Source organism: Ahaetulla prasina, chromosome 1 (genome assembly GCF_028640845.1).
Source record: "Ahaetulla prasina isolate Xishuangbanna chromosome 1, ASM2864084v1, whole genome shotgun sequence".
NCBI lineage: Eukaryota > Metazoa > Chordata > Lepidosauria > Squamata > Colubridae > Ahaetulla > Ahaetulla prasina.
In genome coordinates this window covers 47,266,502-47,338,590 of record NC_080539.1, presented here as the reverse complement: position 1 = coordinate 47,338,590, position 72,089 = coordinate 47,266,502, and the positions used below count along the sequence as shown (strand labels likewise).

The 72,089-nt window shown below is 40.3% G+C and overlaps 1 protein-coding gene across 6 annotated transcripts; it reads right to left on the bottom strand.

Moving 5' to 3' along the window:
- Positions 1 to 23,113: 23,113 nt before the first annotated feature.
- On the bottom strand, positions 23,114 to 63,774 carry BCL2L11 (BCL2 like 11). 6 transcript variants are annotated; one of them, XM_058165089.1, is made up of 4 exons: positions 63,111 to 63,774; positions 55,553 to 55,981; positions 34,844 to 35,053; positions 23,114 to 25,184 (listed from the first exon to the last, which is right to left on the bottom strand). In XM_058165089.1, exons 2-4 carry the CDS (start codon positions 55,956 to 55,958, stop codon positions 24,946 to 24,948), a joined length of 855 nt encoding a protein of 284 aa, XP_058021072.1. In that variant the 5' UTR covers positions 55,959 to 55,981; positions 63,111 to 63,774; the 3' UTR covers positions 23,114 to 24,945. The 6 variants fall into 6 exon arrangements, with proteins under 6 accessions (XP_058021072.1, XP_058021071.1, XP_058021074.1 ...); XM_058165088.1 differs by lacking the exon at positions 63,111 to 63,774 and adding an exon at positions 57,381 to 57,555; XM_058165091.1 differs by lacking the exon at positions 63,111 to 63,774 and adding an exon at positions 57,381 to 57,555 and having other exon boundaries at positions 55,568 to 55,981.
- Positions 63,775 to 72,089: the final 8,315 nt, after the last annotated feature.

Sequence of the window (72,089 nt, the reverse complement as noted above, 5' to 3'; positions counted from 1 at the left end):
CATTCCTCTGCCCATCCTCTCTGGCACTTGAGAGCCATTATTTGCTTCTATTTTGTGACAGGTGGCTACCATATATTGGATCCTCCTGCTCAACCACTCTAAATTCAGTGCCAAGTATTATTTGGATTTGCCTTTGGGGATCTGTAATATGGCAGCCAATTCCCTCACACCAGAAATGAACGTCGATTCAGCTCCCCTAATTAGCACTGAAGGACTGAGGTTTTTTCCTATTAGACAAGAAATGAACTGGAGAGTTTAAGCCTTTACTTCAAACTAAACATGAAACACAGGAGTGAACAAAATAGTTTTCTTCCTCTTGAAGGAAAGAATGGAACTGCTCATAGCAAGATGGAACTTGAAGGGGTTAAGCCAGGAGACAGTGATTCAAACAGATCTGGGTAGCATTTTTATCATTTTAATACCTTGTATGCAAATGTACTGAAATGCTTCTCATGGTGATTTACAAACGCCCCCTTGATTTAACAATGTCAGTACACTATTACTAGGGGCAAAGGGAAACAAATTTTGGTCATAGTATACTCTCTCCGGTTGTCAATGCCAGGGTCCAATGAGGGGGGACATCAAGAATGCTAGGAACTTATTTAAAATTTAAAAATCTGCAAAATGTTTGTTAATTTCCAAAGTAGGAAATCAATTAATTACAATACCTAAATAATACCTGGAACATTCAACCTCAATCACAAACTACTACAGAAAGTTGCAGACTTTTCTGGACTCAGTCTGCACTCAGTCATTCCCTCACACCTAGTCATCACACATTTGGACTATTGCAACACACTCTACCTGGGGCTACCCTTGAAGAGCATTTGGAAACTACAGCTGGTGCAGAGCAAGGCTGCGCGGGCAGCTTTTGGACTCCCAAGAGTGGCCCATGAAACACCGCCATTCTATGAGCTTTACTGGCTGCCGTTTTGGCTCTGGGTGCAATTCAAGGTGCTGATAATCATCCTCAAAGCACTTCATGTCATGGGTCTAGATTACTTGAGGGACTGTCTCATCCCAAAGGGATTGACTGTTGTGACCTAGACTTACTGAGTCATTAAGACACACAAGTAGTCCCAAAAACCTCTTTTATTGCAAGAGCTGTGAATTACTTTCATTCATAGCTGAGTCCCAATTAGTTGCAAAAAGTCCTTTGAGAGAAGTCCTTCCGGATAATCATCAACTTTTATCTCCCTGGACGTGCTGCCAAAGACCGACTTGGAAAAGCCACACAGTCCAGAATCAAACAGAGATGCCGATTGGGAACAGAATTAACAACATTGCTTTCCTGCAAAGGGCCCACGTGACTTTGATCCTCTTTTAAGCCTTATGGGAAGGGCCAATCATCTCCGAGCCTTACTCCCAAATTGTCCCTTTGATTTTAGCTGTTCTTGCCTTCTGGCAGCTCTGCGCATGCGCGCACTAGGAACAGGCTCCTCCTGTTCCTCTGCCTCTCTGTTGTCTGACTCTGGAGGCTCCGGAGTCCGTGCATAACTCCCAGATGGCCCTGGCCCCATCTTTGCCTCCAACGCAGAGCCCTCATACGGGCCTTCCCCAGACTCCAGGACTGGCCCATGGTCCTCCCCAACCTCCTCACTGTCCGACTCCACTGCCAGCTCCACAGGCTGCTGGCGGACCACAACATTGGCCTATCCCACCCATGCTGACAGAGGTGGCATGCTGTAGTCCTCATTGGCCAGGGTGTTCTGGCTGGTGGGATCCAGGAGAAAAGCCTTCTCTGCTTCTGCCCTTTGGAATATCTCAAAACTGACTGGAGTGAGGTTGGCTCCAATCCTCCTGACCTTCCATAAGAGCTTAAACACTGCTCTGCCAGTTGACTTGGGGCCCCAGTAGGGGAGCTTTGCATTCGAGGTGATTGATGATTAATAATAGATCCCACCTAACCAGTGCCCCTCCTACTCATTCCCTTCCCATCTTTTAATTAGGGTTGAGAATTTGAATTTTTATAGTATTTCATTCATATTGTACACAGGTTTTGCATTTGTTTTATTCTTTTTAACCGTTGTAAGCCATTGTAAGCCAACCAGAATCAAAGACGTAAGATGGGCAGCCAATACATTTAATAAATAAATAAAAATACTGTCTGCCCTTTCCTAGAGAAGATAGCTTCATTACGGTTTTCTTACACTCTGGAGGTTTCACATTTCGATTAGAGACCTGAGGAAAAGCTGTGATCGATACAGAATAATTTTAAATAAGTTTTGAGATTTTTTTTTTAATGTTGGAGTTCAATAAGCACTAGTGCTAACGCTAATGGCATGAGACGTGCTATGATATTTGTGGACAATTCAAAAATACTGCATAAAAACATAGTTACCTATTGATATATGAATTACTGATGGGTAAATTTAGCATTGTGTTTCTGCAAGAAGATATTGGCTTTTCCAACACTGCTTAAACATCTGTGAGGTTCAGATTATCCAAATGAATGCTTATACAGGCAGTCCTTAATTTACAACCCTGTGATTTAGTGACCATTCAAAGTTACAATGGCATTAAAAGTGACTTAGGATCAATCCTTACACTTACGACGGTTCCAATATCCCAGGACCACATGCTCCCCATATGCGACCTCCCCAGCTGGCTTCTGAAAAATAAATTAATTTGTGGAAGGCAGATTTTTTTGACAACCATGTGATTCACTTAACAACTGCAGTGATTTGTTTAATAACCAATGCAAAAATGGCCATGACTCACTTAACAACCATCTTGCTTAGCTATGGAAGTTCTGATCCCAGTTGTGATTGTAAGCTGAGGACAACCAGTGTTGTTTAAAATAACTTATTTAGAATGCTTTATTGAATTAATATGAAATCCTCCAGTCTTTTTACATCAATACATTATTGTTATATTATTTTTAACTTCTTTTTATAGTGCATATTGCTGTGTAGTAATTGCTTCAAATACAGTGGCAAACAGTGTAAAATAGGCACCCACAGATATCTATTTCCTTATATAAATATAATTATACCGAATAAATGAAAAGTAGCTGAATCTGCAGACAACTTAACTTTTCTGTGTTAAGGAAAGAGGATTTTAAAGCCTGGCAGTATCTCTTTATGATAAACTTCGAGAACAGATTAGCAATTCCAGGGTTTTAAAAGTAGAACAGAGTTGCTCCTGCTGTTAACAAATCCAGAAGAAATTCTCTTGCTCTTGTTTAAATATAGCTTTATAATAGGAACAAACGCAAGGGCAAGCTACCCTTCCCCTCCTGACCTCTCTTGATGAAGTGCTGGGGACTGCCCGCAGCCAGGCTCATTCAGACGGGTGGGAGGGAGGGAGGGATCGCAGGGGCCTCTCTTGATGGAAAAAGGGGCTTTGGGTTGGGCACATTGTGCTGAAAAGTTGTTTTTCCTCTTTAGAAGTTTTACTTGTAAACTTCAATCCTACCTTTCCTTTACTATCAGAACCTGCACTTTCTGCAGCTGCACAAAAGCTACAGTGAACTATACTTTATAAGCCAGCAGTCCCTCGCGACATCGGTTAAAACAAAATAGAACCTATGCTTTGTATTTAAAAATACATCTGATAAAAAGAAGACACAGCACAAAGAAGATAAAATGTGTGGATTCTGTTTAAGTGTTCTTAGATTTTTATACTTCTATAATTCAGGGGTGTCAAACTGGTAGCCCCGCGGGCCGGATGGGTCACACACAGGCCGCACCCGCTCCAGTTCCATGAAGGGAAAAGAACTTCACAAAATGTCACATGATGGCATGACATAGCAAGTTTGACACCCATGATTCTATATTATTTATTTATTTATTTTGTCAAGCATGTATTTTATGACAGAAAAAGTGTAAACATAATTATAAATACATGTAAAGGATACGAATAAAAGAAAAACATTAGGACAGGGACGGTAGGCACGCTGGTGCGCTTATGCACGTCCCTTACAGACCTCTTAGGAATCGGGTGAGGTCTACAGTAGACAGTCTAAGGTTAAAGTTTTGGGGATTTGGGGAAGAAACCACAGAGCCAGGTAGTGCATTCCAGTCGTTGACAACTCTGTTACTGAAGTCATATTTTCTGCAGTCTAGTTTACCATGAGTTTGTATCTCTTGTATTGTTTTGGTTGAAGCTGAAGTATTCATTGGCTGGTAGGATATTGTAGTAGATGATTTTATGTACTATGCTTAGGTCATATCAAGGATTCCACGACAGTAAAGTGAATTGGTTATCTTGAACATTCCATGTTTGGTAACAAATGTGTTAAATTATATAGCAGTTATTAGTTATACTTCACAAAGTTAGAAGAAAATCCTCTTGAAGTCAACTTTAACTTCTGGTCGGTGATCTCTGTTGTTTTCTTGGAACAATATAAAACTGGTTGCTATTGCCTTCCTTCAGGATGTTTTTTACTTATTTGAACTGTCCTTGTTTAGTTTCAGCTAAGGTCAGTTAAATGCTGCCATTTAGTTGGAGCAAGAAATTTAATCTAGGATAAGAGTAGCAATTTTTTGTTATAATCTTTTAAGAAAGTATAGTCATGCAGTGATGTTCCATAAAAGTAGAATCGGAATTACCTTTGTTTTAAATTTGGGATTTGATGGGGTTTAAAAATCAAATCAAATCAGAAGATTTATGTTAAAAGATTTTTTTTAACATCAGAAATATCTAGCCTTAGTACATAATTCAATGAGCAATTCAGGGATTCTAAGAAAGTGACTGATGGTACATGCAACCCATATTCTAAGAAGCTCTTAAATGGAATAACCAAAAACCCATCAGTTTTGAAATGCCTGTGTTAGAACTTTACCTTTGCTTCTCCTTTACACCAAAGTATTTTCATAGTTCTTGGAGAGGGTGTATACTCTTTTCATGTTACTGTTGTAGATCTCTGGGCTGTGCACTGACTTGATCCTTAAATTCAACCTATAGCAAACATTATGAAGGATCCCAGCCTTCACCAGTCCAAGACCTTGTGAAGAAATAATTCATAACACTTTCTTGGAAATCATGTGGCTTAACTCACTTGTTTCTGTGATGAAGTGGTAGCCAATAATTATTCCATATGGCAAACTTAAATACTGTCTCCACTTAAGAATTTTAGGAGAGGAGCATTTTGAGGTTTTGGGTGGATGCTGAAAAGAGCCAGTTCTGTTTCCACAATTTATATCTACTCACATTTATAATTTTATTTATTTGAAAATTATAATCTGCTTTTCAGTCCAGAAGAATTGTGATGGAAAACAACAGTGAGGGTAGAAACTGAAACTTAAAAAACTTTGTGCTAGTTGTAAGTTGCCAAGATCAGTATGAGTAATTTGCACACAAGTCTTAATGAATTAAGGGCTAAATTTGGCCTAGGTTATTTTAAGTATGATTAAATGTGGTTCAGCTTAATGCTAGTAATTCCAATAGTGGAATCTACAAATTTCTCATCACTATAAAAAGTGCAGCAGTTACAACTCAGATAACATGAAATAAATATTTACCTTTTTCTAAAAAACAAAACAAAACAGTGCCTCCAGAGCTATTATTCTTGCATAAATGTGAACCCACAACCAAAAATGCTTTGTTAAATGTTGTAGACTGGCATCTAGCTAAGTTGGTCCTTTAATAGATATATGTAGTTAGAAGCATCTGCATGTCAGCAGACCCTCCTTTGGGTATCAGATTCAGGATCTGCAAGTCCCACATTCAGATCTCACTTTTAGCTGGAATTGAAATCCACATATCTTAAAGTTGCCAAGTTTGAGAAACACTGGTTGAAATTGTTCTTTGCTTAGAGAGTTAGAGTTAGAGAGAAGTCTATTTATTGGTACCATAGCATCTGAAATGTAATGAGAGCTCCTGGATTGTATAAACAGTTACTGCTGCTGTTTCCTTAGCACCTGTGGGATATGAGTTGCTCTGGGCTTGGAAAGACATCTCCACTCTGCACCACAGCTGTTGTGACTGTTGTAGCTAACTGTAGTAGTGCTGGGTCATGAAATCACTCTTGACAGGGCTTAATGGAATACAAATGCTGTTATTACAACTGTCCAAAGAATAGATGGCTGTATATATGGCCCACATCAGGAGGGGCTGCCCTATTACATTGCACCTCAAGCTGAAGTGTTTTATGATTACACGATACTTTTTAAGGAGCCACGGCAGTTTAGATAAAACACAGCACAGCTTATAACCAAGCTTTCCTCTGAAATTCAAGTATGCTAAGATGATTTTGCCTAGTTTCCCCCATTTTTAAGTGAGGAAGGTTAAATTAACCCACTCTATGATTCCTTCTGTCTGCTTCTCATTACCGCGAGACACCTCACCTGTGGGGTGCCGCAGGGGTCGATTCTCTCGCCCCTCCTGTTCAACATCTATATGAAGCCGTTGGGCGAGGTCATCAGTGGCTTTGGGGTGAGATATCAACTGTACGCTGATGATACTCAGCTGTACTTTTCCATCCCGGGCCACCCCAACAAAGCTGTCGAAGTGCTGTCCCGGTGTTTGGAAGCCGTACGGGTCTGGATGGGGAGGAACAGGCTCAAGCTCAATCCCTCCAAGACGGAGTGGCTGTGGATGCCGGCACCCCGATACAGTCAGCTGCAGCCGCAGCTGACTGTTGGGGGCGAGTTATTGGCCCCAAAGGAGGGAGTGCGCAACTTGGGTGTTCTCCTGGATGCACGGCTGCCATTTGAAGATCATTTGGCGGCCGTCTCCAGGAGAGCCTTTCACCAGGTCCGCCTGGTTCACCAGTTGCGCCCCTTCCTTGATCGGGATGCCCTATGCACAGTCACTCATGCTCTTCTTACCTCCCGCCTGGATTATTGCAATGCTCTCTACATGGGGCTCCCCTTGAGATGCACTCGGAGGCTTCAGTTGGTCCAGTAGGCAGCTGCGCGGGTGATAGAGGGAGTCTCACGTAGCTCCCATAGTAGTCTCCCAGTGCGTAGACTGCACTGGCTTCCTGTTGCCTTTCGGTGCATTTCAAGGTTTTGGTTACCACCTTTAAAGCGCTCCATGGCTTGGGACCTGGGTACTTACGGGACCGCCTGCTGTTACCTCATGCCTCCCACCGACCCGTACGCTCACACAGAGAGGGCCTTCTCAGGGTGCCGTCTGCCAGACAATGTCGGCTGGCGGCCCCCAGGGGAAGATCCTTCTCTGTGGGGGCCCCTACTCTTTGGAATGAACTTCCCCCTGGTTTACGTCAAATACCTGACCTTCGGACTTTTCGCCGCGAACTGAAAACATATCTGTTTGTTCGTGCGGGGCTTTCTTAAATTGTCTAGTTTTAAATTTTAAATTTCTTTTTAGTTTTAACTTGGGGTCTTTTAGATTTTTAACTATTTTAATTTCGGCCACACTGTATAATATGTTTCTTAATTTATTTTAACTGTACATTGTTTCTTTTTTACTTTGGCTGAGTCCTTCGGGAGAAGGGCGGTTTATAAATCTAATAAAATAAATAAATAAATAAATAAATAAATAAATAATGTGTAAGGCCTACAGCAAAAAAAAAAAAAATTGAATAAGGATATGTAAATTACAAGATAAATTATAAGGATCATCCTTCCTCCTCCTATATCCAATTTGGAATTAATCAGGAAAAAGTGTTCTAATTTAGCTAACATGTAAAACTGATCAAGTGCTTACAGGGAACACTGGATTATTCCTGAATTGGCCAGGCTGGCCTGACCCTCTTTATAGGTAGCATGGTACCATGAATGGTAACATGTTCCATGATGCCCTGTACAACTTCAAGCAAGCAGAAATTAAAGCTAATATGAAGACGGAGAGTCCATTAGGAGGGAGGCTTTTTGGTGTCCTATCAATATTATTATTGAGAAGATGAGTTCCATGACTAGATCAGATATTGTTTCCTTTTCCATCAATGTCATTGTAGTGTCAGACCACGGAATTCCAATTTCTACAAATGGTCTCAGTGGCTCCAGCCCTGATTTCTCTGAGATGATCTGAGGTTTAGGAGTCTTATTAATTTGAAATGTCTTAAAAAGTAGAATCTCTCAAGTCAAATGTTGACCCAATGGAATTTTTTCCTAAGACTGTTCCAGCTAAATGGATGTTGCCCCCATATTTGCGTATTACATTACCTGTAAAAGTCTCATGTACAAACACACTCCATTTACTTATAATTATCAGTAGACAGCTGATCCAGAGTGCATGCTCAATACCAAGCACATTTTGGGTTTGGTTATGAATTCTATACAGAAATACCCATTTCTCCCTTTAGATGTGCTGAAATAACTTTGTATCATTATAAATTATCTTTTTGACTTAAAATATCCAGGCTCATGCTTTTACCTGGCCATATTTTCACCCTTGGGATCTGAAGCAGGGCTGCCTGGCAGGTTGCACAAGGGGTAAGGGAGCCATGGAGGCCCTTCAATGAAGGCATAGTGCCAGAATTCAGGCAGCGTGCTGATTCAGCACAGCGTGCACAAGCCGATTGAAACCTTATCACTTTCTGTTTCCCCATCAAAATGCAGCTGCTTAGAAAGACTGTTTATCATTGTGTCCACATCTAGAAATTCAGCAGCAGCACATATTTGCCTTCAAGCAATGACTGGATTAAATAGACTTTTTAGGGCAGCAGGTTTTGGATATAAGTATCCAATAATGTTCTTCAATTTTAGAGGATGGATTGATAATATCTTTGCTTGTGTCCCTTTGCACACTGGCCAAATTTGGGAAAAAGCCCTCCCGGTCATGTCCTTTACCTCCTCCTCTAGCAAAAGAACTGAGTCTCAGAGAATTCCTAGATTATAAACCTGGTTACTCTGAGGAACCACAATCCCATTCAGATTAGAAAATAGTATAGTCTTGGAATCTGTTGGCTTCTGAGTTAACATTAAAGTCATTTTGCATTGTTCAGCTTAAATCTGAACCTGTTTCTTCTCATCCAGGTTACAGACCACGTTAGAATATTTATTGCATCTCCTATCTGACCTGAAGTAGAGCTATACAACAGTATATTGATATCTCATCCCAAACAAATGGATTTCCTCTCCATGCAAATTTAGATGTGATAGAGAAGACCAAACTCTGTAGTATCCCATAATAGACCTGTGACTAAGGATAGTTCCTCTAGCCACTTACTGGTAGATTGTAGCAGAATCATTATAACAGTGCCACCAACTCCCAATCTTCATAGGCAGTCCAGAATACTGTGATGAAAAGCATCAAATATCTAGGATAAGAATAGTTGTCCTTCCTTAATACAAGTCTCACCGATGGCCATTTGTAAGAGGTTGAAGCCAAGAAAGAAGTAGGGGCATTCAGCAGATGGGGGAATCATAGTACAGATTTATCTAATAGCATTCTCTTTGTCATGCAAACAATCTGGGAAAGAAATTCCAAAGCTTCAAAGTGACCATGTCTTAATGAATTAATAAAAGAGGGTTGGAGGGTTCCTAATTCAAGTCTCAAAACACTACTAATTCTTGGTATTAAAACTTACATCTCTGAATTTTGGTTCCCTGATGTATAAAGGCTTAACAATGAGAATCCAGACTTCCAGGTCCTGATAATCTGCTTCTCCAAAGCTCCCTGCAACTATGAATATGTTCCTACCAACCTTCTGCAAGGGGAAAAGATTGAAGATACAATATTTGCTTATTTCCATTGGATTCAAGCTTGATTTGTTGAGAAGCAGGGAAATCAACAGGTCTTTCAATGATGCTGGCGTCTCCAATTCCCACAAAGAAGCATTGATTAGTCTTCTTGGCCATTTTCCCCAGCTAGGTCAGGTAGAGATCCAATGCAAATAACAGAGGGACCTCTGATAATTTCCCTGATACCTATAGGCTTTAAAAATATCTATGATAACGTAAGATAAGATCTCTGTAATCTCAGTATATTTTGTCAATCAGTTTCCAACTGAGAATAAGTAAGATTTTATACACAAAATATGTGGCTGGACATTTACAATTTATACTAATTGATTCTTCTAGCATTTCTTTTCCTAAGATCCTGGAGCATTCCAAGTAGTTGCTGTCATTCCAGAGATTCAGTAAGAGTAGAATGGGCGTTGGCTTACCTGGTACGCCCCTCCTAGGAGAGGGGGAAACGGTGGTCAGATTGGGGAAAATCCTCTGGCTTGCCGTAGGACCGAGTCTGCAGAAATCTTAATTAGCTCCGCCTCCCATAGCCTCTTCCAGCTTTTCGGCGAGGACTGTCTGCAGACTGGAGTGTCGTGCTGAAATGACAAAGAATTAGTGGTCCCCCACCCCAACGGTCCCGACCCCCAGTCGGCCGAACACACAAGGGAGGGGCTGACCGCCGTTTCCCCCTCTCCTAGAAGGGGCGTATCAGGTAAGCCAACGCCCATTCTCAATGTCGGGGGAAACGGCGGTCAGATTGGGGACATACCCAAGCTAGAAGACCATATGGGTGGGAGAAGGCCGACTGAATCATGCTGAATTATGCCGAATCCTCGTGAATTGCCTGGAGCACCCGTCGACCGAATGTCGCGTCCGAAGCTGCGTAGGAGTCAAGTCGATAATGACGGATGAAGGCAGTTGGATTGGACCAGGCTGCCGCTCGACAGTTCTCGTCAAGGGAGGCGTGAGTAGCCGCCGAAGTAGAAGCACTCCTGGTGGAATGCGCAGATATATTTCGAGGAACTTGAGTAGATTGTCCCTCATATGCCTTGATTATAGTCGCCCTGATCCATCTGGACAAAACCGATTTGGTTACTCTCAATCCCATTGAAGATGGTTGGAACGACACAAAGAGTGATTCCGTTCTCCGCATTGATTCTGTACGACTGATGTAAATTTTCAAGGCGCGGCGAACGTCAAGGGTATGCCAGATGAATTCTTGTGGGCGTTGAGGATTCGGGCAGAAGTTAGGTAGGACAAGCTCTTGCGACCGATGGAAAATCGTATTGACTTTAGTGAGGAACGTAGGGTCGAGCCGTAGGACTACCCTGTCCTTGTGAAATATACACAAATCTTTTCGGATGGAAAGAGCAGAAAGTTCAGATATTCGACGGGCTGAAGTAATGGCCACCAGAAATGACACCTTAAAAGATAAGAATCGAAGTGGTGCCTCTCTCAATGGTTCGAAGGGGCTCTTGGTCAGAGAGGAGAGAACCTTATGTAAACTCCAGGAAGGGAATCTATGAACCACAGGTGGTCTCAAGTTAGTGGCCCCCCGAAGAAAATCCCTCAGGAGAGGCTCTCTGGATAGGGAATGAGGAGATCCACAGGTAAGTATCGAAGATATAGCCGCCAACTGTCTCCTCAAGGTGTTTGGTGAAAGCCCAGCCTCGAAACCATCGTGGAGAAATTCCAGTACATGGGCTACAGATGCTGAGGTAGCCGATCTGGACCGCGTCTCACACCAGGCCACGAATGCCCGCCAGGTGGCTTGATAAATGCGAGATGTGGAATCACGACGGGCAGCTTGAATGATTGGGATGATGTTGGAAGGAACCTAAGCCTCCTTTAGGAGGCTCCGCTCAACCTCCAGACGGTCAGGCAGAGCCACTGAGGATCCGGATGCTGAATGGGACCCTGATGAAGCTCCACTTTGCTGTCTGGTATCCTCCATGGATCTTGTACTGACAGCGCCCGGAGATCTGCGAACCACGGTCTCCTGGGCCAATAGGGGGCGACAAGTATCAGTTCGGATTTCTGTTCCAGGAGCCTGCGAATTACCCTGGGAATCAGGGGAAGGGGGGGGAAGCATAGAGAAGGCCCTGTGGCCAACGGCTGCATAAAGCGTCTACTGCTTCCGCTCCATGAGACGGGAACCATGTGAAGTACCGCGGTAGTTGATGGTTGTAGGTGGAAGAGAATAGGTCTACTTGAGGGCGGCCAAACCGGGCCGACAGGTCGTTGAACAACGAAGGCGCTAGAGCCCATTCTGATTTATCGATGGTATTCCGACTCAGAGAATCGGCCATGATGTTGGTAACCCCCGAAATGTGGTCGGCTTTCAGTGAACCAAGATGGGCCTCCGCCCAAAGGCCTAGTCGGAGTGCTTCCTGAAGAAGCGAACGAGAATGCGTTCCGCCCATGCGATTCACGTGGGCCTTGGCCGTGGTATTGTCCATTAAAATCAGAATGTGTTGACTGGTGATGAGTGTCGAGAATGCCTGGAGTGCTAAGAAAATAACCCGAAGTTCCAGGAAATTGATGCTGTGACTGGCTTCTACTTCCGACCATTGTCCCTGAGCCAGGTGTGACTCCAAATGAGCGCCCCAGCCAAAGAGGCTGGCATCCGTGGTGATGGTCAGCCGGGGGGGGTTCCCTGAAGCAGGTTCCCCGGAGAATGGCTGGTGAAGCCCACCATTCCAAAGATTCCCGAACATCCTTGGGAAGGACCACTGTCCTGGAGGAAGAGGTGACGTGATTTCGCTGGTGCGGAAGGAGCATCCACTGGAGGGGCCTGCTATGGAGACGAGACCACGGTATAATGTCGTAGGTGGATACCATTTTTCCTAGCAGTTGAGATAACTGTATTAAGGGGATAGGTCCCACCCACTGACAATGAGTTGCTAGGTTGGAGAGGCTGTTACACCTGTCCTCCGAGAGAAAAACCATGGATCGTTCCGTATCAATTACCGCCCCCAAATGAACAATGCGGGAGGACGGGGTAAGGTGACTTTTGTTCCAATTGACAGAAAATCCATGATCTTGTAAGATCTGGATAGTAGTGGACACATCTCTCTCCGCTGATGATAGTGAAGATGACATGATCAAGATATCATCAAGGTAGGCTTGAAGCCTAATAGGCGTAGATCGAATGTGTGCCAGGAGAGCCGATAAGATTTTTGTGAAAGCTCTAGGGGCCGAGGACAGCCCGAAGGGCAATGCCCTGTATTGAAAGTGTTGCCCCCGATAACAAAATCAAAGGAATCTACGGTGGGAAGGAAGTATAGGGATATGGAGGTATGCTTCTGTTAAGTCAATCGAGGATAGGAGGTCACCCGGACGGATACATTCCAGAATAGTCCGAAGTGAATGCATTTTGAATTTGTGGTAAACGATGTGACGGTTAAGGGACTTTAAATCAAGAATCGCCCTCCATCCCCCCGAAGACTTACTGACTACGAATAGACGAGAGTAAAATCCCTGACCTCTTTGATCTGGAGGTACAGGTTGAATAGCCCTTATGGAAACCAGGTGGTTGATGGCCTCTGCAACCAGAGACCTGGTGATAGGGTTGCGAGATACAGGGCAACGTAAAAACGTGTTCGGGGGGACGGATTGAAATTCAAGAGAGAGGCCAAATTTTATGGAGTTCTTGACCCAATTGTCAGAAGTTGAATTAACCCATTGAGCCGAAAAAAGCTTAAGGCGTGCGCCAATGGGGGGATCCGAAGAAAACTCATTTGGTGCGTCTGAATCCCCTTCCCCCTTGAAATGGCTTCCTGTTAAGAGTATCTAAACCCCTGTCTGACCTGTCCGTCTCGAGCCTGGGACCCTCTAGGTGGAAGGTAACGTTGAGATCGGGATGGAAAACTTCCGGAATCAACTGAACGAAAAGGCTGAGGCCGAAAATACAGCTGTTGGCGAATTTCTCCTCTTCTAGATAACGAAGGAAGTATCTTCCGTTTATCCTTGGTCTCCACCACGATAGGATCTAGGGAAGCCCCAAAGAGATTGGTCCCTGAGAAGGGAGAGGACGCTAGACGCCATTTGCTCTTGGTGTCAGCCTGCCAGTGCCTGAGCCAAAGCAGTCGGCGAGAGACGACGGCAGAGCCAATGGCTTTTGCCAAAAATTTAATTGCGTTAAGTGAGGCATCCGCCGAAAACTCTAAGGCGGCCACTATTTTATTTATGTCTTGATGGGATCTGAGGTCTGATGAAGGGATTCTGCTCTGAAGCTGTTTGATCCATAAAAGAGCAGATCTGCTGAAAAATGAGGATGCTGTTGAAGCTCTGACAGCCCAGGCCGAGGACTGATGACAATTAACAATGGTACAGGCCGCGCGTTTCTCCTCCGGACGGAGGGATTCATCCGCTTGACCAGCTAGGTGGGAGGAGGTTGTCAAAGCCACCACGGGTGCGTCCACTGAGGGTACTTGCAACAATTTGTCCAGCTCCTGAGCCACATTGTAAAATCTTTTGTCTATGGAACTGGGGTTGGATCCAGAACCTGGAGCCTGTAACTGACGCTCGACGACATCTAGAAAAAGTTTTGGAGCAGGGATGATCTCCGAAGCCACCGCGGGTTGGGCGAACAAATGACCCGAAGGATCTTGTGGGGATTGGTCCGTAGTGACAGATGTTGAGACTCCTAGCCCAGTGGAAGTTTGTGCTTTGAAGAGTAATGATCTAAAAAGGTGTGGCTTAAACAACCCCACGAAAGAAGGTTGATCTGGGGCTAAACCTTCATCGTCAGAGAGGGCCAGTTCACCCTCCTCCTCATCAGAAAAAGATCCCTGACTATTTGCATCCAGGGAGTATTCCTGGACCTGCTCTTTGTTCGTCGTCTCTGCAGGTGGGTCTGACCTCTGAGATAAGTATTTTCTGGAATGATAATCTGGTTGAATACTTGTTGAACCTTGATGAAGACACTGAGCCATCCCTTGTTTGATGGCCTCTGAGATATACAACCCGAATGAATCTGGTAATTGTAGTATTGGTTGTTGTGATATGTGAGGAGCATTAGTCAGCATAGGTTGAGCCATCATGGGTAGAACATTGGCCGAAGCCTTAATACCAGTACTTTGCTGGGATGAAGAGGGTAGAGCTTGAAAAAGGGCTGATGCTGCCCCTGATTGGCCCTGAAACTCATGAGGCAGAGGGGCATTGGAAAGTAGATGCCTAGAAGGCTGAGGATCAGAGCAAGGAGGCAAAGGAACTAAGGGTAACGCCTCAACCTGAGTTTGAAATAAGGGCTCCACTTCGGAGGTGGAAGGAAACCTCATGGGCCCCGTGTGGTCAGGGGACCAGGCCCCTGCATTAAGAGAGAGGCAGGGAAGGAAATTGGAGTGGTTATCTACTGGGGCTCCTGAAGGAGTGGCTACCTCCGAATTAGGCCTCACCGACTTGGCAGTCTTCTTTAGGGACTTAGAAATAACCTTCTCTAAGGCCTTGTGTCGGCGTTCCTCCGCTCGGGAACCAGGCTTGAGAGTTTTGGCGTTTTTATTGGTGGCTATTAGCGTAGTAGGAGAGACCCCTGAGGGGCCCTCTCCCGGGTCGCTAAGATGGCGGCTTCGTCCCTTGTCTCTAGGGCCCTTATTCAGTGTTGCGCCATTCTCGTCCGCCATTTTAGGTGTTTCCCGCCAAAATCAAACTGCCGATGTTTAAGGGGCAAAATATCTTAATGGTGTACTCACGACCTTTACCAGCTCCAACAGCCCCTTCCGAGGTTCCTTGCTCAATGCGCTGCTTCTTGGAACCGATAATTGAGGTGATTGAGCCCACAGCAGGATCACTCGCCTCTGTGGCTGCTAACGCGATATTATTCGGTTCGGAGCTCTTGCAATCGGCCGCTTCCAATGTGGCTGCTCTTAACTCCCTCTCGCTAAAGCCCTTGTTGGAAAGGGCGGGAGAGAGAGAGAGAGAGCAGGGGCGTTCAAATCGCTTGCCCGAACGGCTGCTAGCGCGATAGCTTAGAATATTCCTGCCTTGAGAATCTTCATGCCCCGGCAAGCTGCGATGATAAGCAGCTGCCCGCTCACTAATACAGTGAGCCCTCTGGGAGCGCGTCGGGGCAAAGCCCGTGGTCGCTGACCCAGGAACTACTGGCTAACTGGTTAATCTATATGGAGCCGGTCTTCAGCAGAGTCTAGACAGAAAAAGGAGACCCGTTTTGCTGGTAAGAAAGCCGGAGCTTGTAGCTATGTTAAACTTTAATATTAGATCTAGTTGTAGAGAGAAAAACACGACACTAGTGGTCCTGGCAAGGACCGAGTCGAAAAGCTGGAAGAGGCTATGGGAGGCGGAGCTAATTAAGATTTCTGCAGACTCGGTCCTACGGCAAGCCAGAGGATTTTCCCCAATCTGACTGCCGTTTCCCCCGACATTGAGAACAGTGATGTATTAACATACTCTGGCCCATTTTAAATCACAGTTTGATCTTACTTACCAAAAGGCATGTGAAAAATAGTGACTTTCTACTTCGGTCTAGAAACTATTTTGAGTGTCTGAAACAACAAGATGGTCCAGAAAGTTCTTTAAAGAAAAGTGTTATACAGGAAGCAGTCCAAATGGAAAAATTTGCACTACTCTATAATTAGGTATGTGTTGCTTTCTACTCTTACAGTGCCAGTACAACAGCATGCCCACTGAATCACAGTTCATTTTTCCATTATAGCAGAAAATATGGCTCTACTAGTGAGGCCAGTGGTCCCGCTCTTTAAACTTACTTTTATTATGGATATAACTATTTCTTTTAATTTTGAAATCCTTTTAGAAGTGGCATTAGATTATTTTAAACTGAACTTTTAAGTACTTTGAAGACATATCTCAAGAATCTTCTGCTAATAAAAATTTGCATAAATTATTTTTACCCTCCCTGTATATCTTTTAATAATTCATTTTACACCCTTTTTATCCATCCCATGCCACAACTCTGCATGGCTTCTTATCAATAAAAATGTTTAAAAGCATAAAACTACGATGAAAAAAATAAAAATTAATGAACCCGGACTGCAAAATATAGTAACAAAATTACTGTAAAAATTAAGATTCGAAAGTATGGCAAAGGAGAACCATCTTAAAAGATCCTTCTTAAATGGCAGCAGGGATAAGGCAATTCTTACCTCACGACAAAATTCCAAAAAATGAAGGCTCAACGAATTACTAAACAGATTCAACCCTTTGCATTAGAAAGGAGAGTTTAAGAATATATTAAATTAAAAAATAACAAATAGGTCAACATGTGAGGCATATACCAGATATTAGAAGCAGTTTGCTGATCTTCCAGAATGTTTTCCTTGTTATTTTGTTTCCAAATTTGGCTGTGTGGTGCATATCTCCCTCCAGATAGCTCATGGTAGCAATTCCTGCTACTTGCCTCCTACTAATCAAAAACATTCTAACTATACATATTCCATTTAGTCATCGAGGTTAAAATGTGGAGAAAGAGAGAAATGTAAGCTGCTGAAGGTGGGGTATAAAACAATATCCCCTGTAGCGGTTTGCTAAAGTATTCCTTTTGTAAAGAAATATTACTTAGATTAACTAATTTGTACTAACCTGTTACCTATTTGCCTAAAAGGAAGACATTTCTTGATTTCAGAAAATCTTCCCTCAAAAAGATCTGGTACCGTAGAAAAAGCAAATATAATATACTCTTATGTTTTTAATTTACTTTTTTCTACCTCTGCTTTAAAAAACATATCCTTTTCTCAGATTGGCAGATTTAATTGTTTTAAGTCCTTGTTCATTCTGCTGCCTCCTCTACTTTAGCAGTAGCTAGATACTATGTATTTTAGAAATAATATTACTGATTTTATTTAGCCAGACAGTCTGCTACCCAGCTTCATGGATAATGTTACAGGCATGGTTTTGAGATGTTGACATAGAACTGCATGCAGATTTATGTAGTGTAACTAGACACATCAGCAAATCTGTGTAGAAAATTCCTGATAAATAAATTTAAAAAGTACACAATAGTAGTTGAAAAGTTTTATTCATATAAAATTCATTATTAAGAACATAAAGGATTGCATCTTAAAAAAAGATCTGCAGTTATTTACAGCAGTATTGCACAAGTAAAGTGGCAATTACCCTGTCAAATTTTCATCAGTGCAAAACACAAGTAAGCCAGGGAAACTGCAATAAAAATGCTACATATGCTGGGTTCTATGAAACAAATTAGTGATTAATCAGTACAAGATCAGTGCTACATTGATGTTTGTACCTGATGACGAGGTCTGTCCTACAATAACTAGTGGTCTTTAAACTGGGGTGCAAAATTTCACTCTTCTGCTAAAAATTTAATAGTTCTTGAATAAATTGTAGGTACTTCTTGATCATGAGGTAACAGCTGTATCCTGTGCTATATAAACTGAGGTCAAGGGATGCAGTATTAACAGCCCTTAATATTAGCACAATTCAAGAAAGAAACCGGAAGCACCAACAAGGTTGTCATCTGGTATTTCATGAATTTTCCAGAGACATTGATTTTTGTGCTGGGTTGCTGGGGTCATCTGAATTCTGCACTGAACACAACGTGCCCATGCAAGTCCTTGGATCATGTCGATCATTTTTAAGACTAATTCAGAGCACTGTTTGTTGCTCTAGTAAAAATTCTTTGAAAACCACCATCAGCCCCCACAAGAACGTATACAAATATTTCAAAGCTTGAGTATGGGGCTTTCCTAATGACACAATGGAATTGTACTCTCTGCTTGCACTTTATACTTGAACGCTGTAACAAGACAGAGAAGGAAGCAAGAGCAATGCAAGAAAATAAGGGGGTTAATAACTAAAATAGCGCCAACTATCTCAAACTAGTAGACAGTGCTCTAAACTGATCAATCACTATTTTCATATATGCTAAGTAAAATTTAAAGGAAAAAAAAAGACTTTACAAGAACTTAAATAAGCAGAAAATAAATATACAACATTTCTACAAGTTACAGCATTATGAAACAGTAGAGTGCATTAATTACAAAGAAAAGGGGAACCTACAGTATTTAACAAGTTCAATTTTACAAAAAGAAGTTTAGAGAAATTTCTGCTGCTATACAAAAAAAAAATCTTACATGAAATAGTAAGAAAAGAGGAAACATTGCACACAGGTAACATTTGGCTCAGATGAGAAGAACTGCTCTAATCTAATAAATATTCAAATATTTACAATCATTGAAAGAAAATAAAAGCATTGAAAGTCTTAGTAATTCTCTGGGAAGAAATTTATATCTGGTTTCTCCACAACCAAAGGAAATTCTTCATAAAAATGTTTTGGCAGGACTATTTAAAAGGGAATTTTATTTTATTTTTTAAATCCTCTAATAGACAAAAAGGTTATATATGTTAAATTACATCAAGATTTTAAAAACCCACAAGTCTTACTAAGTTCACAGTGGGGTTGTCAAGGCACAAAACCTGCAGTGAACTGGAAAACCAAATGGGTATTATTTGATTTAGTTTTTAGATATAGATATCTATATAGATAAATGTCTGCGGAAAAAAGAAAGCTTGGGTTTGGGCCACACAGTGCCAATATCGTGTCATTTACTGTTTATGTTATAATTCACAGAATTTTAAAAATATGTATTAGGCTTATAATGCTCGCTTAAGCCATGGCAGCAAGCTCATTGCGTGTCCATGCTATCAGTTAACACATATGGATGTGTACACATCTCAAGGCACTGGGCCAGCCAAGCCTTTAAAGAAATTGGGGAGAGGGGAGGACAAGGGATGCAAAAAGGCAGCACAGACGCCACTGCTCATGCACTGGGTTTTTCAAAGCCCCCCTTTCTACAGCAGCTCCTTATTTCCACATACCCATCCCTAAGAGAAAGCCACTCCTCAAATTAGAATATTCTGAGGAGCAGCATTTGCTCCAATCCAAATAAGGAACAAAGGAGTCTTCCAACATAAGGTGCATGCATGGAACTCCCAAAATCCCAACCATGGTTGAAGTCTACAGAAGGATTTAATTTTAACACTGGAGTGCTCCAGGTACAGAAGTAGGAGCAAAGTTTCATTCATGCTTTGGTGAGTAAAGAAAGATGAAGTCTAGGCACATTATCCTGGATCCATGTTGGCAACCAACATAAGCCAGTTTGTGCTGAAAGATACTTCTGGTAATTATTTCCATTTAAAATATGGTCAAATTTAAATAACAGGATCTTATGACACACTGAATAGCAAACTCTTAATCAAAAAGTTGCTGTCTAGTGTTGTATATCAGCATCCCTGTAGTTGGAACAGAAAGAATTTCTGGCATTTTGCACAAATCAATCTGAGCAGCATAATGCTAGCTGTTAAATCCATTTCCTTTCCTCTTCCAATAAATCAGATTTTGCAAGCAACATGCAAATATATAGATCAAATTCCTATTAACAGCATTGTCATTTCTATTTGAAATTAAAATAAATCAAATTAGGAAAAGTTATGGACCGACATTATCAAACAAGGGATCTCCCTCCTGTAGAGTTAGCAAAGAAATGCTTGATTCAGCAAAAGCGAAGAATGTTAAGCAACACCGTGTGTTCCTCCCTGGCTTAATCTATAACTGGATGTCAGCAGTGCTTCAAATACAATTCCAAATGGTGCTTCAAAAAATCAGAAGGGCTCCAATAGCACCTTTTCTGACTAACACGTTATATTAGAAGTCATAAGCTCTTCTGAGTTGCAGTTCACTTCATCAGATACACAGGTTACCTGTGAAATAAAACAGCTTCAGCATAACCTGTTTTTTCCCTCTCTTCCCACCACCTCACCCTAATTTAAATCCTGTATCGATCTAGCCACTGTATGCATCAGCTTAAGTAACCGCAGCTCACGAAAGCCAATGTCTTTTAATAACATGTGATACTCAGAAGTTTCTACTACAGCTCTTCCAAGTTTTCATTACCACAGACTAACATGGCTTTCTTCCTAAAAATGTGCTACAGAATGCACGGGAGAATGCACCTTAGCACTCCTGAAGGCATCTGCATCTTTTTCAAGAAATCTCACACTTGTCACACGATACAGGCGACAGCTGCTTTAAGGAGCTGCAGTCAAGGGCAATGTTCCTCTCCCCTATGCATTCTCAAGCATTTTTTGAAATTGAATCTGAAGTGCTGCACAGCCCTATAAAAGATGGGACAAAAGAGGATGAAGTTGTTGAGGTTGTTCTTAGAACTGAGGGCAATGCATACAGCACCAGCTAATCAACCCTGTCAGTTTGGAAAGACATTTGCCTGTTGAGATGGGTAAGGAACTTTAACATAATACACCCTTGACATCCCCATTTCCAAAAGATGATTAGTACTTTCACTGCTTTCGGTCCTTAGTCTCCACTACCAGGCAGTTTTGTGGACAACTTTCTCCTGCATGTGCAATTTTGCTTGTTGAGATATCTTGGTGTGTGTTTTAATTTACTGGACTTCTGAAACAATGGGTTAAAGTACCGTATTTTTCAGTATATGAGATGCACTCCCCCCCAAAAAAAGAAAAGTGGGTGGAAATGTCTGTGCGTCTTATAGAGCGAATGTTGTTGAAGCCCCACCCACTGTCAGCCCCCAACCTTCGGCCTCTGCCTCCCAGCAATTTGCCTCCTTGCAGCAAACAGCCTGGTAAGCTTCAGCACAGCCTGATTTAGCAGGAGCTGCCGACTGGAATACCACCTATCGGCTGTACCAGGCTGCAGGGATCGCCACCACCTATTGCTGCCTCTGCATGCTCCATTTATAGCCCCATTTTTGGCCTCCACGTGCCCCATTTTCGGCCCATTCCAGGTGGTGGGAGTTCCCTGATGATAGGTGGTATTCCAGGAGGCCTATTCAACTGCCAATCAGCTGCTCGTGCTAAATCAGGCTGTGCTATAAAGCTGACCAGGCTGTTTGCTGCAAGGAGGCAAGTTGCTGGGAAGCAGAGGCAGATTTTTTTTCTTGTTTTCCTCCCCAAAAGCTAGGTGTGTCTTATAGTCCGAAAAATACGGTAATACATGCAGGGAATAGGTGAATCTCCACTAGGTGGACCAACATTCCACATATTCCAGACAGGCACAAGAATTGAACATTTATGGAACAATACAGAAAAATCACAGAAGTGGTGTTGATAATACAGAGAATCATAGAGTCTAGATTCTACAAATGCACTTTAGATGGCTTCAAGAGAAGTCAAAGCCTGTAACTTTTTGAAGGTAGTTATACATTTTCAGTGGTGCTGGTGAAACCAGAAGTGGCACAATATTTGAAATCATGTTTATAGTCTGTACCAGTCTATATAACTAATCAAGGATCAGGTAAAATTATATGGCAGAGAAAGGACAGAATCTGTTATACTCACTTTCAATTGCCTCACGTGGCCAATTAAAAATGACATATGAACTATCTGACCATAATGTGGTGCAGCACAACTTTACTGCTCATTTAATTTTTATTAAATCACTGTTGTTTTCAGTTTTGAGTTTTCCCAAGCTATATCTATAATTTTACATTTTACTATCACCTATGACATTTGAAGAGTCAAACATTTTATATTTAATAAAGTATGATGGGTGACAAAAGATTTCTCAGAAGCAAAAGCCTTTTTAAAACAAGTCAGCATGCACATCTGCTAACCACCATTGTTACATTAGAAATTTACTTGCTATATTTTGATTCATTTTCATTCAAGATTGAGTTTATGTGCATATCATAATTTACTAGTTTTATAAATTCAACATTCTGAACTTTCTCTTTTGTTTTAAAGAAAAATTTTAATCCTTTTGGAAGCAACTGACTCCCTTCCCAATAAAAAAAACTAGAAGTGTTTGATCATCTCTCCCATAAACACCAAAGGCAAGAAAAGCTAAAAAAGATTTCCATTAGGCCCCTTAATGATCTGTTTAAACCAGGTTTAAACTTTTAAATTGTTTAAAGGGTTGCTCTCTGGAGCACAGTGTGTTCTGTCTTTATTGGGTCTAGTTCATAAATACTTAAGTTTTCAATCAGTGCCTAAAGTAATGAAGAGGTAACTTCCTTTTCAACTACAGAAAATATCACAGTGAACTGGACCTGTTCCCATCATGCCCTCTCCTACATTAGTCAGGCTTTGAGACAGAATGGTAATCAGTAAGTAGTCCAGCATACACTTTGCATGCAAATCAGGAATGAAATGCTCCTGGTTCGGACTGGATCGCCTGATCCGGTAGCGATAGTGGCGGGTGGTCCGGAGAACCAGTAGCAAAAATCCCTGCCCCCCCAATATGCCTAGCTGAGCCTCACAATCTTCAGAGGTGTTTTTTTTTTCCTTTTAAAAGCGTTTTTTCTTCGGCCACAAAAATGCTTTTAAAAGTTTTTTTAAAAAGCCTCTGATGATCGCGCAGCTCAGCTGGGATCAACAGAGGCTTTTAAAAGCATTTTTTACAACCTCTTTGGACAAAGAGGTTGTAGAAAAAATGCTTTTAAAAGGCTCCTCTGGCGATCCCAGCTGAGTTGCCTGATCGTCACAGGCTTTTTTTTCTTTTAAAGGCAAAAAAAAAAAAGTTTTTAAAAGAAAAGCCTCTGATGATCAGGCAACTCAGCTGGGATCGCCAGAGGAGCCTTTTAAAAGCATTTTTTTAACAACCTCTTCGGCCAAAGAGGTTGTAGAAAAAATGCTTTTAAAAGTAAAAAGAAAAAAAAAGTTGGCCACACCCACCCAGTCACATTAAAACACACACACACACACACACACACACACACACACACACACACACACAGAACCGGTAGTAACAAGTTTTACATTTCACCCCTGATGCAAATATATATAGGTGTTGTACATCTCTGAAAAGGGCTGGCAAAGATCCATCCAACAACCACTAACTTTAACAGACCAGTACTCTGATTCAAAATGAGGCAGCTTCCTATGTTTATGAAGGCTTCTGTACCTGGCAAATGCAAGAGAACCCGAACCAGGAACTTTATGAGAGAACCCTTATCCTGAGAAGGATATTCGTTTCCATCTCTAGGCACACCAAGGGAATGAAGCAATATCAAATATGGCAAGTTTCTCTTTTTGTCTCTCCCATGGCATATGACAGACCTTCAGTCTAAAGTTTGGGAATCACTATCTTTACTACTATCTATGGCTCAGAGAAACAATTTGCTTTGTTTTGTTTATTAAGGTTGCACAATTCAGCTTTTTGGAATTGGTTCAAGATATTTTTTTTTCTAAGTAAACTATAAGTAGTCCTCACCAACATAGTAGGTAAATGCAGCTACTTTCTCACATGAGGCTATGGAGGCTGCACTTGGGAGGGGAAGGTTCCAGAAATTCTGCTGTTAAAAATTTATAAAAGAAAAAAAAAACTTGTTTCCATCTCTTTTGGAATTTTTACCCTCAGAATCAATTTGAATACTGTGCTGCTATCGACCCCAAACCCATGCACTGAGTCAGTAGTCCTTGTACATTCCACATTATGGTTACTAACTCATTAAGAATAAATGCAGCAATAACTAAATCCAGAGTGCTTCTTTAAAAAAAACAACCTACAGATACCCAAACTGGATTTAAACAACAGTAAAATACCATAATGAGGATCAAAACAGTGCCAGGAATCATGCAGTAGGACCCTGTTCTAACAACTTGGGGCAATATTGCACAGGTGTAGGAACTGCTTTCACCCACATGCAAAAACTTATTGCTACATTGCCCCCCTCCCTCCCCACATCAGTTTATGCTATAGAATATACATGTTCTATACAAATAACATAGGAAGAAAATTATAAAAGGCAACCTGGTGTCATTATTTGGACCATTTAAACTTTCACAGTTTAATTTCAACTTTCAAAGCAACTTCAGTATTTCTTCCTCTGGACTGCAAGAAGCAGAAGCTCTGAACAAAGATCCAGTCTGGTACTTGCACAGCAGATGGGTACATGTTCTGTGTAAATGCCTTCTGGTGTAGACGCACAAAGGCAGCTGACTTTAATGGCAGATATTTGGGGAGGAATAACCGGAAGTATCAATTCCAATCTTTCCATCTTGTCTCCACCAACTTCATTTAATGATCATGAGCTCTTCTGCGTGGAAGTCATCTGGAATGAATGGAGGACCTAATACTAGAGTCTGGCCTCTCACTACTTGGGAAGATTTGTTCTTAAAAAAGCTGTACAATGTGTCTTTAATATAAAAACTAAGGCAGCTTTACAAAAGTAGCTGGCTCAGTCAATTCCGTTGTAAGGTAGAGAGCAGCCTACATATTTCCTAATGTGAACACATAATTCAATTATTTTTCTTAAAAGCTTTATATAGCAGGTGTTCTTTTTTTAAAAAAAAAGTTTCATCAACAAAACATGGTGTCAGCTCTACTGTCATACGAAATCTTGTTTCTAAAAATGTTGACCCATTTCCAAAAATCCATCACAATTTGTTAATTCTCTAATAGGGAGTCCTCTTGCTCCTTTAATTTGCTGGATGTCCCAAAGTCAGGAATGGCTATTAGCTGCATCCAGAGAGATTGTTCATGGGCTTTGTTGTTAAAACCAACTAAACAATCTTCATGGGCTCTTGAAGCACTAGTCACTGCATTCTCCATATGAAGCGGACGATGTAATGCAAAAGGCGCAAAATTATGATCTGATGATTTACTCCCTGGTAATCCAATAAACCCTGAAAGAAAAAATAAAGTTATTTTAAAACAAGGACATATCATATAAGGCAGTAAAGATTATCAAATGTATAGGCCAATTTAGGAATTGCAGTACTAACACATGAAGTACTTTGGGTAGGTTTAGCAAAGCACAAATGATAAAAGTGTTAAGCTGGCCAATAAGACAACATTAGGGTGGAACTAGGATTCTAACAAAGCAGGATCTCCTTTTGGTTTTTGAGGTTTTTCTATTGCAATCATATGGACTATAGGTTGTATCTTTACATCTCAAAAGGAACACATATATGTGTATAATGACAAAGCTTTAGTCAGATTACTAGATCAGTAGGTGTTTGCATGAGCACTAAACTTCTGTTCATAAATATATGGATACCTTTTATCATTTATTTTTAATAAATGATGTAAACAAAAAAATATGCTTTTTCATGCTTCAATTTTTTTTTCTTACCAGGTAACCCTCCTTTTTTATTAATTTAACCATATAATTGCTAGCTGATAGTACAGTATATATTTGTGTAAATCAAAATTTTCAAAGGAAGAGATCAGAACATGCCAGGATCTTGCTTCTAGAAAGATCCAGTCTGCTTAAGCCCCCTAGAGTCCCTGTAAACCAGAAAGGACTAGATGGGCAAACAGCTTGACTGAGCAGGTGTTAAGACAGAGGGAGAGTATCAATGTTTATTGGCTGCAAATAAAATATAGCATGGTTGCTATGTATGAATAAGTTTACACTCAAGTAAAAAGGCAGTCATTTTCTATATCTCTACTTACTGGGATGAGAAAATAAATAATAGTAAACTGGTCTAACGCTCATGGATTAAATGCTGTAAAAACAGAACTCTACACATGACTAATGGTACTATAGAGTATATGTTGGAAGAGATTATTAATCCTTAGTCTAAATTGTGTGCATCTCATATTCAACTGAATATATTTGCTTTTGGCCTTATAGAAAGATGGAGTGTAAACAATATTATAGCTCAACCCTAAAGTCATCCTTTCTGAGACACGTATATTATTATTATTTATTTAAAGTTCGTATGAAGTAAGAGTCCAATGGTGCAGTAGTTAGAATGCAATATTGCAGGTAAACTCTGCCTGCAGTCTGGAGTTCAATTCTGATGGGGCTTGAGGTTATCACAGCCTTCCATCCTTCCGAGAATGGGGCAATATGCTGGCATTGTAAACCACCCAGAGATTACTGTAAAACACTATGAGGTGGTTCTGCCAAAGGTGTTTTTTCAAAAGCCAACTGGACTTTCTGTTTTGTTTTGTTTTTTAAGATGTTTCGCTTCTCATCCAAGAAGCTTCTTGGATGAGAAGTGAAACGTCTTCAAAGAAAAACAAGAAAGTCCAGTTGCCTCTTGAAAAAGCACTTTTGAGACAACCATGAGCATGGATGACTGAGAATTTCCATAGGCTACTGGGTGGTATGTAAGTCTAAGTCAGTGGTTCTCAACCTTTATAATGCTGCGACCCCTTTAATACAATTCCCCATGATGTGGCGACCCCAACTGTAAAATTATTTTTGTTTTGAATTTATCGCGCCTGAAGCTATGTTGGCTAGCGATCTGAACTGCTTGCGATTGCCTTGAGGACGGAGGCATTAAAGCGGAGACTCCTCCCCTATTAAGTTTATCGCGCCTGAAGCCAGATTAGGCTAGCGATCGGGAGTGATTGCAGCTGGCTTGAGAGGGAGACATCAGAGCAAAGATTTCTCTCTTTTTTAATTCATCGCGCCTGAAGCCGAATTCGGCTAGCGATTTGAAGAGCCTGCAGCTGGCTTGTGGAGTCAAACCATTGGAGCACGATTCTTTGACTCGCAAGTATACTTCCCACATTTCCGATGGTCTTAGGCGACCCCTGGCAAATCGTCATTCGACCCCCAACGGGGTCCCGACCCACAGGTTGAGAACCGCTGGTCTAAGTGCTATTGCTACTGCTGTGTTAATGTGATGCAAAATTACTTAGGGACATTCAGCAAACCATGGAAAAAATGATTAACTCATCACATTTTGTATTTTTAGCTAATTCTTTTTCCTATATCCATTTTCTGTCACTGATTGATGTCCTCGTTGTCTGCCTCAACCATGCTTGCACACTCACTGTAATTTATTCATTCAAATGGATTCTCCCTACCATGGTATATAGAACTCAAGCCCATCTAACATACTTTAAAACTCCTGTGAGATGAAAAATTAAAGAAGTAAAAAAAGAAGCTTCTATAGGCAGCTTATTTTTCCTCATAAACGGCAGTTTTTTGACATTTCACCTTCTAGGTGAAGAGAGACTCCGAAATCCATAGTTTTCTGATTCCAGTTGTCTAAGAAATAAAGGCAGAAGAAAGTCTTGTGAATGAATTGTATCTTTAACAGTGTTTGGAGTAACTGTCACTATATTTAATCTTGTTGTGTGCTGCTTAATGTGACGTTTGTTACCAGAAACAAATGGTATATAATTTATGAGATCTGTTAGAGCACACAGAAAGGAGAAAAAACAGGAGATGCCAAAACCACGATGGTATTCTCAGAGCATAATTGTGTCATTGTCTAAATTGTTGACTCTTGAAAATGTTGCAGAGATTCCCAAAGGATGAAATTTGGTAGCTATAATTTATCTGAGAAACCAGTGATTTGGTGTAATGTATGCCAAGAACCTAAATAAAGCTATTGGCAATCCGTGCCAGAGCTAATGAACTAGTGAACCTCCAAATTATTCTCAAGTGACTCCACCTGTATAAACACCCACTGCTTTTTTTGAGTATAAATACATGCAGATACACTTGAAAAGATGCAGTCATGTAAGAAAAAGAAGACATACACATGTGTGTGCTGCCTGACTTCAACTTCCACAAGTCTCATTTGATGAGAGAAAATAAAGCAGATAATCCAGGGGACAATCAAATCAATTATTTCTCTTTCAACCCTTTGTTTAGAAAAGGTTGTTTTAAACTAATTAAATACAATTAGCATATGGACTAGAAATTTTCATTTATCTGTATCAAACAAACACTAAAAAGTCTCAGAAGACCAGCTCCAGTACAGGAACTGGGCATGGCTAGTCTAGTGAAGAGAAGGACCAGGGGAGACATGATAGCGGTCTTCCAATATTTGAGATCTTCCAAAGCACCTGTAGGCCAGATGAGGAATAATGGATGGAAACTGAACAAGGAGAGATTTAACTTGGAAATAAGGAGAAATTTTCTGACAGTGAGAACAATCAACCAATGGAACAGCTTGCATTCAGAAATTATGGGAGCTTCATCACTTGAGACTTTCAAGAAGAGATTGGACTGCCATTTGTCAGAAATGGTGTAGGGTCTCCTGTTTGGGTGGGGAGTTGGACTAGATGACCTACAAAGTCCCTTCCAACTCTGTTAATCTGTAAATATAGTATCTTGGGATACTTTAGACTACTAGTTTTATTGTGGTATAAGCTTTCCTGTAGTAATGCCTATTATGTCAAATGCCGTCATAAATCTGTTTCAAAGATCTTAAGTCTAGCAAGACGGTAAATTATTTTATAGGAAGACATGCACAATTTAAGAGTTCTCCTAAAAACTATTACAAAATTGGGAAGTTATTAAATTAATGGAAAGTAATTATAACTATATTTAACTCAGATTAAGGTTAAAAAGAGGTTGGTTTGCTGCCTATAGTCATTTCTTTGTCCTACAGCACCAGATTCTTGCACCATTGCAGTTACCTTTTGCTTTAGCTGGAAAAAGTCATATGGTGTAGCTTACCCAAAATCTGAACTGTTTACGTCTTCCTTCGGTTTTCAAGCCAAATAAAGATAAAACATGTCTGATATTTTTAAAAAACCAAGCAAGGGAAGGGCGGCAGCAGCAGCAAATTCTTGCTTGATCCACCTGACATAATGGGATTCTGGCAAGGCTATGGCACTTCCATCCCTACATAATAAGATGAGAGCAAATCAATTCATGCCTGCAATTCCTCTAAGGGCATTCTAACAACAACTTGTGATTTTTATCTTGGAAGTACAGGATTCTTCCAAAATTAGCCTTTCACAAATTTACTTTCAAAATAATAAGGCTTATTTTAGGTTGTTGTTTAAAGGACTTACTGTATTGCCTTTCAAGGCAAACTTAACAGCAGTATCAATCATAACAGAGAATGCATAGGTTCCAGAGGTTATGTTTTTCCCCATTGCTAATTATGGTTAAGCAGATGGGAAACCACAAAAGATGGCAATGTCTCCAAAACCTGACACAAACATCAATTCATGAAGTATACAAAAAGCATACTACTTCAACAAAATCCCCCAAGAACCAATATAGATGTGAAATGACAGGCAGGCTCTATGGAAGGGCAGAAACAGATATGCCCCTTGCTCCATTCCACATATGCACTGGCACTTTGCATAGACTTCTCATTCGTATGATCTAACTTTTCAAAGGAGAGGGAAGAATACAAGAGAAACATTTCTGGGGTGTGCTTAGGGGATGCATAATAAAATGCACAAAGAAAGGTATGCTCTCTCTATGGAATCTACAAAACATAAGACACTATTTCTGTGGTGGAAATTGTAGCTACTTACAAAACAAAGGTAAGTAAAAAATGACTGCAGTGTAAGAGATTGATTTTCTATACTTTATTTTTTCCCCATCTGCCAGAGGCTTGTTAAAGCACATCTAGAAGAGTGTTTTGCTTGTAGTAGCGTTTTTCAGTTTAATGAAAAGGACTCCACTTTAGTATGTCCATAGCCTTTGTTCTAAAAATATTAAAATATAGTAAAGCACGTCATGTTTTCCCTAAATAAGCACAAAAGAAAACATGTGTGGGGGAGAAGTTTGATATATAAATAACAGACTCAAAACTGTTTAGCTGGTAAAAGAACTAGGAAACTGGCCTGAGATAAATTTATCTTAGAAGCCAAAGTTTAAGATTGGCGATAAAAGGATATATCTTATCTGTTAGAAATAATTGACCATCAACTCTAGAAAAAGGGACAGGCTAATTTACCACAATACAGTGCTCAGTTTTAAAGACAGACTGAATTCAAATGTTTAAAAACTCTAGACAAAGATCTTCCTTTCACCAAAGCCTATCAGTTGACATTTGTTATGTGACCACAACACAGCAAAACAGAGGGCAGAGTCCAGATGCAGCTTTAAAGCTACTGGGCAATTTCATTCAAAACAGCAAGTAAATCATGATGTTTGAATACTAGAAACACTTGTCTGTCATGAAAGTGCGGTACCACTATATTTGGAGATTAACTGAGTGACATTAACTATACGTCTCTTGTATTACTGCAGTATCTTGAGTGCTGCTTTTGCCAAGATCATCACAACATGTACTTGATTGATGCTTTAAGTTTTAGGAGATTCCAAGGAAAGTGTGTACTTGTTTCCTCAACTTAATGGTTTCCTAAGGGGTTAATTTCTGCACACGTGTCACTTCCAAAAGCTTGATGTAATGCAAGTGTCTGCATCGGCACAACAGTGGAACGAATAAATATCCAAATCAAAACAATCTGCAGGTTCAATCCAGGGAAGCAGGTGCATAGGAAACAAAAACAGACCTTGACAGCCACTTGCTCTTTCTGAAATCTCCTTTGAATTTACTATTGTTATCAGTTGTAACATTTAGCTAGCTGCACTTTCTACTCAAGTTTCCAGATATGAATGAGGAAACTAAAAACTGTCTAAAATCCAATACACATATAAACTAAATGACTCATCATAACATTTCATTACAGAACACCCTTCTGCACGTTATTTTCGTGTATGACAAATCAGGTGTGTGATGCTTTGCCAGCTGAACAAGAAAGCTACATAGTCCAAAATAAAGGCGTGAAAAACCGGAAGGAGCTAAATATAAAACATACTAAACAGCCAAAGAAGTTTAGCCAAAACAAATAGCTAATGGGAAGCAAAACAGTATTGAGGAAATATTTCTCAGACTGAAAACAGCAGCCTGGAAAAAAGCATCACTGGGGCAAGTTTAACCAGTGATGCAAATAGCACGGGCAATCAAAGGAGAGAAATGGCAGAGGGAAGCTTAACCCTTTCCCCTGCCCTTTGTCTGGGGCCCCTCATTGCCGAAGATTCAGCATCACAAGCCCACCACTACCTTTCCTACGCAAATGTCTCCTTCCCCCTTCTCCTGCATTCAATTTAAATAGTCAACCTATGAATGCATCACAGACACTGTAGAAAAACCAAACAGGAATCTATTCAATGTTGCTATCACAAATTAGTTTGTGGTAACAGTATGTAGTCTTCTCAATAAGAGTATTAGGTCTGCCAACCTAAAAGCCAAATACCCATACCATATACAAGGACAGCAAGAGGACAGGATGAATACCATAGAAATAGAAAAGACATTTAAAGTATAGTGGAAAATAAGCAGTTTATATGTACATTTAAGACATTATATTATATATATTAAGACAATATACATATATTGCATACACAAAATTTCAGCAGAAGGAATCAAGCTGCAACTATTTGTAATTGGGCAATATCGAATTGGACACATTGAACTCCAAAAAAGGATCTACTTCTAGATGACCAAAAGCAACACAGAGCTTCTATCTATCCAAAGTACATACATACAATACAAATACCCCATATAGTGGCAGAATGCATGGAATTATGATATATTATTTGATTCTCATTATTTTAAAAATAATTAGAACCACCCATAAACCCTTAATTACACAAAATTATGATCCATAAGCTATTCCATTTACAAATGCCTTATACATTGTAAGCCGCCCTGAGTCTTCGGAGAAGGGCGGGGTATAAATGTAAACAAAAAAAAAAAGCCCACCAAGAACCAACAAGGACCCTTAAAGTGACATGCAATGCACGCATCAATTGTCAAGATGCTATCTGTTTTTTCTCTGAAAGGCATTTATCATTTTATTGGTCAGAATTGCTGTTTTTCTCCCTTAATTGTCATCCAGTTTACTAATATTTCATAACTCAAGCATTTCCTATCTTTTTATCTCCTTTACCAGTAAAGCATTTTGTGCTTAATTTCTTAATATAAGGCTGCTGTCCTGTGGTGCCCTGTCCCCTTCCCCAATACAGTTAAAGTTTACTAAAACCATCATGTGAACAGAAACTTCTAGAATAATTTGTTTTATGCTTGTTCTTCATCTATGGAACCCTGTTCAGAATTTTATACAGAAAAAGAGGGAATAGGTGTATGCAATTGCAAAATTGTGAGCTCAATGTATCTCAGAATACATATTACCATTTTTAATTTAAAGTTACTTCAGAGCTACATTTATTTTATATTGGTTTCAAGTTTCCACGTTCTCTATGTACCAGAAGAGATTTTGGCAATAAGGTGCAATGCCTTGATGAGGAAAGGTACATTATTCCTGATTCCCATGACACTAAGTATAGCATGTATGGAAGACTACTCTCAATGTGCTTCCCTCCCCCAAAACAACAATAGAAACAGATAGCATTTATCCTGCTGAATGTATAGTGTTTCCCATGGTACAATTACTGGTAACGTTAATTGTATTATGATCACACAATTCTTTTTTAATGGAACTAACAATATAGAATGCACTACTTTTACTATTAATATTTAAACTATTTTATATCTAAAATATCTATTTATATCTAAAATAACTAAGACCTCCAAGGTCTTTTCCAACTCTGTTGTATCTATATCACTCAGCTCCCAGGACAATCCTTCTATTCTCAGTATTTCCACACATATCCCAACCTAATGCACTTTTAAGTTTCTCTCATAGGAATTTATTTCATTCATCAGATGGTGAATATAATTTATAAATGCTTATGTGATAATACAGTTGAATAACCTTTGATATTTTCTTTTATAGAAAGTTTTCCTTGTTTTTCCCTTTCACTACAGATGCCAACGATTTACAAAACATATCAAACTAACTCATACAATATAGAATTAGCAATAACAGTGTGGCGTTCACTCCTTCAACACATGATGACAACCACTGACTTCCACAGCTTAAAATAGATATTAGGAGCATTGATAAGGCCATCACTGCCATTAGCCATGTACACCCAATCCTAGGAAAATCTGCCAAGGAGGGCTGTGAATTTGGTCATTGCAATACAAAGAGATGTTGTGATTCCCTAGAAATCTGTCCACCTAAAAGAGAAAAAAAAATCCCTATAGGTTTTCCCTCATGAGTGGAGAAATATCTATGGGACCCTAAAAAAGCAGCACTAGGAAAGATTCAACTCTCTAAATTAGTTTGGTCCAATCTGCAAATTTCTGTTACTGCTTCAAATAAGATCAGGTTTTCAGTGCTTTTTGAAAAGAATCTGTGTTTTAAAATTTCAAAAATCCAAGAAAAGAGAGAAAGCTAAAAGACTACCTCATTATCCAAAATGATGATATGCCATTTATCTTTTTAAAAATTTTATTTTAAATCTGCTTTCATTATCTCCAGACTGAACAGCTGTTCAATTTCTCAGTTTTAAACTGAACAAAGTTGAGTTTAAGTAAACCAAGTTTAGTCCTAGGTTCTAAACTACAACTTTCTTTTACTTAGTTCAGTAGCCTTAACTGAATTCTACATGATCTCCTGCCAAATCTACAGCTACTTGGTTTAACTTTCCATTCCCAGTAGGAACAAAAGTCAGCTCCCGTTGCTGAGCTAATCTTGGTATGGTCTTAGCATTAAATGACAGTTAAGTACAAGTAGTCCCTGAGTTACGATCAAAATTGAGCCCAAGATTTCCACTGTTAAGCAAGGCAGCTATTAAGTGAGTTTTTTGCCACAGTTGTTAAGTGAATCAAGTGCAGTTATTAAGTCAATCATGCAGTTGTTAAGTGTATCTGGTTTCCCCCATTGATTTTGCTGGTTGGAAGATAGCTGGGAAAGTTACAAATGGTGATCACATGACCCTGGGGCAATGCAACTGTCATAATCACATGCCAGTTTCAAGCCCCCAAATTTTGATCGCATGATTATGGGGAAGGCTGCTACAGTTATAAATGTGAAAATTGGTCATAAATTACCTTTTTTTCAAATTGTCATTAAATGAATGTAAGTCAAGGACTACTTGTAAATGCCAAGCTAAGAATATTGGAGGATGAAAGTTAAATTAAATACTAATAGTGCAGATCCTTATACTGTTCTAAAAGAAACTGTGTAGGCAGGAATATATAACTATTGTGCAGTATGCGGTTTCAGAAGGTTCACCAGCTCAGAATTCAGTAAATTATATCCGTTATGTGGACTACTGGTCTGCGTATACATCATTAATATATCACACAATGTAATTAGAATTAGTTGATACAGATTGTGTAGAATCCATGAATCCAACCAATTATCCAACCATCAATCTTTGTGTAGTAATTGACCCAGAGCATGTCATAAAAGAGGCATTTTCTTTTTCAAGCATCCGTGTAAGCCTGAAAGTAGTGTCTTTTTTCATGTTTCCACTGATGCCTAAACAGGGTGTTTTAATTGGTAGAAGATAGGTGCTGTGTTTGCATGAGGTCTGGAGCACAGGCCTACTGTATAAGGTGTGTGTGTGTGCTCCTTAAATTGCAAATATGCTACAAATAACTAAGTGTGCTTTCAATATTTTCAATATAAAAAGGCAAAGTATTCAAATAATGTTTGAAATCAGATATGTTTAAGTAACTAGTATTTTAGCAAATTTTGAAATACTTACATAACATTTGCTTTCCTCTGTCTTTTGTTTGAGTAGACAGAGCTACATCACTGGAATAAGCAAAAGAATTTAAAATAATAAAAATGTTGAAAGTTACCCTTCTTGGACAGTAGGAAGCATTAAATTCATCTCCAATGCGTCGTAATTCCTGTGCAATCCATATTTCTGGCTGCATATCCTCAGGTATTGGCCGTGACTGCCATCTGGAAGCTGTATCAAAACAACACAATTTATTTATTTTTTACACTTCCCAAAGGTTTTCCATATCCATTCCCCACAGTGCACATGCACTCAATGATTTTACTACTTATTTTTCTTAAAGCTATAATAATAATTTAATAAAAATACAGAGAGAAAATTACACTAAACTTGTCATCATGGTATCTATGATTATATATTATATTAAAGCTATATGATCTAACTCTGCATTTCTTTATTCATTATTATCAACTGAATCTATTAAATTATATTTTTTTTCACCTAAAGTAGTAGTAAATTGTGTAAAGTTTTGTCTGTGGATTTTAACATACTTTTCGCTCAGCTAGGATCAGACTCTTTTACAAACAATTCAAGAGTGCTCCAACAGCTACCTGGGAAATCAAACGCTAAAATAGTGTACAGATAGTCCTCGACTTGTACCACAATTGAGCCCAAAATTTATGCTGCTAAATGAGACAAGTACATTTTGCCTCATTTTATGATCTTTCTTGCCACAATTGTTAAGTGAATCACTGCAACTGGTAAGTTAGTTAGTTGGTTTTTAAGTGACTCTTGACAATGCAAAAGGTAATCACATGATCCCAGGACACTGCAATGAGTATCAGTTGCCAAGCATCTGAATTTTGATCATGTGAGCATGGGGTTGTTACAATAATAATAAGTGTGAAAATCTATCATAAGTCACTTTTTTCAGTGCTGTTGTAACTTTCAACAATCACTAAATGAGCTATTACAAGTTGAGGACTACCTGTATAAAGAATCACCCCCCCCAAAAAAAAATCCCACACAATTAAAGCACAATAAAAATACCAGAGAATTATCTCCTCCAAATGATGAAATGAATCTACAACATGGAACCTTATATTCTGATGTCATGCTTATTTATATCCTAATTCCCTCACGAGTTAGTAATAACAGTAGGACTTCTATCGGTCATTTCTCTGATAATTTCCAAACAGCACATATTAACACAGTATCTCTGGATTAAACATTAGGGGTTTGTGATTTAATTAATGGTTGTTCGCTACCCATAGCCACTTCTTTGAAATAGGCAGCTACAGAAATAAATATTGACGCCAGGCTCTGTAATCATGCAAAATCTGAGGAATAGTTTTTCATATAGGCCAGCATTGCAGAGATGCTGTTAAAGGGCTGCATATCACATTAATCAAAACATTAGTATGTACTAAACTTCATTCCTTGCATATAAGCGACCAGCTAGGATTTGTTATAGCTTCCTATTATTAGCAAAATAGGAGATGTTTGGAACTAGGTTTACAGCTGTCTTCCAAATTATGTTTAAATGCACTCTTTTCAAAGATCAAGAAGCATGCTGCTTTCTGCTCTCAAGTAAATTTACTTTAGAAGATGTCAAGCCGCTCAAGCAGTATATACTCCGTAACTCATGACCGTCGTTACTTGTTTCTTAACAACTATTCGAAGTAATGATAGCCTCCAAAAAAGTCAGTTACAACCTAAATTTGAACTTAACAACTGCCCCCCACCCCATGGTCATATGATTTCAATTGGTAATTGATCGAGCATGTAAGCAACCAGTTTACATTTACAACTGGTTGCAGCCTCCCGTAGTCATGTGATCGCAATTTTGGAATTTTTTTATGATTTCTAGCAAAAAAAACAAACCCAAAAACATGCCATTAGTTAAGATTTGGACTATGATGATTCCACTCTCAACTGTAGTAAAGTGGTCGTAAAATTAGGTCTGGTCATGTTGTGTTAGGATTACAACGATTTATGGGAATTCCAATCCCAATTGAGGTTGCAAATCAAGGATTATCTGTGAATCTGTACTCACAGATACACTGAATACATGTATTCAAAACAAAAGGCGAGGCAGCATAGTCCTAAATACCACTTGAGGCAATTACCTTTTCTTTTTTTAAGGCATGTTGAGTGTAAGGAAACATCTATTTTAAGCATGCAGGCTCAGGTAACTTATTCACAAATAGACGCTGAAGCAAACCATCAAAGCTCATATACATGATTTGTTTTGTTCTTTACAAATCCATCAGAACTCATCTTTTCTATGAAGTGGTTAGCACAAAACACTGATTCTTATACCCAGTTACTAACCAAGGCCAAGATGCATAAAAAAATAATGCATATTTCTCCTCATATATTCTGCTTTATTCTCCATTGCAGTGGAGGCAGCATCCAGGAATGGGTTGTCCTTGTCTGTTAGCCAATAAGACTGAGTCTGTCAAAGCTGCAAGGACACGCATTCTACCAACAGTCTCCAGCTTTTGACTCAGTCTTTGTCAGAACAGTCATGGTTTTTCTTGCTCCTTTCAAGCTATTTCTGGATACTTCTTCACTGCAATCAACATCTTTAGAATACACATTTAAGCTTCTGACTGGCTCCTAGACTTGGCTGGTTGAGTGGTGGATTCCAGCATGAAGGGCTTTAAGCCAACCTCACTGAAGGCCACGCTGCAGGGAGGTAGAGCACCAGGAGGTGCCTTTGACAGGGCAATGGGCAGAGTTGGAGGTTCCTGCCGCTGACTCTTGGGCTGCGTGATTCAGCAGGACTCAGTTTGATGGGCTTGCCAAGGGGGTTTTCTTTCGCAGCAGAGAGGTTGCCAGGTTAGTCCCAGATCGCTAGGAAAGCCCTTAAGTGGCAGACAGCTATCCATAACCTTGCCTTGGCCCAAGGCACTCTTGTCCCTGCCCAGTTCTCGGGCATACAAATTACAGCAGCATCTTGCCGCCTTGCTTATTAGCAGCAGAGCCCTGTTTGGGTATGCCTATGTGGCTCTAAAAATGGGCGCAAACACCATAATTGCCTCCTTTGAAGCGGAGACCACTTCTGTCATTGTGGATTCAGCTCTCTTGGCCCCAGAGACTAACGAGGTGGCGGGTACCTCTAGACAGAAACCCGCGGGCAAGAGAGATCCTGGGAAAGTGATGAAGCACCACAGAGCCCCCAAGAAGGCTTCTAAGGCGGCTGAGGAGACAGAAGGCTATCAATCGGGAGATTGAAAAAGCCTTGAAGAAAATTGACCATTTCAGGGACTTCCCTCAGACGGTCACTGACAGGGAGGCAACTTCCCGCCTTTTTGCCTTGCAGCCATTGGAGCTGCAGGATCAATTTGACAGCCCCCCTGCATGGCAATGGTCACCAGATGGCGCTGGTGAGCAGGCTTCAGTTAGTCTGCCTGGCAACAGAAATCTGCCTGCTGTAACTCATCCCGGCAACAGCGAGCCTTTGCTCCAATCAATGCCAGAGGCCGGTCATAAGGATGCTTCCTGCCACCAACCTGGCAGACAGAGGGCTGGCATAGAGGCAAGCTTCACATAGAGGCAAGCTTCCCGTTCAGGGAAGAGAGCAGAGATCAGAGCTCTGCAAGCATGGGGGATTTAATATCAGCAGCCATCCAGAGGGGGATAGCAGCTGGCTTGCAGTACAGCCACAAGGCTGCTTCTTTCGGATCTGATCATCACTTACCTCCAACCTGCTCCCTGAGTCTCAGGCCTCTGCACTGCACAGCTCTTACTCCCTGCATCCTCACATCACTCTTCAGTGTCAGAGGAAGAAGATGGCAGGGAACTGGATTTGTCGGAAGATGAGGACGTGTTGCCTGAGCAGCCTGCCTTTGGAGGACTATTCAAACTTGCCTTTTTTAAATCTTTGCCATTTAAAGCCAAAAAGACCACTGGGGTCCACACAAACATCATTGGACCCTGTAACTGGTCCCTCTGAGGCTGCAAGTTCCCTATTTTCGGAACCTACTATGGAAGTGGAGGTAGTGCCCTCTCGCCGTCTATTTTTAGACGTGGTGCAAAGGCAGTGGATCGTTCCAGCGACTGGACCTAATCCAGGCTTACTGGATAAAAGGTTCTACAATATAGGGCCTGAGTTGTCAAGGGCCCTTCAGGTGCCTATCATGGATGGCCTAATAGCCTCATTGGCTTCCCCAGCTGTAAGTCCGGATGCCCCAGAGGAGGCTCTGCACCCGGAGGACAGAAGAGCTGAGTACTCTCTGACAAAGATTCACCAGGCTGCCGCCTGGGCCGTTAAGGCTTCCATGGTCGTTTCTTTTTTTAATAGGGCTTTCCTACTTTGGCTAAAGCAATTTCAGGAACGAATCCCGATAGGAGGTACGAGGTCCCACCAGGACTTGAATAAATTGCAGGCAGCTATGGAGTTCTCTGCAGATGCAATGCTGAATGCTGTTAGGTTTGCATCAAGGGCCTTCGTCTCAAATGTGACTTCCATGTGGCTCCTGTGGCTCCGCCACTGGCAGGCAGATGCCAAGCGCAAGTGATATTGGCCTCCACTCCATTCTCTAGAGAGCGGCTTTTCGGAGACTCCCTGGACCTGCTGCTGGAGACACACAACAAAAGTAAGGTCTTCCATCTTTTTCATGGCAGGCAGAGTCCTGCCCACCAAATTACTTCCATCGCCATAGCTTCCCTGGCTCAGGAGGAGGATTTTGGCCATCTCGCCCACAACGCCCTTTCCAGCAGAAACAGGAACAGCCAGATAGGGCGGGGAGGTATAGGCCCATTTCCCCCCAAATGGCCCTTTTGAAGGGGAGGAAGCTGTCCTTTCAGATGCCAAAGATAATTCCAACGAGAATTCTCCCATTGGGGGATGCCTGGCATTGTTTAATAGGCAATGGTAGTGTGTTACTATGGAGGCATGGGTCCGGTTGGGCCTCTACTTAAGAATTCTTCTTCACACTCCCAAGGTTTTTCATTAGCTGCCCTGTCTCAGGGAACAGCATCATCAAGCATGGTCTCATAGAAACCGCTATCCAACATCTTTTGGATATCCAAGCAATCCAACCGGTTCTGGAGACACTACACAGGATGGGGTTTTATTCCATCCTCTTTATAATTCCGAAAGCTTCGGGGTGGTGGTGGTATAGAGCAATTCTGGATCTCAAAGGACTGAGCCGCTGCATTGTGCACAAGCAGTTCAAGATATATTCACTTCAGTCCATTTTGGACGGCGTCAGGGAGGGCAACTTCCTCACTTCAATTGACCTTACAGAGGCTTATCTTCATGTCCCCATTTCTCAAGACAATAGACAGTATCTCCGTTTCTGTTATAAGGCCTGTCATTATCAGTATAGGGCCTTGCCCTTTGACCTGTCATCAGCACCCTGGGTATTCACCAAATTGCTAGCTGCCTTGGTGGCACACCTCCGGGCTGTTCCCATGCACGTCCAGTGTTATCCTGATTCAGTCTCCCTCCGAATCCCAGGCGCACAGGGATCTAGGAGTCACCATCCGAGTACTTCAGGAGCATGGGTTTTCAATGAATGTCAGCAAGAATCACTTGACACCGACTACCCGGTTGCTGCATTTGGGGGCGTAGATAGACCCCGTTTCATGCAGGGTGTCTCTCTCAGGAGCGACAGGCGAGTATAAAGGAGATGGTGTGCCGGGTCTGGATGGGTCCGCATGTATCTCTGTCAACGCTTTCCCAGCTCCTAGGGAAGATGGTGTCCTGCATTTCCATTGTGCCTTGGGCATGTTTACACGCCAGGACGCTCCAATGGTTCCTTCTCCCCTATCAGAGGGCAGGCAGAGGCAATTTACCGTCCAAGGTTAGACTTATGCAGGACTTAGTCTGTTCCCTAATCTGGTGGGATTACTCACTGAGGGTTGCCTTTTCAAGGAACCGGAGTCACTAATGGCGATGATAGATGCCAGTCTGTTTGGCTGGGGAACACATCTCCAGAATAGGGTAGCCCAGGGCCAGCGGTCGCAGGCAGTCCTGGTCCATAACATTAACTGGTTGGAATTCAGGGCAGTCCATCTGGCTCTACAACAGTTCCAGAACATCGTGGCCGGTAGACACGTGGTGGTTCGGACAGATACTGTAGCTGCTAAGGCACATATTAACTGTCAAGGGGGTACTGTTGTGGCTCCAGCGCCCCCCCCCCCGGGGCCTGGCCCCCTGCCAGAAAGTGACTCAGAGAGTGAGGGGGAAGGGCCGTCAGGGCTCCCTTCTGCAGGGCCGGCCTCTGTGGCTGAGCTCCAGGAGCCAGAGGCAGGCCAGGTGGAGGAGATGACGAGGCCTCTGTCTCCTGTATCTCCCCCCGCCCAGGCAACGCTTCCAGACCCAGCTGTGGACAATCAGTCCTGGTTAGATCCCAGGTTTCATAGAGGCGGGAATAACAAAAGAAGGGGTGGGGCAGGCCTAAAGAGTGCTGAGTCACGGAGCCACACCCCACAGGGTATAAAAGCAGGAGGGGCTGCTCTACTACTTCGTGACGGACAAAACAAACTGACTGGAGGAAACTTGAGCTGAACTATTTGACTGAGCATTTGGCCTGGATTGCTGTTTGTTCCTGACTTTCTGGTTTCTTCCAGTAACGAGTTTCTGTGACGCCAGCATCAGGGAAGATAAAGAAAACCTTGGCAGACGATCGCTGGTTTGCTGCCAGGGCTGATAGCTGCCGTGGACTAAATTGCTGGCTAATTGAGTCAGTTCATGTGTCTCCCGGACTGAGGTGGGGGGGACAGAACAGGTACCCAATCCAGGTCCCTTATGAGAGAAGCTGAAAAACTCACTGCACGGTTTGCGGTTCCGGGGGTGGAAGAGGTCGATGCGCTTTGCAGCCCTTGGCCATGAGAATTCCTGTATGCCTTTCCTCCCTTCCCCTCCTCCCAAGGGTAAAATGAAAACTTCTGACAGAATGGGCGGAGGTCTTGCTAATAGCTCCGCACTGGCCACAGCGACCATGGTTTGTTGACTTAGTCACCCTGTCAGTGCCAGCCCTTGGAGAATACCGCTGGACAGAGTCTCCCTCAGCCAGGGGGCATTGGTCCATGCGGACCCACAGTGGCTGCAGTTGACCGGCTGGCAATTGAGCGGAAGTCTCTGAGCGATGACAATTATTCCTCCAAGGTAACAGACACCATTCAGGCCTCCAGGTGGCCTTCCACGAACAGAATCTATGATGCCACCTGGAAGACTTTTTGTTCCTCGTGCTCCAGGTTGCGCCTGGACCCAACTTTGGTGTCAGTGCCCCAGCTACTGGATTTTCTGCAGGCGGGGCTTGGTAGGGGTCTCTTGCTTACTGATGGCCGTAACATCGGCCAGGCTGATATCAGAGTTGGCGGCGCTGTTCATCAGACTGCACTTCTGTGTGTTCCACCCTAACCGGGTTTTATGTTTAGACCCCTCTTTCATACCGAAAGTCAATATGTGGTTCCACAGGGCCCAGGAGCTTATCCTCCCTGATTTCTGTCCCAATCCGATACATTCATTGGAAAGGAAGTGGCAAATGCTAGACATGAGATGGGCAACTTCGGATTTATATTAAATGGACTTCCTCCTTTCGGAGAACAGAGTCATTCTTTGTATCCTTTCAACCTTAGGGGCTAGAGTCACTCCATTGATCCTGGGCCGCTGGATCCAGGCATGTATCGCCAGATCTTACGAAATATAGGCCCTTCCATTGCCCAAGAGTATAATAGCACACTCCACAAGGAGTGCAGCCACAAGTGCGACATGGGCAACACAAGCCTCACTAGAAGAGGTTTGCCTTGCGGCTACTTGGTCCTCACCGTCCCGTTATCAAGCACTATAAACTGGACAGCTATGCCTCTGCTGAGGCGGCCTTTGGTAGGCGAGTCCTCCAGAGTGCACATGTGGATGAGGGAACCTCAGACGAGGCTGCGGCCTACCAGTAAGGACACAACCGCTTATGTATATCCATTCCTAGATGCTGCCTCCACTGCAATGGAGAAGGAGCGTTGGTCTTACCTGATACGATCTTTCTTGTTGAGTGGAGGCAGCATCCAGCCTCACCTTAAGAGTAGGGTTGGCCCTTGGTCCGCCTTGGATCGAATAGGAGCTGACCACGTCGAGTCTGTCCCTTCATCTTCGCCAAAAGCTAGAGACCGTTGGTAGAAGGCGTGTCCTCCCAGCTTTGACAGACTCAGTCTTATTGGCTAACAGACAAGGACAACCCATTCCTGGATGCTGCCTCCACACAACAAGAAGGATCGTATCAGGTAGGATCAATGCTCCTTCCCCCCTCCTTCCTCTGTTTCTCCAATAATATAAGGACCCTCTGTGGGGATTACTCCGCTAGTCGTAGCGGACTTTAGAGGGTGGAGGCCATTTCTGCTTCTTTAAGCCATTGAGCCAGAGCTGTCTGAAGATGTTTCCATGGTCATGTGACCAGCATGACATCACATTGCAGCACAAAATGTACAGCGAAACATGGAATGTTGTTACTCCAATAACATAGTAGTTGCAAATTCCTGAGTGCGCAAAATGTGGACGAAGAAAAAACTGATGTCAGCTTTGGAAGCCACACTAGGCCGGAGGCTTCCGCGCTGCCACTTTCCTATGTGTGGGAAAGTAGGAGCGAGGATTTGGTAGAAGAGGCCATTAGACATAACAACATTCTTCCTGCCAGTCAAGGTCAGGCTGAGCCTGCATCTGGGTGACCGGAGTGATGTCATGAGATGGGACTGTTGGCGACTGGAGCATGTGATCGGCAGAGGGGTCAACGGGTGGTGATTTTGGGAGTTTGCCTTACTGAGGAAAAACCCAGATCCCCAGATTCGGAGTTGTGCCAGTTTACCCATGCTAGTAAAAGAGCTTTGAAAGATGTTTGCTTCAGAGTCTTTTCTGCAGGAGGGGGTTTACTGGAAAGCTGACAACTGACATGATAATTTTAAAACTGTATTAGGACTAGGTTGCCCCTAGATTCATACATCACACTAGCTGTGATCCTTTGTTTGGCTCAATACAAGTTATCCTTGTTCAGCAACTGCAATGGGTTCATGAGTCAATCATTAAGCAAAGCAGTCATTAAGTGAAAAATCACATGATCTTTCTTTACTTTAGTTTTCCTTTGCTTTGCAGTGTTGGAAACATGCAACTCGTAAACAGCTGGAAGGATCCAAATGGCGGAGAAGATTTCCAGAACTTGACTCATGAGGAAGCCAGGTAAAAGGGAAATCTTATAGCTCTTTCCTCTGCCCTTTGGAATGCTCACCCTGGGGCTGGGATAATTAGCAAGAAGAGAATTAATATCTGTATACATTCACTGGAGAGGAAAAGATTACCTCAGAATAAGCAGATACACAATGTGGAATAGACATTGAAAGGAATGTGGTAGTGCTCTTGAGACTGCAAAACACCAGCCACTTAAGAGGCAAACAAAAGCCTTTAGCACGAAACTGATTAAGAGTCCTGTTAGTGTCAGACACAGCTTCAATTGGCTTGAAGGTTGTGATCAACTAATTAAGACCACAGAGCTAAGCTTGTTAACCTGTGTGGTTAGCACTTGTTAGGGATGTGCTGCAGCACAGAGGAAAGCAGCTCAGGAATAGATGGCCTCTTTAGGCAATCTCTCAGCTCTGTGGAGGGTGAGGAGAAAAAAAAAGCTACACGGTAACAGGTACTGAAGTGACTGAGAGATGCTGCAAAGCTATAAATGCAGGCACTGGTCACAAAGATAATGGTTGCTGTCTGAAGCAGTCCCTAAATGAGGATTAGCTGTTTAAGAATCCAGCTACCATTATCTGTAAACTATGTTTCATGGCTGGTTGTTATTGTTTAGTCACTAAGCTATGTCCAACTCTTTGTGACTCCACGGACCAATGGACCACAGCACATCAGGCCTCCCTGTCCTCCACTGTCTCCTGGAGTTTGCCCCAAATGTTTTACTATATTTGCATATAGTCAATAGTGTACACCATATCTAAACATAACCTATGATGTACAAGAGGCAATCTTAATTGTTTTGAGATGCATGTATGTTTTTACCAGACATCTGAAAAACAGCAAGGGGATCTTCAAATGAAAATATGTACCTTTAATTCTATCATATCAGAAGAGTTTTATCATTTACATTTATAGGTAGAGTTCCATACATCAAGCTCTTGGATCATTTTTGATGTAGGCAAATAAAGGTTAAATCTTGCTTAGGATAAAAACACTACTTGGTATCTGCTTGTCATTAGATATGAAGACAAAGAGAAATACTGCCTAGCAATTACTTGCATATATTAATGTATGAGTGCTGATAACATTATCATGAAGCTGCAGTGTCCATAACAAATCTCAAAATGATATTTGTGTCATAATGCAATTTCATAATTTGTATCATAACCTCTGATGCAACTACACATCTTATCATTTGCTCCCCATATCATTCAATTCGATGCCTTTGAACTCTTCTTAGTTCTATAATTTTGGTATAACATCTTCCGCCAACAAAAATGAATGGAGAATATAAGCAAGTATTACAGCTCTTTTTATACAAATTATTCCACAAACTTGGCATTAAAAACTTTAAAAGGATCATAAGGGAATATCCATAACTCTCAATCTCACAACAATCACTCGCAGAGCAGTGAAAATGTTAAGCAAATGTGCCTGGCTCCAAACTGGGTGGAAAATTTATTTCAGAGCCAAACTAACATTTCATTGGTCTACAAATGTATTGTTTTCACATTATAGTTGAGAAAGACTAATCAGGTTTCAAAATAAAAGTTTATATCAAGCTCAACTTTAGATGCTTAGTAAGCTGAAATTGATTCAACAGTCTTCTTGCAATACTGGTTGACTCAATTATTCAATCGTTTTAAAGGAGAACTAGCTTAATTCATCATATCTGAGGAGACGCTTTCTACAATTATATTACAATGCCATTTTTCCTGCCTAAAATTAAACTACTTAACTCTAATTTGATCATGGTACCTGTACGTGTAATTGTATACTAATAGTACCATCATAGAAATCAAAATAATTCTCAATATGTTCAACAGTGGAGGAATGGAAAGGACAAAGCAAACTAGCGTTTAGCAGTGTTTGCAGGATTAGACTGCTTTTGATGTAATGAAAAAACCAGCATCAGTGCTGCAAGCTCCGCTCATTTTGGCGATTCATGCAATATCACAACATACATAGAAAGGGGTGGGGCCTGCATCACAACAACACAATGCTGGGATTTTTTTTGGTCTGATTCTATTTGCCTCTCCTGTGGGATACCTGTGGAATACTTGTATTCCTTGAACTACTTCAGAGTGTTCTTTTCCAAGTTCTGAATGTATTCAGTTGCACTAGCCAAACAAATACCTTATTTATGAATGAAGAGATGTTGGCTGAGCCATTCAAGATCACATTAAAACAAACAAATATCATTAGTAGATTTTTGGATGAAAGTGCACAGAGAATAGGAACTTAAGTGAGAGAATAATGAGATCTTAATAGCTTTTGTTTCAGCACGTAAAATAGCCAAACTTGCATAAAAACCAAACCGGTGTTATTGAAACAGAGTGAATGTTATGCAAACTTTTAAAGATTTTCATTAAACAAAAACACTCCAGACATTGACAAAATATACCAACATATACAAACTCATACTTCCCATTATGATGCTTAACCAATGGATTATGTATAATGGAAAGGAAAGCATTAATGATGTTTTATTTCAGTATCCATTTTATTTCTCCCCCTCCTTTTTTAATGAAACCATCACAGGTCACTTCATTAAAAATAATCCTATTTGCAGTTCTGTTACTCTCATATGAATTAATGAAACATATAAAAATGATTATTCCCAAATCTAACTCAAATATATCAGATCTACTAGAACATCCCCTGGTAGTACAGAGCTACGTATAAGAAAATCCCAAACTATAAAATGCCACTCAAGCAAGTTCCAACACCAATGTAGTATTCAAGTTACGTACGTGACATCTAGTGCCAGCCAAAATATTTTGATGCCTGAGGCAGAAAATTGGCAAAGTAGAAATTAGAGCAGAATCAAATCTTAGAGCAACCTTGGCCAAAAATAATACTACTATTTCTGCCAATGGGAATGTGTATAGTAATAGGTGCCTCAGCAGTCTGAGAAATAAAGTATAGCTTCAAAAAATGTCATCCCATGATCTGTTTATAAGCAACTCAGAGATTTCTGGATGAAATCAAACTAACTAGACCAAGAAAATAGTATCACTTTGTATTTATTAACGTGGCATCTAATTTAAGTGGTAGAAAGGACTCTCCAAAAAGAACAAAATTGTTAAAAATTGAATTTAAAAATGTTATACTATGCAGTGTTAAAATATAAGAACAACGTAGGTTGTTTCTTTAGATTTCGGCTAAAACTAATCGGTGAAGTTCTTTAGAAAAATTAGATTTACACTGTCCTTAATTATATAGTGAGATTTCTGCGTATTACACAGAAATCAAACTATACCAAGAACCTGGAGGATCAGAGATAGAGAGCCACCTGCTTAAGCTTTGTATGTCGCTTGACAAGATGTTAGTTTCACATAACCAGACAAAAGCAGAAGTGTTCAACTAGCTACCAAAATCATATAAACATATAATGGGACCTATGGGACTACAAAGGTATAAAAAAGCCTTAATTGATTCTAAATGACAGTTTCTGTAAGTCAAGAAATTAATATAAATGTTTCATGTGGTTAACCATGAAATCAATCTGAGGTTTTCATAAAGGACTTTCTGTGGGGCTGCAAGATCAAAAAGATTAGGAGTGTCAAGTCATTTAGTTATGCAAAATAGAAATACATTTTCAAGTCTTAATATCCATTCAAAATACTGAAGCTACATTTAAACAATGGATATGATGTCAATGCAATCATTACTGTAAAGATGTCCATCATGCACTACAATGTATCTCTGTTCCATTACATACATATTCTTGCTAGTTCTCAGGATAACCACAATCAAAAAAAAGTTTGAAATATGTCTACATTATTACTCTCATAAAGATTGTCATAGTAATAAATGTTTTAATAAAATTCTGGTTATTTTAATAAATGTTCTGCCAAGCATAATTAACTTAAAGGGGTTACTTCTAGTTTATCTTCTCTATTGCAACAATCCCTTCCTGATCTGCCAATCTCTAAATCACTTTTGTGCAGATATCTTGAATTAAAAACATTTTCACTGTATAATATATAAACCTGTGTCAAGTGAGAAATTTCCTGGAAAGATCAGGAAATGGTCCTTGAAATACTTCTGAAGTATTTCCAATCTCATGCAAGAGAAATGCAGAAGATAATACGTAATCATCTCACTTGCATACAATTAAAAACTACAGTCATGAAAAAAATTAGAAGTGGAACATACACCCTATATCAGCAATTTAGGAGACTTATGAGCATTTATATTTTATTTTGAAAGTAGCTTAGGATTTCACTGATATAATGATACTAATATAGTGGAAAAGAAATGAAGATCCCACATATGAGATCTTTTTTTTTTTAAGTGTTTTGTTTCCTCCCCCCCACACCCCACAAAAACCACAAAACTGCTGCTGCTGCGAAGCACAGGTGTTCCACACACACAAGGCATTGTTAATACAAGCTCAGAAAACCCAATAGGAAAGCAGTAAAAGCTATTTGCACTAAACTTACAAAAAAATCAACAGTTTATCCATTATAGCCAATCCCTTGATGTAACAAATAATACAAATACATAGTTCTCAATCCGATTAAGAACGTAACAAGAAAGAATGGATACAGGTATGCAAGTAACTTGGAGAAAACAGGACAGGAATCTTTCAACATTCTTAGCATAATGAATTGCTATATACATATGGGCAACAGTCACATTAATCGGAGGCAACACAATGAACAGCTGCTGGAATTTGATGCCACAGTAATCTGAGAAATGGAGCTGAACTCTTCATGCTTTGGGAATGAATTGCATACTTGCTTCCACCAACCCTTACAGGTTATTTACATCGCTTTAATCTCATAAACATACTTCGATCAAAATATAGGGGACATTAAAAGCAATTTTTAAAATATTCACAAAATATTATTAATATATAAAAATTTTGCTTTAAAGTTCCTACCAGGAAACAGATTCTTTCATTCAACCAAATAACACGCTAAGAGCCAAAAACATGGTGGAGTGATTTAGAAACACAGGAAACTAAATGTAAAAATTATTTTAAACACATTTGACTCATTTCAAAGATAGCATGAAAAGCATAGAATCAATATGAAACTAGCCTACTATACTAGAAAGCCTTTTATACTACATAGGACTAAGAGATAAAATTCTTAGAATATATCCATATCATAAAGTGGTCTGTTTAAACAATATCATGAATGAATCAATGTCTTAAGAAAATAAAACGCTCATATAACAGCTTCTCTGGCCTTCAGCTGCTCTGAAAAAAATTCTTTTTTGCTTACATTCTCCTCATAAATATTACACAGATTCTGAAAATGTATACAATATTTTGAAACTCCAGGAAATACTACTAAAAGTTCATGTTTTCTCATCAGAGCAATAGGAATTAGCATCCTCTATAGCACTACTGTATTTGAAGCAGATTCTTTAAGACAAATATAAAGATAATGCAAAGAAATAAAAATTACAACCAGCCAAGTATTATTTGTTCAAATATTGTTCTTTTGTTTCTTTGCAAGGATTTACAGGCATGGCCACATGTACTTCATTTCACATTAATCTATATACTACTAAAGCTCTCATGTATGTAACTTTTAACTAGGTGAAACAGTATGTCACAGAGTTTTAAACCAAGGTTATCTCAAATGGGCTATCTTACAGGATGTGTTCAGAATCCAGGACCCGTAATTCCCATGCAATGGAAATTTGGCAAATTTTATTAAACATTTTATGACATAATTAAAATAATATATTTCCTGTAGTCAACTCTTGAAGTTTGACTGTGCTATACAATTCAACATGGGCTATTTTTCAAGACAGATATATCTCTAAATATCTCCCTAAACTTTTAAGAATTTTTCAGATACATTATAACCTCTGCCACTGTTGAAGGCATTGAGGAATCTGGTAAGGAAATATCTCTGGAACGATGACCCAAGGGTCACAGATTGTCTAGTAATCATATAAAAGCACTGGGTGTATTAAACTCCTCAACTATTCAAACAGGTTTTGAATGCTGGCTGGAATGTTTAAATATTTTACTATATAACACTGTTGCTGTAGCAAATAGCTAATTATTATACTGAATTTGAAAATTACACTGTACAAAAAAGTGTAATTATGAGATTTCCATAATCAAGCACAAATGCTAGATATAACTATTTGCTTTTTGTTCACTTCTAAGTCATTATTAAGCATCTAAATCAAATGCAATGCCTGTCATTTCAAAAACTTGAGAAACCGGAGTATCGTCTTCTTTACAGGATGAAAATCCTAGTAAGAATCTAATTATATTGTTTTGCAAGTCAATTAGTCAAAGTAGATCAGCTGAGATAAACAGGTAAAATAAATTACCCAGTTTTTCTTTTATCCCTTCTCATTTTTCACCTCTACAAAACAATTCAAGAAACTGAGAGTTGGCACAGAGGTTCTTTAGTTACTACCCACAAAGCAAGTACGTTTGTGCTTCCAATTGTCAACACAGACTGTATTGGAGTCAGAAGGACCTCTAGTGAATTTCAGGAAGTGTAGCAGCAGCAACCAGGGAAAGAAAAAGGAAAACCCTGCTTTCCTTATGCAAGCCATAACCCATTCAAACCAGAAGCAGTTACTTCTAACTGCAAAAATGATTCTTTTTAATAGAAGCAGAACTATGAGGGGGAAAAAACATATATTACAAAAGGATTATCTATAATGTAAAAACCATTTATGTGTAAATTTTTCACCAACTTGAAATCTATGCCAATACTTTGGCCATTGATCAAGGGTGTTCACAGAACTGAATGCTGAATAAATACATAAAAGAATATTGTATCTTTCATGTTTTTCACAGCACTTGTATAATAAAAGGTTCAGTGATCTTTTCTCTTGTTCATCACATACAAAGTTGTTGGATATAATTTGGCATAAACAGTATGTCAATTTGATGTGAAAATTGCTCCTTCTGTGAAAGTAGGCATTCTTTTTAGTGAGCTTGTTAAACTTGCAATAATCTCAGAAAACAAACCAACTGGGCAGCAATATAAAACAGAAACTTCCTTTTTTGTCCCAATTAATTTACGCCTTCAGCATAATTGTGTAGTTTTTTTAGTCTACATTACTTATTCTTTCTTGTGTCATTTCAAATGACTTTTCAATATTTAATTGACTCATAGTATATCTCAATTAGTATCATCATTGTGAAGTACTATTTCCTACTGAAAATAGGAAAGCAATGTGTCTATATTTAAAACAATTAAAACATAAGATCAGTTTTACCTGAAATATGAAGAAAAGATTATATAAACTGCACAATGCAAATAAACCTCCCCCTTCATCATTTTAAACTCAGATGTAAACTTTGCCTGAAGTTGCAAGAAAAAGATAATCTTCAGAACTTTTTTAAAAGAAGACACAAAAATATTTTTTTCATTTAAACTCATCATAAATGAACATGATTAAAATTCATAATCCCTGTTACTTAAGTGAAAGAAGATGTGCACTTAACTTGGCTAGTTAATTCTAAATGGTTTATTCTGCATAATTTGTCATACATAGGTAACAAATAATGAACCGTGTTTAAGGTATCACAAGTCATATGTTGGAGGTTTTCTGCAAAAAATTTTTTAGCACAGATAACTTTTTTTAAAACTACATTAAAACAACAAAAAATCAAGTTGTAGATATAAAGGCGGAAAGAAATCCTGGCTCTGAGTAATAAAACTACATATAAAAGCTAGGAAAAGTGCAAATCTGTCATTTTGTACTTCTAAGCTATCTCCTTTGAGGTTTTTAAAAACCACACTGTAAGACTTGACAATCTTCACAAATCACTAGACTATGGTGAGTTTGCATGGCTTATAGTAATCATTAGTCTGAAATTATTTATAGTTAGTTTTTGAATTTCATAAAAAGATGCAATTATTTTTCAGTTAATGTTTTCAAAACTCATTTGCCCATATTCACTTTTAAAGAAATTTGTAAACTAAAACATCCATTTGAAGAATAATTGTTGATTGCCAGGATCCCAGACTATGCCCCATATAGGTCTTACATATTCTATAAATTGTATATTGATAGAAAGCCACTTTCCTGGTCTGCTGAACTTTAACAAACACTAATTTTTGTTCTCCTACACTATTTCTAGAATATCTGCAGAAGGTGGGCTTGACATCACTGAAGTCTTTATACCACAGTTCTCTGAAACTATGTTTACATTCTGTTCTAGAGGAGTAACTTAATTTATCAAGAATATCAAACTCTTTAACTTAGAAAATAAACTCTTACATCCTTAAAAATCCTATGTGTACTGTCCACAGCATACATCCTATTGAACTTAACAACCCTAGCATCTGTAAAATGTGTAAGATCATTTTTCATTAAAGCCCAACTGTACAGTATAATCATAGAACTATGGTGTTCAAAAAGTTCATGTGGTTCAACCCTCCCTAATGTGGTAGAAAACCAATTAGACTATCCATGAGTGTGGTTCATCTGGCGACAAAGAATCCACAACACCATAAGTAAACTACTTCTTTCTTCCTGGCAGGGTCCACTTTTTTCAGATTAACTGAGTGCTGATCGATCAACTGAGAAAGGAACTGACAGACCAGCTTGTCACCTGAGGCAGACAGAGTACTGGAGGGACTGACCCAAAATCACCCAGGTAGCTTTCACATCTAAGGCAGAACCAGAACTAACAGCTGTCTGATTTCTAGCCTGTGACTTAACCACCAGACTAAACTGACTCTCCAAAGTAACTATTCCACATTTATACTATTTCACCATCAGAAAGCTTTTTCCTTATATTAAAATAAAGCTAAGTATCTACAATTTATGCCTGTTACTTCTGGATCTAGTTTCTGTGGGAATGAAAATTAATTCCTGACCAGCTTCTATATGGTATCTTTTTATGTACCAGAACAAAACTATATCATTTAAGCAATAAAGAAGATAATATAGCATTGATGATAGTTGCACTAAAATTGGATTTTTCTCCTTAAGAGGTTGGATAAATCTATCTTCTACATGAATACTTCTTAATATAATTTCCTTTAGTAGCAGAATTTAAGATGATACATTATATTTTCTTCTGTTACTTTCACATATAAAGTCCCAACTCCTAGGGCAACAAATGAAATAGAACAATCATTTCTAGTAGAACCACTGGCTTAACCAATTCAATACAAGCAGGCTGCTGAAAATATTCAGTAATGTACATGTTTGACCTCCAATAACATGCTATGCCCCTTTTCTACTTGTTAACATCATTCTTTACTGCTGTTGCCATCTCTCCCCAAACAAAGCTCCTCTGTTTTAACAGCTGTAGGCAGAGATTCAGTAAGTGTAATTTTCCCCATTACTGCACTTCCTCACCAGAAAAAGCAATATTTTAAAAATGCTACAAAACCTCTATAATTAAAGGTAACAACTGCTTGCACTACGTTATCTGAAATAGAAAAAAAATCACTTTTTACAGTTTACATAGTATGTGTGTGTGTGTGTGTGTGTGTGTGTGTGTGTTTATGTACACAATTATCACCATCTACCACCTAATCAATAGGCTGTACAATTTCCTGAGATGCATTCAATATTCTATTCTTTCAGCTATGCCAGACAAATTAAGCCCCAACAGAATCTATTTTAAAAACCAAGGGATTTTTTTTTCCTCTCTAGATTCTGATTGGTGGAATTTTCAGGAAGTACCTTCAGTTTCCATGGTAAAAAGTGGAAGGTAAACATGCCTGCAATATAAGGCTAAGATGCCTAAGCCACTTTAAAAAGGATATATGCTCTTGGGGGTATACTGGCTTAAGTGCATATCTGTGCAAAGTAGCTTCTCTTACTCCTAGTTTAGTGCTATATAAACACTGCACTCAAAGCAGGAAATCAGCTATGCTGAACCACAGGGAATAGGATGCACTACAACACCTCATGCATATATACCCCAAATGGGAATCAAGTAGGAACATACTTGAATCAATTTGTGAAACAACTAATTAGTGTTAACCTTTTAATTTTTCATTAGACAAGACCTCTTCTTAAAAGTCTATTGGACTGGACCATCATAACAAACATTCTCTTTTTCCTAGAAGAGTTTGTGTGCCTTATGGGAAGTTATTACATGACCTAAAAATACTTAGCAAACAAAATAAAAACATTTTCATTTAAAAATATATATATAACCAATTTATTCATTTATTTCAAAAGGAGAGGATGATTGTGCAGTTTAAAGCAACAAAGAATGGTTCAGCATCCCATTCAGGAACTGTATATTGTACAGAAACTGAATACCGTAGTTATCTAAAAGCACCCATCCACCATTTTTTTTTCAGGAAAAAGAAATACAGAGCTCTTGATTACTGCATACTTAAACAAAACCTTATAAGAAAATTTAGAACTTACGCCACACACCTCTACTCAAATTATACAAAAATGTTCCAAAAACCAATTATTCACTCAGAAGCCAAATAAAGCCCATTTTAACTAGCACAAATCTATTGGATAAGCATGGAGGAAAGTGGAATGGGTGGAATTCAAAATCTCTACATGGAATAAGGCAGAGATATCCTCCTATGTTTCTAAATGATGCAAAGAAAGGACCAAGAAGCTCATTGTACATTTTGGTTATAATCCTAATCTAGGGCCAAACAATAGGGATCATAAACATATTGCTTTCCATTTCTTCTAGTTTTCAGTAACGGAATGAATAGACACAGGAGGCCTACTCTGGATAATAGCATTGACACTCAACGCTATATGCCCCGAGATGGAAGTGCCTTTTGGCATCAATGGAAACTCCCATTCTGGCAATAATAACTGTGAGACTGTGATCTTCACTTGTAATAAAGGAATAAAGATTTAAAATCAACTTCTGAGTGTACTATGGTCTCAATCCTTGACCATTATCTCCATTCTACTATGTCATTTTCACACATACACTGCAAGTGACATTTACATGCAGTAATACAATTTAGATCTTACTTCTTCCAAAGCCACAAACATTTAAAACACTTTCCAAACAAAAGGACACGATTATATTTTCAACGCTATAAACCAATTTCTGGTTCATTTAGATTTTCTCTTTTTTTTTTCTATATTACAAAAAGTTATCCTTATGAAAATTTATCTTTATTTCCATTCTAATTACTTAATTCATTCTAATTAATTTTGACATTTTGTCAAAACATTTCATTTTACCTGGTGACCTTCACAAAGAACTCCATAAATTAGTCAGTACTCTTATCCTTAATCATCATTATGAGGGTTAGCTGCAAAATTTTCAAACACTAGCATTTATTACATTTGTATCCACCTTTCCTCCAAAAAGCTTCATGTTCTCTTTTTTATTCCCCCTATATTTGTGTCTATAAAGTAAGCTTAAACTGAAAGAAAATGATGAAATCAAGATCACCCAATGAGCTTGAAAGCTGAAAGGATTTGAACCCGGATCTCCTCTATCCAACATTTTAAACAGTATAGCTCGCCTTGAAGTGGAGTTCTAGTACTACATAAGACAAATTATTTCTTAGACCTAAGCTCTAAACCACAAACACAGCTTCAAAGGGGAGTAGGAAATGTTGACTATTTCAAAGATGAGTGTAAAAGTTTCTTACCATGCTCTTGCTTACCCATTGCGCTTAGATAATGATTGATAGCTTGACACGGAGGACTTGGAGTCTGTGTTGCTTTGTCACAATTCATAGGTGCAGGACTCCTGTCGATGTCAAAAGAGAAATACCCACTGGAGGATCTGGACAGCAGTGGGGATCTTCTTACAAACATGAACAACGGGGATCTGGTAGCAAATGGACTGGGACTGGAGGGTGGTGCCAGTGGTCCCTGAGGGCTACTGGGTGATGAACTGTCCCGTTCACCCAAATGATTACCTTGATATTCAGTTTGTAAGGAGGTAGGGGCCCCAGGCCGAAGGTGATGAGGCTGAGCTGGCCTTTCAGCAGGCTGCAATTGTCCACCTTCTCTCTCACATTCAGAATTTAAATCAGAAGATTGTTTTGCCATTTGGTCTTTCTTTTTCCCCAACCCTGGAAGAAAAAAAAAGGGAGGGGGGGAGAAGAGAAAAACATCTCAAATTAACACAAAGTTAATTCAAACTTCATAACAGTGATGATGACTTGCAATAGATAGAAATCACTATCAACGTATTAGCAATGCAAATTCCATGACATTTTACATTCACCACAGGATTTCAAATCTATTAATTAACCTTCCTTCCTTGTGTGTCAAACTTTAAAAATAAAAGACTAGTAACAATAAAGGTATTTTGCTATATCCAATCTAATAACTCTCAGGGGGTAAAAAGGCTTGTAGAAAGAAAAGAAAACAGTAACAAAAGTTTTCTAAGACAAAACCTGGGACCCAACTAAGCAATATTCCAGGTCTGATCTTTGGAGAGGGAAGGGCAAAGGAGCCAACTGACTTTGGTGTTGTTTTTTTAAGGGGGTGATGATGAAATATTTAAACCCAGGATCCGCACCCTCCAGCCCTCCAAGTTCTATACAGGAGGTTCAGATACAGTGTTGAAATGTTAGAAGTAGATGCGGTGATTGTGCAGGACGGGGAAGTCGGCCAGGCTCTCGCTCCATTGTTCTATCGAATATGCTGATCACAGCAAGTCTGGAAGGTTTGGCAAGAGCAATCAGTTGTAAAAGTGCGTCACAATAGTTTGTACACTGCAAAGTGCTCCTCTGTTCACTCCACCTCCCCTCATCCTTCTACGGCTACGATCAAACCCTTCTCTATACTACACGCGGGGAAAAACGTCTCACTTGGCACCTTTAGAAAATCCACGCTCTTTAATGAGTTCAACGGGCGGCGAAATCAAGAGCAAAAAAGGCACGAGCGAGAAACGACAGGTCACCCCAGCCCCAAGGGTCGCAGCCTGCCTGCCTGCCTCCCGCCCACCTCCCGCGCTCCAACTCACCTTTCTTTTATTTACTTTCGTTCAAACGCCCGTGTCCCGCGACTGGACTAAGCGCTCACGCAAGCAACAACAACAGGTTGTAGAAAAGGCCGGCGCAAGCCAAGCATCCACCAACAAGTTGGGGAACCATCGCAAGCAGGGAACAAAAAAGGTGATGGTGCGGGGAATGGGGGGGTGCGGGAAACAACCCCGCGCCGAGACTTGGAAAGAAATCCAAGGCCAAGTCACCCCATTCGCCTCGGGGAAGCCCCTCCCTCGCTGCTGAACGACACTGGGGGAGAGCTGCGGTCGGGGCCGCGAGAGACAGGTCGCTTCCCACCGAAAACCCAACAAAGGGAGCGCGAGTGCAAGGCAGGAGAATAACAGAGCCAGAAACAGACACGCAAAGGGGGAGGGGACAACTAGAGGAGAGGGTGGAGACACGGGCGCACACCAAGATACCCCCCGGCCCCCAATCCCGCCCCTTGCGCCCCCACCCCTCTCCCGCCGGCCGTACTTACGCGTCAGGGTTTCTGAATCATCACAGAGGCAAGCCGGGCTCTTCCCCGGGCGCCGAGGGCGGCTGGTGAGCGACAAGCTCGCGCGCGTTTCGGAGACTGCTGGCGTCTGGCCGCGCGGACCGAACAGCAGCCAACCGAGCGACAGCAAGATCCCCGCGCTCTGCCTCTCCGGGGGAAAGGGAGAGAAAGCCCTCCCCGTCGCCAATAAAAAATAAGGCAGCAGGGCCAATCCGAGCGCGTTAGAGGCGGCCCAGCTCCGCCCACAGCGCGAGGGCACTGTTTACATTTATATGCTGGGGGGGAAGGCACACATACACACACGCGCGGCCTGCCACAACCCCTGCGCTGCGCCGCGGCCCGCCCTGCTCCTTCCCTCCTTATGTCCTCAGGAGCTTCCTGAAGCCGCCGCGGTGACGACGGCAGTCGTGATCGAGAAAACCGTTTTCGCTTGACAAAAGCAAAGATGCAGCCGCACCCCGCGATATATGTTATTCTCCCCCCCCCCCAAGCTTCATAAAAAATAAAATAAACCACTAGACTCCACCTCCTCTCTGATTTAGAAGCTTCAAACCCCAGGGATGATTCATTCTGTCCAGGGAGAGAATTCTAGCCTTGTGGAAGAGTAGATATGACCAATGAACATGATTTTATTTAGATGACTATCACCTGAACATTGTGACAATAAAAGCACAATGCAAAATAGTCAGGAGCAAAGGCATCAGAAGCCAAAAATATAATCATCTGGATAATGAGGTGCAGACGTTGAAATGAACTTCAAGTCATGTTTTAGGGTCAAAGCAGGAGGAGTTCACAGAGAAGTTGAGCAGCAATGATGGCACCATCACCAAATAGGCCCCTCATCTTCCTGGCATCAGCTAAACACAACCCCAGAACTTTTGTCCCCTCCACAGTTCTCAATACCACGATCATCATTGTAGAATATATTGAAAAAAATTCCAACCTAGGTCTGATGTTTTTAAGGCATTACATATTAGCATCAGTATTTTGAGGTAGGTTCCAAAATAGACATCACAGGCAGATCACTGAGAATGTGGTTTTGACCATGCAGTATCAAACAAGGCATTCTGCACTAGCTGAAGCCTCCAAAACATTGGAGTGTCCCATAACAAAGCGGGACTGAGTATGTACCGGTATGTATTTATCAAATTTCTATGCTGCCCGACTCCCAATGACTCTGGGAGGCTTACAACAACCAAGACAAAAAAATTACAATAAAGCTAATTAAAAAGAGGAGGGAAAGATAAAGAAAAGCAAGAACAGACTGAACAGAAACAAAGCAAAGTCTCACTCTCCCTTGCCAAAGGCCTGGGTAAAAAAATGATCTTCACAATCCTTCTAAACACCAGAAGAGTGGGGACTATCCGGATCTCAGGGTAGCCTCATTTCACAGGGTAGGTAGGCATTGCTACAAAGAAGCCCTTATTAGATGACACGGCTTAATCAAAGGATATTGAAGCATGCCAACTCTACTCCATCATTCCATACTCAATAATTCCATCAACATTGTCAAACTATTTACTAAATCTGCACTACTATTAATCTTCTCATAGTTCCCATCACCAATCTCTTTCCACTTATGACTGTATGACTGTAACTTTGTTGCTGGCAATCCTTATGATTTATATTGATATATTGACCATCAACTGTGTTGTAAATGATGTACCTTGATGAACGTATCTTTTCTTTTATGTACACTGAGAGCATATGCACCAAGACAAATTCCTTGTGTGTCCAATCACACTTGGCCAATAAAAATTCTATTCCATTATTCTATTCTACTCAACTGAATTGGTCAGCAGTATGATGGGAGGAGACAGTGGTCCCTCAAATAACCAGGCCCTGTGCCATGTAGGACTTTAAAGATTATGACCAGCACCTTGAATCACACTCAGAAACAACTCAGAAATCACACTCAGAAACAACCAATATGGGTCATAAAACAGAGGTGTTGTAGGCATATCAATGTATTGCTGTGATCTGGATCAGTTGGAGCCTCTGAATGTTTTCAAGAGCAGCCCTACGCAGGATGCATTGCAGTAATCAAGCCATGAGGTGACCAGAGCAAGAATGATTGTCTGAAAAGTCTCCAATCTAAGAAATGGTACAACTGATACATCACATTAAGTTGTGTAATAAAGGCCTTCATAGCCACCTGCTCATTGCGCAGAAGATATGAGTCCAGGCCAGCTCCCAGATTTTGCATTGTCTTTAAATGGGAAAATGCAACCTATTGTGCAAATGGAATAAACCCCAGATTTAGGTGATCCAAACACTTACAGACCCCTGGTCTTGGTAGGATTCAGTTGGAGACAGTACCTCCTCATCCAAAACTCACAGCCTCCAGGCCCTGGAACAGAACTGTGACATCCTCATTTGGCCAGCCCATAGTTGAAAAATATAGTGAGGTATTATCAGTATACTGATGATTCCAAACCAACAGCTGAGCTCACTCAATTGTTTCATGCAAAAGGAGGAGAGACAGAGAGTAAAACCCTGTGGCATTTTACCCACAAGGGGCTTAGGAAGTGATCTCATCCCTCAAACCAAGACCAACTGGAACTGGCTCCAGAGAAAGGAAGACAACCACAGAACTGATTCAAAAGGAAACTGTGGTCAATAGTATTGAAAGCCACTTAGAAGTCAAAGAGTACAAGGATGGATGTACTACCTCCATCCTATCTCTGCCACAGGTTATAAACGAGTGCAACCAAGGTTGTCTCAGTAATAACTCCTGATCTGAAACCAAATTGAAATAGGTTTAGATTATCCATTTCCTCCAACGTTCTCTTCAGCTGCAGACAGACTACCTTCTCAATAAGTGCCCTCCCCAGGGGGAAAGTTGTAGACTGGTCAAACGCTGTTCAAAATCTGTTGGAAAGTTGTTGGATAACCTCTTGAGGAGGGGTCATACCACTGCTGCTTTCAAGGCATGAGGTACCACTCCCTTCAGCAAAGAGGGCAATACCACAGAATGGATCCAATAGCAGGTCATCTTCTTGGCCATCTTTATGACCCAGAGAGGTCTGGATTCAGTAAACAGGTGGCCAAGCTGACAGCACAGAGAACCCTATCCCACTTCCTGAATAGTCAGCAGTTCAAACTCATGCGAGATTATACTTCCAGATTGTGCCCTGTGCACCTCAGCCTGCCCAGCCCAGTTGGTGTCCAGTTGAAGTGAATTTCGTGTTATTTACTAGAAAGCCTGAATAATCCTCAGAGCAGCCCACAGATATTCTAAGAGGCCCTCCCTACCCAACAGGGTCCAGGTTACCTTAAACCAGCCTGCTGGATAGCAATAAATTCTTTCTTGCTCTTTCTGGGACACTGCAGATCATCCAGAGCAGCGTGTGTTCTCACCTGTGAGGCTGGGAATGTCTCTTCATCCGCATGCTTTCTGAATCCCTGCTCTGCTTTATCCAATTCACAGGGAATGTAAAAACGGTCATCAGAATATTGATGCCATTGTGGCCTAAATCTTTGAATGACTTTTCCAACAGACAGTATTCTGCAGCTTAAATGCCACAAACTGAGCAACAGTGTTTGCTGCTATTTTGGAAGCTGCCTGACAGAAAAGACTGTAATCCCTTTATTACAGTGCTACAAATTCTCAGAGAGTCACTCCTGGAGGATACTACAATTAATATTTTCAAAAATAACTGAGAACCAACAATCAAAAGGCTGCACTCCTCCTTCCTCTTCCCAGCAGAAATCATCCAGCAAATTAGCTGAGATAGTTTAAGTTAGTTCTAGCCCAATCCAATTCTTTTCCCTCCCAATACGGTACATCTGTCACTTTTGCTGTTCTCTGTCTTAACATATTCTCTGAAACTCCCCAGCTCAATTCATCTTAATACATGACATTCTTACTAAGATTACATCACTCCATCCATCAGCAAACACTTCATCAAAAAAGGTGGGAGGGAGGAAATCCAGCTTTCTTCATAGTCTTATATTACTTGTTTTAAGATTCTCTATATGTGGAAATTTATAAATATTTTAATGTTGATTTACATCAGTGGTAGTCAACCTGGTCCCTACCATCCACTAGTGGGCATTCCAGCTTTCATGGTGGGCGGTACAGGTTTTGTCCGATACTAAAGCACTTTCCTTTTTTTAAATTTAATTAACTTTTTTAAAAAATTCATAGCTTTAAAAACATTTTCATTAGCTTTTCATAAAATTCCCCGTGACAATTTAAATTTCTGAAAATATACTATTTGTATCACCCACGCATAAGTTTAGTTCACGTTACATAAGTGAAACTAAATGGCACTATAGTGCGACCGCAAACTAAAGAGCCTCATCCCAGAATAGCTAGCGCATCTCCCCCCACACCACCCAGCTGTAACAGACAAGTAGAGCTAGTAGCCGGCGCCCCCTTCCCCAAACCCAATCCACGATGCATGAGAGGCATGCGCAGACAACGATACATGGCGCATTACTGTGGAATCGGTGGGTGATTAGAAAATTTTACTACTGAGATACAAAAGTGAGCGGTAGGTATAAAAAGGTTGACTACCCCTGATTTATATTCTAAAATGTTTAACTTTATTTTTAATTATTCTCTGCTTTAATATGATTTTAACATTGTGTAAGTCATAACTTATATCAACTGTAAAAGTAAAATGACTGTTTGGCATTGGTGGCATTGATTATCCACCAGCAACTAGTATCAATAGCCATCTCATATCTCCAAACAGGATCTCAGCAATTAGCACATTGACTACACTACATGGTAGCTGGGTTCACATAACAAGTTAACATATAGTCAACTGAACAGTGGTTTACTGAGCTATATAATCCATTCATTACACCAAACCCTTATATTGCTTTGCATGATAGATAACCCAGATAGGGTTGTAAAGTGCTATTTCTCAATATAAGTAACTCAGGTTAATTAACAGCCCCCCCATTCAACTATAAACTTGAGGGTTTGCTTCAAATATTTCTCAGCCTAACCTTCTGTGTACAATTGTACTGATACAAGGTCTTTGGAAGATGTGTAAGATAAAAAGTCTACTCCAGCATTCTATCTCACACAGGGTCAATCCAATATATTTAGTTTGTTTACAAATAGGCCATGCAAGTGATAGTCCTCCTCAACTACTACTTTCCAGCAATTGGAATACACAGGTATTCTTCTTTTTCATGAATTTGTTTAATCCCTTCTTGAAATAATTTAAATTAGTGGCCATTATTACATCTTGGGTCACAGCAGATGGCAGCACCTAGACAAACTTGCTTGGTTCAAGTCAAAAAAGCTAAGCAGGGTCAAACTTGATTATTATTTGGATAGGAGACTATCAAGAAAACACAAGGATGTAGACTGGGCTAAGAATTTAAAAAATCCTACAAGGAAATGGCAAATTATTTCTGCATTGTTACCAATAAAACTACAAGTTCATGTAATTGGAATAAAAAGGCTTCTCCTTTCCACCCCAACATTTCCACAGTGCTACACAAAGCAGCACAGAGAAGATAAGGTAAACAACCCTCTCTCTCCCCCTCTGTCTCTCACACGCAATCTTTTGAAGAACCGTCTTTTCTCTCCACCGAACTTTATTTTCCCCCCTGCTTTGAAGATCGTAGGGAAGTACCGTACAGGGACAGCACCGTTAAAGTTTAAGCGAACTTAAATTCCCCCCTCCCCCCTTACACACACACACACACACACACACACACCTTTACCAACAGAATCAGCCCACTTACCAAATCGTTTCAACTTCCTCCCTTAGAGAGATGGCCAATCTGGGATCATTCACCACATTCTGACCAAAGAGAAATGCCAGCGCCTCTCACTCAGCATCGATCCCGCGGCCGGCAAGGCAAATACTGTAAGTTAGCAACATCTGGAGAGCTGCAGTTCATCCGCAAAACTCCTGCAAGTCTCCCCCATCCGTTGCAATGTCACGCTTTTGAAAGGCCCTGCCCTGCCCGTCCTCCGCTTCAGGCCGACTGCGCCTAGCAGGGAAGTCTCCACCGCGAGCCTCAGTAGCCGGCCAGAAGCTGGGGGGAGGAAGAAAGAGACAGACCACCTCTCCTCGCTGCTCGCCTCCAATCCCAATGTGGCCAATCCTTGCTTGGGATTTGGGACTGAGAGGAGGAGGAGATGAAGGCGGGGGGGGGGAGAGAGATACTGGCTTCCAAGCCGCCGGGACTCCCAACTGCAGAGCTTGCTTGGCTCTGTTCCCAGCACTCGCCGCGCGCACAAAACAACAACAGCAACAACAAAAAGCTGCGGTCGAGACTTGCCCGCCTGCCTGGCTCCCGGCCTCGGTAGCCAATCATTCAGCGAGCAGCCTCGTCCGGAGAGAGAGAGAGAGAGAGAGAGAGAAGAGGCTAGAGCGAGGGCGGAGGAGCCGAGTTTGTGGCGGGGGAATAACAAGGGTTCGGGAGACGTTAGCGCGAAAATTTCCGCCGAGGCGCTCCGGCTTATGCCTTACCTCGCCTCGTCCCGTCCTCCCACCGGTTCTTCGCGAGAAAAAAAAGTGCTCCTTCTTTTCAGGGGGCGCAAAGTTTCTCCCTCGCATGGTCGGGCTTTTGGTTTGGAGAGCCGAAAAGCCTGGCCCGGGACTTGCCGCTGCCTAATAAGCGGCAGTCACCCCCTTTCTACTCCTCCTCCCCCCCCCCGGTCAAGGTGCTCCTCTCACCTGAGGCAGGAATCTCACGAGCGCCTCCCTTTCCCTCGCAGGACAATGCCAGTGTAACGAGCTAAGTAATTAGTAAATTGTTGCCTCGTCGGGACAAGAAAAGCTCTTGCCCGAGGTGGTGCTTTCTATATGCCCTAACGGAAGGACTAGCGTGTAAAAACGCACGTGCGAATAACACACACACAGACGCACGCACGCGGTGTAGCATACAACTCTTTTTGCCATCGTCTAAGGCAGGGATGGTAAAACTTGGCCCCTTGAAGAGTGGTGGACTTCAACTCCCAGAATTCCCCAGCCAGCAACTTGCTCATATTTATAGCTCATGCTGGCTGGGGAATTCTGGGAGTGAAGTCCACCACTCTTCAAGGGGCCAGGTTTGGACACCTCTGGTCTAAGGAGACCTTGAGGATAACAGAATAAGACAGTTGGAAGGGACTTTGGAGGTCTTCATGCTCAACCCCCTGCTCCAACAGCCCCTGCCCCTACCTACACCATTTCAGACAATCTCTTCTTGAGGAAGGATCTTTTTAAGTAAAAATGACAACTGTGAGCTAATAATGACAACTGTGAGCAAATACTGCCTGCCTTTGGGTCCTCCTTATTTCTCCAATTCTCTAAAATTACGAATTTAAATTCATGCAGGATGAGTAAATAAACTGAAGAGCACAAACCGAAAATGCTAAAAATGAATTTGTGTATAGATATGTACATTTTAAAGGAAGTTAAAAACTGGCTTTGTAGTGTTGTAATATAAAAAATATTCTCATAGTAATTTGGTGTGCGCACATATTTTTGTTTTGCTTTTATCAAGTAGTTACATGTAGTCCTCTACTTACCACCATAATTGAGCCCAAAATTTCTATTGCTAAGCAAGGCAGTTAAGTGAGTTGTGCCTCATTTTATGATCATTTTGCCACAGTTGTTAAGTCAATCATGCAGTTATTAAGTGAATCTGGCTTTCCTCTTTGACTTTGCTTGTCAGAAGCCGGTTGGGAAGGTCACAAATTGTAATCACATGATCTGCAACTGTCATAAATAGAGGCCAATTTTCAAGTACCCAAATTTTTATCACATGATCAAGGGGATGTTGCAATGGTTATTTTTTTCAGTGCTGTTATCAAATGGTCACTAAATGAATGGTTGTAAGTCAAGGACTACCTGTATGTGTGCTTGTCAGGTACATAGAGGGAAGTAAGAGTGCGGTACCACAAGGTTCTGTCTTAGGCCCAATACTCTTCAATATCTTCATAAACAACTTAGTTGAGGGACTAGAAGGAGAAGTTACCAAATTTGTGGATGATACTAAACTGGCTAAGCTGGAATAGCTAACACCCTAGAAGATGGGCTCAAGATCCAGATGGATCTTGACAGACTTGAACACTGGGCCCTATCTCCTTATTTCCAAGTTAAATCTTACACTTAGGCAAGAAAACCCAAAAGTACACATGGTTGAAATCAGGCTTAATAGCAGTGACTCTGAGATCTTGGAGTCTTAGTGGACCAATTAAATATGAGCTAGCAGTGTGCAGTGGCAGCCAAAAAAGCCAATGCAATCCTAAATTGCATTAACAAAGGGATACAATCAAGATCACGTGAAGTACTAATACCACTCTAAAGCCTTAGTAAGACCACACCTAGAATACTTTATCCAGTTTTGGTTACTACACTATAAAAAAAGATGTTGAGACACTAGAAAAAGTGCAGAAAAGAGAAATCAGAATGATTAGGGGACTGGAGACTAAAACATATGAAGAATGGTTACAGGAACTGGGCATGGCTAGTCTAGTGAAGAGAAGTGGGGGGAGACATGATAGCAGTCTTCCAATATTTGAGGGGCTGCCACAGAGAGGGAGGGGTCAGGCTATTCACCAAGGAAAGCCAGACAAGGAATAATGGATGGAAACTGATAAAAGAGAGATTCAACCTACAAATAAGGAGACATTTTCTGACAGTCAGAAAAATCAACCAATGAAAAGCTTGCCTTTGGAAGTTGTGGGAGCTTCATCACAAGGCTTTCAAGAAGAGATTGGACTACCATTTGCCAGAAATGGCGTAAGGTCTCCTGCTTGGGTGGGGGGTTGGACTAGATGACCTACAAGGTCCCTTCCAACTCTGTTAATCTGTTAAAAATCAGAAACTTTTCAAATTTGTTTCTCAGCGGAAAATGTAAGATTAAAAAAACATGGATATTTCAGGCAACATTAATAGAAATCTATAATGATTCCATATAGATAGATCCTAATGCTATTAAAGCAAAAGGTTCTGTTAGATCTATTTCATCACTTCCCCACTACTGTCCCTCTCCAATTGCCAAGAATGCCTATATTGAGAAACCAAGACTGAATATGATAGGTTGTATAGTGTTAGCCTTGAATATTGGTGGAAATAGGTTCAAAAACAGTTCCGTGTCAGCTGAATTTCCAGCTTGAAAATAATATAATTCAGGTTGTTAAACATTATCTTTTTTTCTGCAGTGGTGAAGCTCAGTGTATCTTGTGAGCAATCCATTTTCTTATTGAAAGGAACTTTTGTTCCCAATTGCTCTGGGAAGTTTTTTAAGGTGATGTAACAGTAAAATCAGTCCATTTCTCTCTTTCACTCCCCAGTACTGGTAGCTTGGAGTGAGTAGTCCAGTTTGAAAAGCCCCTAGTTTGGTATTGGAAAGCATCTTGTAAATTGACCCTATGCTAAAAGAAAGAAATTCAATTTTTATCTCCAGAATAGGGATAGAATCTTAATTATTGAATGAATCTCTTCAAGAGCAATTACGTATCCTTAAATCCCTACGTGTCTTGGAACTGGGGTACCTGAGGGATTGCCTTTTTCTAAGAGTCTCTAACCATACAACCCAATCTAGCAGAATGGGCATGCTGCAGATCTCACCAGAGATCAATTGGCAGGGACTACAAGATGGGCTTTTTCCATAGTGGCCCCTTTCTGTGGGACATCCTTCCTTTGAGATTAAAATGGCCCTAATCCTGTTAGCATTTTTTAAGGACCTAAAAGCTTGGCTATGTTCCCAAACCTGAGATGCTGAATGTGTTAAAGGCCCCATTTCCTGGCTCTATTGCTAACCGGCCAGAGTTTTTCAGCTGTTATGTATATTTATTTTGAATATTTCAAAATGTTTTTAGCACTTTAATTGTAACGTATTTTTGATTTGCAAGCCACCCACAGTCACTGACTGAAGTGTGTGGCCACAGAAATGGAATAAATAAATAAATAAATAAATAAATTAGCCTTCCTGGGAGGCTTCTTACAAAGCCATTCAAAGTTTTATTTTTCACAGATTCAATTATTTCTTCATTATTTTAGTAGTTAACTACAACAATAGTCTGCTATATAATCCAATTTTTAGTTTTTGAGTATCCATCTAATCCAACTGTTTTTCATCTTGAACAATATTTACTAAAAAATAGGTCTTATTCATTTTATGTCATTAAGATGAGGGTGAGTGGAAATAAATCATGCATATCTGAAATGAGGAATGAGTATAAAAGAGGAGGGGAAAAACCTGCTATGCCCAAATAATTCAATCCTACAGAGAAATGAACACAATAAAAAAGCTATAATCCCTTTCAAGCCTCCATCTGGAATCTGCAAACACTCAACAACTGGAGTTTATGCTTTCTTTCTCTCTCTCTCTCTCTTTCTCTCTCTCTCTCTCTTATCTATCATCTATCATCTATCGCTATTGCAAATTTATGTACCTGCCCATCTCACAAAAAGCAATTCTGGGCAGCATACAACAATTGAATAAAACAACAAACATAAAAAATATAAATCCACATTAAAAGACAAATATTATAAAAACATACAAGGGTAGGCAAAGAATGAATAAAAATGAGTACCTTAACAATGGGCTTGTCTAAGTATGTTTGTGGTTTCTTAGAGCCCTATGCCTGATAACAATCAGGTTTGAGGGACTTCCAGAATGTAAAAAGGGATGGAAGTAATTCAGTTTCTTGGAATAAGTTACAACTTGTTGGTCAACATTTGTTTCTTGCAGAATAGCACTTACAATGAAATATATGAGGAATTGTTTGGTTTTAAGCTTCCTATTGTCTAACATTGCCACTCTTACTTCTCTCTTCTAGGGAACTTTCTATTCTATATGAACATTTAATACTTTAGCTTGAAACAAAATAAGTATCACACCATACTATTTTCTCCAAAGTATCTTGCAATAATATGCACATTTTCTCAAAAGTAAATCCAAGTGTTTTTACTGAGGTTTATTCCGAAATAATTGTCAACAAGATTGTAATTCTTATATGGAAATGGAAACCGGTGCCAGCACAAAAGTTATTTCGATCCATGTTTTCTCTGCATCTTTCTTCTACAATTTGTAGATTCCATTCTCGCACAATGACCAACTAGTATCCATAGCATGATATTAGGGGAGTGTGAATGGAGAACAATTTAATTTTATAAATGCCTAAACAAGAATAATCGGGAGGGAACCCATTTTTTCCTGTTATCATTATCAACTGGTTGCTGAGCGTCTGCAATTGGTCTGATGAAAGGTAAGAGTATGGTAACCATACGCTTAGAACAGCATTGTTCAAACCAAGGGCTACAAAGATAAAAGTTTAAAACTCCAGGGCTATCTCTTATCCAATGGAAGTGAAATTAGAATAGGAGTAATCTAATAATGTTATTGACAAAATATTAATTAGGGCTGGGCGTGGCTTCTTCAGAAGCTGCTCTCAGCTCTGTGCATACCAAAAAGGGGTCCCGAAGCAGCTGTTTGAGCTTTGCAAAAATCATGGGTTCTTTAAGGACTACAACCTCCATGCTTTGTCTATGCCCTCATATGTTGCCATTCAAAACACCTACTTTGAATGTTGTACTACCATAATATATTATTCTTATGCTATAATAATACTTTAATAAGTATTTATTCAACATATTACTATGTTGAATTAATTTAATTGCTTCATTTTATTTTTGATGATTTAGAAAATATATATTGAATATTTTTCTCAGAGCTTGAATTACGAAGCCTAGGGCAAGTGCTGGCTAATATCTGTGAGAATAAGCATAGTCAGCTTCCTCTGTTAAGATGTTCAGTATCTGGCTGGGATGAGGCCCTATAGATCCATTTTTGTGCGTGTGTTTTCTTTTCAAGTCCTGCCATGAGAGAGGGCTTACATGGCTCAAAAGAGCAATGACTCACCAGTTCTCCTCCTGGTTCCCATGAAGTCAAAAGTCACTTCTGGTGTTAATATTGACAACTGAAAAGAGAAAAGGGCCAGTGAACAAAGCTCACGTGACTGCAATGGATTCTAGGTACACTGAGAAAATTCACACAGAGATAGCTATACTGCATGCTGCTTTGTCTTTTCTGCTCCCAAGAGAATTGGGCATTTACTACCCAAGAGAGTTGGGCCCCAAATATCAAGACAGAAACACTGCTCCATTTGCAGCTTTACTCTGGGGATAACATCTTTGGGATGACATCAGTGTTCTAAACCTTTTATTTTTCCTAGAGATTGATCCTACAGATAGCAATTAGCATTGTCATTGGCAATGCAACAATAAGAGTGAAGCTGATTAACATAAAGACTAAAGAAAGGGACTGGACTGATTTATTTGCAAAAATAAGCTGCACTGACTTCTGTCTTATTTACAGAAAAGTATTTTATGAGTGCAGAGTGCAAAATGTATAGAAAATAGGCCACCTGCAGACCTTAGCCTTTCTCATGGTAGCCTCAGAAACCCTCTAGAGTGCATTTTTGGTGATTTGAGGAGATTAATGGACAAAAGAGGTGTCTAAAGCTTTTAACATGTCACATAATACCTGCTATAGTTCTTGTGAAGACAGAAGTTGTGCACCCCTGATTTAAGAGTTGCTTCTTCTTACCAGTGAGTACAAATGAACAGATAAATTAGAAAAGTCAGCTGAAGAGAAAAAAAACCTCATGCCATAAAACACTGCATTAAATAACAACTGTTGGCTGAAAAGAATTGTATTACACTTGCAGGTTTACCTCAAAGAGAGATTGAAGATGCAAATGTAAAAGATGGTAAATGGGATGCAGCAAGGCTCTAGGCTCCACAAAAATGGGGACACATCCAAAGCATGATTTAGTATCTGGAATTATCAGCTTGCTGAAAAGATTTCATTTACAGCAGCATTATTTAAAAATACAAACAATAATATCAGCCTTGCTTTTCTCCTCCTCTCTATACCTAATTTGCTAGGTTATTGATTTCAAGAGAGAAAAGTTATTGGGGGAAAAAGTTATATCGCTAAAAGATGCTGTGGGAAGTATTGTGTTTCTTTGCTCCCATTTAGATGATATCCAGGTTTTTTTCATCTTAGATCTGGCAACATTGAAGTGGCTCAAATGAGCATGTGACCTAGCCAATCTCTCAGGATCTTAAAAAGTCATGAATGGTGATAGTATACAACACATGATTTGTGACCTGTAAGGAACAATTCCAAGATACCTGATTACTATCAGTTTCTTTGCTATATGAAAACATAGACATTATTTTGAGCCCAAATCAAACTAATAATTGGACTCATAATTATAACATTAGTTAGTGCTATAAATCATGTTTCACCAAGTAAATATCTATGGAGATTCTCAGTCATCCAGATCATGATTGTCCCAAAGGTGCTTTTTTCAAGAGGCAACTGGACTTTCTGGTATTTCTTTGAAGATGTTTTGCTTCTCATCCAAGAAGCTTCTTCAGCACTGACTGGATGGTGGGGAAACTACCATCTTCCAGTCAGAGCTGGATGAGAAGCAAAACATCTTCAAAGAAAAACCAGATAGTCCAGTTGCCTATTGAAAAAAGCTCCTTTGGGTTTCACCACATACTACAGAATCTTTGATTAGTCAAGTTACTTTTCTTGCTATACAGTAAACTGTATAGATACACCATTTTTATCCCTTTTGTGGAAAGTCAAATAAATGATTATGGGATAAAACTAACTAATAAAAAGATGACCACTAATTGTAGAATTCTTATTACTGGCTATTAACTTGCTTTTCAGCACTGGCAGGATTACTGTATTGTGTAAATATGGACTGGTACATGAAATACGATGAAAATTCTGACTTATTGTCCCTTTTTTGTCTCCACCACTGATTCTGATATAGACAAACATTCCAATAAAAATACGATGAACATTTTTGTTAATGCTTTATTTCTAAAAAGTGGTCTGGTAATGTTTGCCCAATTAAAAAGTGACTTGGTAATGTTTGCCCAATTAAAAAGCACTATAGATCCACATCAGTGGAAAGAATTTTAACAGTATAACCTGAGGTAGTGTCTTATAATACCTGACCATCTAGTTTGGCTTTTGAAATGATACTTTACTAGCTGTTAATTCAAAGTCCTTGAATTTGTTATTAAAATAAATAAATAATGGAGTTATATATCAAGCACTCTTCTCCAATGATTTATGTATTTGGGTAATGTTCACGGTGAGCATAAGCTCTGAAACCAGTAGATTCTTTGCAATGCATAAACTTAAGTTTGCATAAATGAAAAACAGAATAAAGAAACAGTGCTGATTCAGACACAATTAGATATTGTAGTAAATAGAAAAGTTGAAGCAAAATTGCATATTCTTGGAAATGAAGCACAGCTGTGCTGTGGTTGTTCCACATAAAATAGATAACAAAAGTTATGAAGTCACATGGATGAATGCTGGCAAGCCTAAATCACTAATATTCAAACTCATTTCAACCAGCCTTAATCTATCTACCGGTTATCTACCTACCTATCTATTTATCTATCTATCATCTATCTATCTATCTATCTGCCGCCCATCTCATTTGGAGGCCAAATAGATCTAGAGAAAAGTAACTGACTACCAGTTATCTGCTGCCAAACAGAGAGCACTTCAAAAGTACCCAAAGGTTATGAAACTCTGTGAATAAGGGAGCATAGACCCCACTGATACAGACAAGATGGCACTGATGTTTGAAAGTGCACGTGGGTGGAACTCATATCACAATATTCTTATCTGCCATCTTGCTGTATTAATCCCCTATAGATTCCCCCCACAATGACTCTA

Bases quoted from the DNA above. Each gene is read 5' to 3' on its own strand.
- BCL2L11 (XM_058165089.1), bottom strand. From the start codon at position 55,958: ATGGCAAAACAATCTTCTGATTTAAATTCTGAATGTGAGAGAGAAGGT. The intron at 35,054-55,552 runs GTAAGAAACTTT...GTTTTGATACAG, and splicing joins AATGGGTAAGCAAGAGCATG to CTTCCAGATGGCAGTCACGG. The intron at 25,185-34,843 runs GTAAGTATTTCA...TTTTTCTTTCAG, and splicing joins CAGAGGAAAGCAAATGTTAT to GGTTTATTGGATTACCAGGG.